This window comes from Protomyctophum parallelum, assembly GCF_964188405.1.
Source record: "Protomyctophum parallelum genome assembly, chromosome: 18".
NCBI lineage: Eukaryota > Metazoa > Chordata > Actinopteri > Myctophiformes > Myctophidae > Protomyctophum > Protomyctophum parallelum.
In genome coordinates this window covers 18,369,360-18,441,448 of record NC_139716.1, presented here as the reverse complement: position 1 = coordinate 18,441,448, position 72,089 = coordinate 18,369,360, and the positions used below count along the sequence as shown (strand labels likewise).

Below are 72,089 nucleotides of genomic sequence, written 5' to 3'. Positions count from 1 at the left end.
TGTTAATCGCCTGGCAACTTTACTGTATAAATGGGGCACAGCACAGACATTTCGCTCCCCTCCAGAAAGACACCACCAGAACCCGACAGCAGCACACACAGCGCCGCCGAGTCACCTCCACCTGACGACGGCACAGCAACAACAGCAACAACGGCGGCTACAACGCAACGCCTACAAAGAAAGCCCCTGCCAGACTGTTCCGGCGTACCGCGATGATTACATGAAGTTTGGATTCACGTTTACTGGGGATAAAACGTACCCGATTCCGCTGTGTATAGTTTGTGGATTCAAGCTTGCAAACAGCGCATGGTTCCGAGTAAACTGAAGCGCCACCTTCATACCAATCATGATGAACTCGCTACGAAGGACAAACACTTTTTCGTGAGCTTGAAAGAAAAAAAGGAGAAAGACACAACGAAGCAGGCAAGTCTCTTGATACTTGAAAGAATATCCAGCCATCACAGCCAGCGCAATGGCAGTGCTGCTCCCCTTTTCCACAACCTACCTGTGAGCTTAGCTTTTCAAGCCTGACTTGAAAATGAAGAGCTCCGTGTCTGTTTGTCCATCATCCAGCCAGGATAAAAACTCTTTGTTCAGGAAAACAAGCTCAAGGTTCACACTAAGACAGAACTTGTCAAAAATATTTACTTTTCTTTTTATCAATTGTTTTTTACGATTTTCTTTGTACAAAAGTGCTCAAGTTTAAGACCATTGTATTGTGGCAAAAGATTTTTGTTCTTGTTTTTACAACTCCTTTTTATTTATTTAGAAGTATTACTTTGCATTGACAAATTGAACATGTGTGTGCTACATTTTGTATGAGTTTTCAAAAATAAATTGGTGAAACTGAGGCACTGTCTCTGTCCTTTTCTTTCTCTTTAAAGTAATTTGACGAGTGCTGTCATGTGTGTTTTTAAAAGTATATTGGGTTCATATATATATATATATATATATATATATATATATATATATATATATATATATATATATATATATCATATATTATATATACAGTATATACACACACCATATATCTAGGTGTGCCCCGAGATTTTTAGGCTATGAAAAGTTAACCTGACTCTGCCAGATGAGGGCGGTATTGAAACAAATTTGTGTAGCAAGCTTCTTGGATCTGGCAGCGTCAGGTTAATGAAAAGTGTGCCCCGGGACAAAAAAGGTTGAGAGACACTGGTTACTATACACGCTGTCATGACCTGGCTCTGAGGTCATGACAAAGAGGAAGAAGACACGGCTATTATAAGTGTACAAAGTAATATTTATTTACAATATAAACAATAATAATAACCATGTGGGGTATCAGTAGTACTGTAGGTGAGTAGATGTGTGGTAAATGTAGTGTGGGGTGTTGAATGGTGCAAGCCAAGGGCTAAACTAAAGTGTTGCTGCCATCGGGAAGCGTGAGATGGGCGAGTGTGGCCAAAACCCAGCCCTTTATAGAGCGTACCAGTCCCGCCCCCTGGCCCAGGAAATGATTCCCCGTTCATTTTCCTCATAGACTTTTCAAAAAGTATTTATTTAAATACCTTTTAAGCCTCGTACAAAGCCAACTCTTGTCGTGACAAATCATGACAACAAACACAATTTTTTGGGCCGAACAAAGAATTAGAAAGAAGAAGAAAACGGCAGGTTACAACACCTGTTGAGCACACTGGGAATACTGGCCAGATGCTCCCAATGTACTGATTTGCACCCCAATTTCCCAACCTGCAGGCCTTGTGGAGAGTAGGCAGCACAGACCCTGGTTGGCCAAGCTACGGGCCGGGGGCTGTGACAACACACATGCACGCAACTATGGCACGCACGCATGCCCACACACACGCGTGCGCGGGCGCGCACTCACTCACGTACGCATGCACACACACACGCGAGCGCACACATGCACGCACGCAAATGCACACGCCAAGTAGGGATGCCAAGCATCCATTGAATTACGGAATTTGCGCCTTATTTCATTTGGAAACTAAAAGTTCAAACAGCTCATATAGGCTACAGTACATTTACAGTGGGCTACTGTAATACATGTTACCACTTGAACCATCTGGACTTTGTAAACTGGACCTCAGTGGTATCTGTACTTGGGCCGCTTTTTCTGACACTAAGGGCAGTCCCCTAAACTCATATCAGTTTAACCAGCAATGCAAGTCCCCTAATATATCAGTCTTAACCAGCCATGTTAGTCCCCTAACCTCATATCAGAATCAGAATCACATTACAAGTAAGGTGGGTGAAAAACGTGATTGTGGGGGCTCATTAATGCAGTTAAAAGGTAGAGAGAGAAGAGCATAAAGTGCATAACATGACATGACAAAGTGATTGCGTAATGCATAAAAGTTCATCATGGGTGCATGTACTGTATGTACGACTAGACTATAACAAAATTAGTCCCTATTAGAGCACATATCAGTTCAGACTGTGCAACAAAACTTAACTCTTGTTCAGCAGTCTGATTGCTGACAAGTAAAAGCTGCTCAAGAGTCTGGTAGTACAGCTCACGATGCTCCTGAATCGCTTGCAGACTGGAATTGTATCTGTTTCTTGGGCGTCCCTTATTATGAACACCAGAGACCTGACCAGCAACCGTATACCGCCAAGTCCACAACGACCTAACTTCTCGTATGATTACATTTTTACACTGTAGTAGCAGACAGCTCTCTTCACCAAATGCAACATCATGTCACCTTGAGTGTGTGTGTGTGTGTGTGTGTGTGTGTGTGTGTGTGTGTGTGTGTGTGTGTGTGTGTGTGTGTGTGTGTGTGTGTGTGTGTGTGTGTGTGCGCGCATGTGCGTGTGCGTGCGTGTGCGTGTGCGTGCGTGCGTGCGTGTGCTTGCATTCCAGATGCTAGAACAGCAAACCGTTTGTCAGCGCTGGAGGAAACTCTTTCCCATGCAAACGAGACCCTGACCTCCTCCATGAGCCTGAGCACAGGTCGAAGGTCGCACGCACGCACGCACACACTATCACTATCATTATTAGTATTATTAATATAGTAACCTGGTATTGGTTCCAAACTGGTGTGTGATCCCGTCTAGGCCACAGGCAAAAAAAAACAAAAAAACACTGTTTTTTTGTTGTTCACTGCTTTGTTTTGGTTCCCTAAAACCCCACATGAATAGAGTACAACTACTAGTTTAGTCTCACCAGTCACTACGAGTTGAAATGAAAAATGGATACACCAAACAAACTATTCCTATAAGCTGCTAAACTACGCAACATCAAGGGTTCTATTGGGTAGGCCAGCCATGCAAGTCCCCTAACTCAGTGTTTCTCAACCTATGTACCGCGGCACTTTACTGTGCCTTTGATTTGTCCTGGTGTGCCTTTTGACTGATATATGATGTTACAGTTAGGGCCTAACTGTAACATCATATATCAGTCTTAACCGGCCACGTAAGTCCCCTATAACCTCATATCAGTCTTAACTGGCCACATAAGTCCCCTAACCTCATATCAGTCTTAACTGGCCACGTAAGTCCCCTAACCTCATATCAGTTTTAACCAGCCACGTAAGTCCCCTATAACCTCATATCAGTCTTAACTGGCCACATAAGTCCCCTAACCTCATATCAGTCTTAACTGGCCACGTAAGTCCCCTAACCTCATATCAGTTTTAACCAGCCACGTAAGTCCCCTATAACCTCATATCAGTCTTAACTGGCCACGTAAGTCCCCTAACCTCATATCAGTCTTAACTGGCCACGTAAGTCCCCTAACCTCATATCAGTTTTAACCAGGCACGTAAATCCCCTAACCTCATATCAGTTTTAACCAGCCACGTATAGTCAGTTGACAACGCATCAGTTTTTAATTATGATGCCCTTGATCGCGGGGAATTATTTTGGATAATTCTGGTTCCGGTTTGGTGGTCTGATGATGAAAAAAAACAGTGACTGCAATTTCTGCTCCGAACCGGATCAGGAACCAGAAAATGGTACTGTTCCCAGCTATTAATGGAAGGAGAATACCAGCACTCACGGAGTAGTCCTTTAAGGCACTTTATTGTTTAATCTTTACATGGGAAGGTATGCTGCAAGCAGCAACACAACAAACGCGTTTCGGCCGGGGGCCTTCGTCAGCGTTGTAAATGCTGTAAACATTTACAAAGTGTTTCCTGACCGTGCACCCGGTAAAATGTTCAAAGAGACTGAGATAGCTGGAGTTGTGCGTGCTTCTTCCTTTCGAAAATGTCCCAGTTATTAATCCCAGACTAGTATAGAGGTATAGTTAAAATGGTATTGATCCCAGGCTATACTGAGCACAATGTTGAGGTTAGTTAGCTCTTTTCTTTGAAAGGCCTCTAATTATGCACATGTCCTTTATTGTATTGTAATTGTATGTGTGTGTGTGTGTGTGTGTGTGTGTGTGTGTGTGTGTGTGTGTGTGCGTGTGCGTGTGCGTGTGCGCGTGCGCGTGCGTGCGTGCGTGCAGGTGCATTAAAGGAGACCCACCGCATGCAGTTCGCTGTTGAGAGCAACAAAGACCAGCTGGCATCAGGTCCGTCCCACTAACATGTCCCCCATAGAAACTAGTGGTGGTCCCAGGTCTGTCACACTAACATGACGCTCTGTGGCAAACCTCGCACCGGAAGTTCAATGAAATAAATTATGAACGAATGTGACGTTTGTCATAACACATTATTGTGTCTGCTGTGTTGCTTTTCGATATGTACACTGTGTAATTTTATAGTTAGAGGTATCTTAAGAGCACAAAGTATTCTGTATTTCTGAACGTGCCAAGGCTGTCCACCGTTTCCTGCCTGGCAACCAAATCTCGCATTACCTGCGAGAGAGGAACGATACCTGCCGCAGTTTAAGATGCCTCAATAAAATGATGTACCGTGCACATCGAAAAGCAAGTGATTAGAATGCAACCTGTGATATGTCTTCTTTTATATTCCTGAACCAATTATATGATAAAGGTCTCATCCATCCATCCATCTTCAACCGCTTATCCGTAGTGGGTCGCGGGGGCAACAGCTCCACCAGAGAGCTCCAGACTTCCCTCTCCAGAGCAACATTATAGTGACTTCCTCCTGGGGGATCCCGAGACGTTCCAAGGCCAGTGAGTCGATGTAATATCCCTCCATCTGCGCCTTGGTCTGCCCCGGGGTCTCCTCCCAGTGGGACCTGCATCGAGGACCTCCCTATAGGGAGACGCCCGAGAGGCATCCTAACCAGATGCCCGAACCACCTAAGCTGCCTCCTTTCCAGGCGAAGGAGCAGCGGCTCTACTCCGAGTCTCTCCCGCGTGACTGAACTTCTCACCCTATCTCTAAGGGAGAAAACTCAAAGGTCTCAATCGTTCATAAATAATGTTTGTTCGTGAGCTGGTCCAGCCGGCTCCATCCACTGCCATGATGGATCTCATTTAACTCATCCACTGCAATGTATTTCATCAAACTTCAGGTGCGAGATTTGCCACAAAGGAGTGTCATGGTGCATCCCCACCCATCGTCCAGTCACGTGACTTCACGTCTCATCTGTACCTTATAGCATAATTGTGATCTGTGTTTGTTGTGATGTTGTTGTTTTCAGTGGCGGATGCGCTGACCCGTCTGTCTGTTCTGGACGTTCTGAGTAGAACGGTTTCCAACCTCAAATGTTCCATGGAACGACTCATACACAACCGTACGTATAACAAACACACACACGCGCGCGCATGCACGCATGCACACACACACACACCACACACAGCACGCACGCACGCAAGCACGCACACACACATGCATGCACACACGCACGCACGCACGCATGCATGCACGCACGCACGCGCAGGTTTGGCATTCATCAAGGGTCCTGGAAAAATAGTTGGCTATGCAATGTTTTTGGCTATTGATTTTGTTACCCGAAATATGTAACGCCAAACGGGCTGTGTGATTCCATATCCTATGCTTTATTGACTTTATAGTCTTTGGGCATTGTTGCACGAGTAAGAGACTCATTATTGCGCCGAATGATTGTTATATATAGGCCTGGAAATTTAGTTAAATATTCTGGAAAAAACACCCTGACACTAGCATGGCCAGATGTCCCCCTTTGCGTGGGCCAGTCCCTCATTTCCAAAACCTTCCAGGCGTCCTATACAAATTGAGACCCTGTCCTGCGTAGTGACAGCAGTGTTCAAATGCCCTGATATCTTTCTGTTGTAAAGCACTCTCTCGTTGTCACTTTTCCTGCAAGATGTGTTTTTAGGACTGACTAAAATTATGTTCTCCCCGTGTCCCCTAGGGTAGGTACCCTCACAAAAAACATGCAGTAATCCTGGTCTCTCAACTGCCTCCTCCTGGCCAGCCGTGGCGCCTGATGGAGGGGAAAGGAACTGGTTGGAATAACTTCCACGAGCTACGTCCAACCAGGGAAAGTCCCCCCTGTCAGGTGAAAAGGAGCAACTTGGACACTCACGCATGCAGGAAGCATGAGTTCAAGTCCGTTGCTCTCCCCAGGTTGGCGGAGGGTGTGTAGAGTCCAGGATCACATTAAGAATTTTGAGATACAAAATATTTAAATAAAAAGAGACATAAGATGGGGAAATATCCATTAGGCATTTTAAAACAAAATGTGAGACGCCAGAGGGGTTTAATAACAAAATGTATAGGCAAGATTAGGCCCATGGTCCAATATGACATCAAGGCATTTAAATAACATCTTAAGAATTAGGCCTAATAAATTGCTATAACGCTGCCCCGTCCCACGTCACGGGACACACACATTGGGTGATCTGGTCACGGGACACACACATTGGGTGATCTGGTCACGGGACACACACATTGGGTGATCTGGTCACGGGACACACACATTGGGTGCAGTGCAGTGTTGTTTTTGGCAGCACATTTTGATTTTAGTTTTAGTCGTAGTCTCTTGAATGGTTTTCACATTTTAGTCACCTGGAATGTTTTAGTGTTAAGCATAGTTTTAGTCGACTAAAATGTGTTTTGGCGGGCCTTGATGCCGTCGTAATGGCATGGCTGATTTTACACTTTTTACACAAATAGCTCACAACGCGTCACAGCGCAACGCGCTGTGAGCTTGTATAGATCTGCTATTTTCAGCATGCAACTAATTGTAAAATGACTTATACTGGATCTCTTGTCCACTAGTCTCATTACATTTTAGTCTAGTTTGTATTTGTTGACGAAATTGTCAAGTTCAGTCTTAGTTTTAATTTAGTTTTCGTCAGTGGAAAAAGTTAGTCGACGAAAACAACACTGGTGCATCGCCTTGGATTTAGTCGACGAAAACAACACTGGTGCAGCGAGACCTTGAACTGGGAACCTTGAACACGTGCGTGTGTGTGTGCGTGTGTGCGTGCGTGCGTGTGTTGCGTGCGTTGCATGCATGCATGTGTGTATAGGTACGGTGGTCGCGGGGTGTTGCTCGTTGGACTGGGAGTCACATGACCACAGCTGCTACTACTATTCGACGGTGGCACGGAGCTGGCAGGACTCCAGAGACTGGTGCTCCAATCAGGAAGCTCACCTGATCATCATCAACACGCCCGAGGAGTGGGTGAGAGACGTCTGTCTGTCTGTCTGTCTGTCTGTCTGTCTGTCTGTCTGTCTGTCTGTCTGTCTGTCTGTCTGTCTGTCTGTCTGTCTGTCTGTCTGTCTGTCTGTCTGTCTGTCTGTCTGTCTGTCTGTCTGTCTGTCTGTCTGTCTGTCTGTCTGTCTGTCTGTCTGTCTGTCTGTCTGTCTGTCTGTCTGTCTGTCTGTCTGTCTGTCTGTCTGTCTGTCTGTCTGTCTGTCTGTCTGTCTGTCTGTCTGTCTGTCTGTCTGTCTGTCTGTCTGTCTGTCTGTCTGTCTGTCTGTCTGTCTGTCTGTCTGTCTGTCTGTCTGTCTGTCTGTCTGTCTGTCTGTCTGTCTGTCTGTCTGTCTGTCTGTCTGTCTGTCTGTCTGTCTGTCTGTCTGTCTGTCTGTCTGTCTGTCTGTCTGTCTGTCTGTCTGTCTGTCTGTCTGTCTGTCTGTCTGTCTGTCTGTCTGTCTGTCTGTCTGTCTGTCTGTCTGTCTGTCTGTCTGTCTGTCTGTCTGTCTGTCTGTCTGTCTGTCTGTCTGTCTGTCTGTCTGTCTGTCTGTCTGTCTGTCTGTCTGTCTGTCTGTCTGTCTGTCTGTCTGTCTGTCTGTCTGTCTGTCTGTCTGTCTGTCTGTCTGTCTGTCTGTCTGTCTGTCTGTCTGTCTGTCTGTCTGTCTGTCTGTCTGTCTGTCTGTCTGTCTGTCTGTCTGTCTGTCTGTCTGTCTGTCTGTCTGTCTGTCTGTCTGTCTGTCTGTCTGTCTGTCTGTCTGTCTGTCTGTCTGTCTGTCTGTCTGTCTGTCTGTCTGTCTGTCTGTCTGTCTGTCTGTCTGTCTGTCTGTCTGTCTGTCTGTCTGTCTGTCTGTCTGTCTGTCTGTCTGTCTGTCTGTCTGTCTGTCTGTCTGTCTGTCTGTCTGTCTGTCTGTCTGTCTGTCTGTCTGTCTGTCTGTCTGTCTGTCTGTCTGTCTGTCTGTCTGTCTGTCTGTCTGTCTGTCTGTCTGTCTGTCTGTCTGTCTGTCTGTCTGTCTGTCTGTCTGTCTGTCTGTCTGTCTGTCTGTCTGTCTGTCTGTCTGTCTGTCTGTCTGTCTGTCTGTCTGTCTGTCTGTCTGTCTGTCTGTCTGTCTGTCTGTCTGTCTGTCTGTCTGTCTGTCTGTCTGTCTGTCTGTCTGTCTGTCTGTCTGTCTGTCTGTCTGTCTGTCTGTCTGTCTGTCTGTCTGTCTGTCTGTCTGTCTGTCTGTCTGTCTGTCTGTCTGTCTGTCTGTCTGTCTGTCTGTCTGTCTGTCTGTCTGTCTGTCTGTCTGTCTGTCTGTCTGTCTGTCTGTCTGTCTGTCTGTCTGTCTGTCTGTCTGTCTGTCTGTCTGTCTGTCTGTCTGTCTGTCTGTCTGTCTGTCTGTCTGTCTGTCTGTCTGTCTGTCTGTCTGTCTGTCTGTCTGTCTGTCTGTCTGTCTGTCTGTCTGTCTGTCTGTCTGTCTGTCTGTCTGTCTGTCTGTCTGTCTGTCTGTCTGTCTGTCTGTCTGTCTGTCTGTCTGTCTGTCTGTCTGTCTGTCTGTCTGTCTGTCTGTCTTATAGCTCTCTCTCTCTCTCTCTCTCTCTCTCTCTCTCTCTCTCTCTCTCTCTCTCTCTCTCTCTCTCTCTCTCTCTCTCTCGCTCTCTCTCGCTCTCTCTCTCTCTCCAGAACTACGTCACCAACAGATTAGGCCACTCCCACCACTGGGTGGGGCTGTCTGACGAAAGGACCGGCAAATGGGAATGGGTCAACCAGACGCCATACACCATGAACCGCAGGTGTGTGCGTGTGCGTGTGTTCTTTGCTCTGATTTCACCTCTTATGACATTTAGTCCTCTGAAACTAGACACTAAAACATTCCAGGTGACTAAAAAGTGACTAAAACTAAATGAAAACTATTCAAGGGACTATGACTAAAACTAAAATTTTAATTTTAACACTGTTTCCAACAACCGCAGGCTATTTTCTTCGATAGAGTCTAGTTTCGGAGTCTCAAGCGAACTTTAGCTGCGAGAGGCACTGCATGCCGAGCGGGGCTGTCCATACACTATAACTCTATAGGCCAAATTCCAATACCCAAAATCTCAGGCCACTTGCTCACTCACACTCGGTCACTCCAGCATGGCTGTGTTATGGTGAAATTGGTGGCCTGCTACAATATGTGACCATCTTGTGGACTTCACATAAATTACGGCGGGGCTCCACCGGGCGGATTGCGTCTCTGTCGCGTGCGTCAAAAAACGAACCGGGGCAATTTAATGTAGTCACGCAACGCAGCGCAACGCAACGCGGGCAGTGGAGCCACCCACCATTCATTGATTAAAAAGGGAACATTCCCTGACGGTGACGGAGACGCGACGCTGGCGCGCCCGGTGGAGCCCCGGTGTAACATGGAGGTCTTTAAATATGTGGCCTAAAAACAGCTGTTGAACTCTGCTAATAAACAAACTGCAACGATTTATGTTCGGACACTGACATATTACAGAGGAAGGGGGAATTAACTAGGTCACTTCCTGTTTCCTGTTTCCAGACACTGGATGCCCAACCAACCAGATAACTGGGAGTTGCACGGCTTGGGCGGGACCGAGGACTGTGCTCATTACCATAGCAACGGAAGAATGAACGACCTGCACTGTTCAACCAGGATGAGATTTGTCTGTCAGAAACACAGCAACTAACACACGCACGCACAGACACACGCACGCACGCACACACGCATCAGTCACTCACACAGTCACTCACACTCAATCAGTCACTCACACTCAATCAGTCACTCACACAGTCACTCACACAGTCACTCACACAGTCACACAGTCACACACAATCAGTCACACACACAGTCACTCAATCAGTCACTCACACAGTCACTCATGTACACGCATGTGTCAAGAACCCCCAAATGTAATGGCCACGGACCACCATCCGATTTTTTTTGTTGTTCTTTTTGTAACATTGCGCTTGCTGTGGGCTTGTATCTGCTACTTTCCAAATAGCCAAAATATACATAGTGATTGTAACTCATTGTACTGGACGCGACATACCAAAGCCTACACGGGTTGTGCAGTCGACGCACTGTGATTGGCCAGTCGCTGTGATTGACAGCCTAAACCTAACCCTAACCCTAACCTCAATAAAACTATACCTAAACCTAACCCTAACCTTAACCTCAGTAAACTTAACTTGCCCGGGGGCGTGGTTATAAGCACAACCCGTGTAGGAATTAGTATGTTGCGTATTGGCCAGACTATAGTATGGTCTGGTTTTCCAGACTATGGGGACACCCTGGAACCCCGGGGCTGTGTTACATTATGCCTTTAACGCTTCACAACGTTCCATATCGCTACACCTCATCTCTAAATGTGTGGTTAAGTCTGTATTTGTGATGTCACAGTGACAGTTTGTCCATCCAATTTGTGCGCTCCAATAAAATGTATGTATTTGCCTGTGAATCTTTGCGTTTACTCATTATCCCCACGTATATATGTATATGCACAGTCGTGGAAAAAGTACTCGCATGTTTTACTTAAAGGAGAATTCCATACCAGAAGGCTTTCTTACCTTTATTTGTAGTTGTTACGTCCTCACCAAAGAGGTCCAGGTGTTGTTTGTGTTTGTGCAAAAGCGCATTATTGGCTATTTCCCCTACCATAAGTTAATAAATTAATTGAATTGAATTGCATTGAATTGAATGGGGCATTGGGGTGTTGTGCTAATTTGCTTATTTCCATCGCTCAAAAACTTCATAATGTACCAACTCTTCATAATGTAAATAGTATCCCAAGCGGCACACTTTACTACTTATTTCGATGGAAATAAGCGAATTAGTAAAAAAAAAAAAAAACCCATTGAGGGCTTATATTAGGGGAAATAGCCAATAATCAAAATGTACTTGAGTAAAACTAATAAAGTATTGGTACAAAGGTATCAAAATGTACATTGAAAAATGTCCAAGCTAATAGAAGCGGCAGGCTTTCTATTCCTGAAAAGTTTCAAAGTGATAATGGAAGCCATTGTTCTCACGATAATGCAAATCAAATATTTAAAAATATATATTTATATAGTTTTCAAAAAAGATCCACCTAATGATGATGTCACCGTGGACGGGTTTCTGAACTGCCCAGTGCCCACAGCCCTCCCATGAGACAGACAAATGTGGCATTTTTATCATGAACATTAGTGAGAAGTCGGGTAGGTTAAAAAGTGGTGAAGTGGCTGGCCACCAGGGGGAGCAATTTCCCCCTTTGCTCCCACCTAAATTGTCCTGTTGTATTAAAGTTAGATTTCACGAGGGGAAGGGGGGGGCACATACACATTTACACAATCAACATCCAATGAACGTCCCCAAGGAGCCTAAAACCCAGTACCGCGCAGTCCAGTTTCCCTGAAGGGCCCCTGAGGGTCCAAGGGCCTGGGCTTGGGCTAATGGCTAATTAGACCATTGTAATGTAACAGCTCTGAATGATACACATCATTTATATTATGTTCCCTTTCAACTGTACATAAATCATTTTGTTTTGATTGTAATTGCTTTTGGTTTGGGAACGTTACGTTGAAGTTTGAACGACGTTTCAAGCAAGCCTATAGGCTATATGTGGAACGAATTAAGACGGAATAAATAAATATGAAGCAGGAATAAAATACAAAATTAGTCAGTGTATATGGAATAAACAAACACAAAATATAACACAATTCACAGTATTCAAATTCTAACTTTATTGATAGTTGTGCTGCTCCTTTTCTCTCTCTCTCTCTCTCTCTCTCTCTCTCTTCAAAAGTCTATAGAGGGTATGCGCGTGATGTCACACGCATACCCTCTATAGACTTTTGAAAGTTGACAGCAATATTTCAATGTTTTTGCATTTACTTAACATTCATTTTATACTCTCAAGAGTTAAAGATCTTTATAAAGGGACCAAATGGTCCATTTGGTTACCCTAACTCTCTCCATCATTTAGCTGAGAAACCACCTGGGCCACTGGTTGAGAACCACTTTCTCTCTCTCTCTCACTCTCTCTCTCTCTCTCTCTCTCTCTCTCTCTCTGTCTCTGTAATCTCTATGTCTCTCTACCCTCAGACGTGGCAGCGGATTCACCAGAAAACTTTCAGGAACTTTCTGAGACCAAAAGAAAAATCACTGCGTTCCAGTCGTCCAGCCTCTGATTGGTCGAGCCGCGGCCGGAGGGGGAGGATCCCGGGAATCCCATTGGTCGAGGGGGGGCGGAACGGGGCGCGGCTTCGGGGGTGGAAACTACTCGAAAAATCTCTCTCTCCTCCATCACATTCCATACACCGCGATACTTGGGACGGGAACACAACCAAATACACACACACATGGATTCGTGACACACAGACACACAGTCACACACACACACACACACGCAGAGAGAAGTTTAATGTAGTTTAAGAACACATTTATACTAATTATAATAATGTTGTTGTTGTGTGTGCTGCTGTTGTGCGTCTGGAGCTCCGAGCAGCGGCAGCTCTCCGCAGGTAAGACCGCCTCACGGCGCCCCTTGGCCCGGGCAGACAGTGAGCAGCGAGCCGCTGGTCTGTCTTGGACCTCCGCACACTACACACTACTGGAAAAACATGCATGTAACATGTTTATTACATGTTTTAATTAATAATTGGCTTGAATCAGTGGGTTTTTCAACCCTTTTCATGTCTAAGGTCCATTATTTATTCAGCATTATTATTATTCACCAACATTTGATGAGATTTAGACTCTCAGACCCCCCAAAAACTGTAGAATATGTTGTTGTTGGATTAGATTTTGTCCAGCTTTAAAAGCTTGTCTACAGAGAATAATTATGTGGCTTTTTATCAGTGGTTTCCAACCTTTTTCCATATCAGGTCAGGTCCATTATGTATTCGTCATTTGAGCTATACGGATCACCTTCCGATGATATTAAGCCTCTCAGCTCATGAAGACACAAAACGAATAGAATATCTTGTTGTCGTTGGATACATTTTTTGTCAGATTTTGTCCATAATTCCATGCTGTATTGCTGTTGGTGCCATTAGGAGAGATTGACAGGCCAAACGTTGATCAAAAATAACAATTCTTCTACATTCTCTAATTGTGTAGACTACTTGTAAATTAAGTAGATCTTTTTTTTTTATATATATAAATTATGTATCTCTTGAGAGCGTAAAATGAAAGCAATATGGACCATTTGGTTTCATGTTGCACTCTCAAGAGTTAAAGGGTCCATTTGGTTACTAAGACTTTAGTCTCAATGTGTTTTTTTTACTGGTTAAATAAAGGTAAAAAAAAAAGAAGGAAAAAAACTCCATCATTATTTATCTTGGTGGACCACCTGGAACCCTCTAAAGCAGTGGTTCCCAAAGTGGGGTCCGGGGACCCCCAGGGGTCCTTGAGGGAGTTCCAGGGGGTAAATGATAGTTTGTAACCATCTGGATTCTGGACCCTTATGCCATGGGTCTGTAACTGACAGTGTACAAATGGGTCCATGTGGTTCCATTTGTACACTCTCAGAGTTAAATTAATATTGATTTTACAATATAAATTGGGGGTCTCAGAGATAGAAATGCCATTAAATGGGGGTCCGTAGAATAATTAATGTCAAACTGGAGGGTCCTTGAAATTAAACGGGTTGAGAATCACTGCTAGACTGAGCTGTAAAAATCTTCTCTTATGGGGGGTCCCTGGCATATTATTTTCAAATGGGTCGTCCTTGACATGAAAAGGTTTGGGAACCACTGCCCTAAAGGACCACTTAGCTGAGAGAGACATGAAGCAGGGACCCCTTAGCTGAGAGACAGATGAAGCAGGGACCCCTTAGCTGAGAGACATGAAGCAGGGACCCCTTAGCTGAGAGAGACATGAAGCAGGGACCCCTTAGCTGAGAGACAGATGAAGCAGGGACCCCTTAGCTCAGAGACAGATGAAGCAGGGACCCCTTAGCTGAGAGACATGAAGCAGGGACCCCTTAGCTGAGAGACAGATGAAGCAGGGACCTCTTAGCTAAGAGACAGATGAAGCAGGAACCCCCTTAGCTGAGAGACAGATGAAGCAGGGACCCCCTTAGCTGAGAGACAGATGAAGCAGGGACCCCTTAGCTGAGAGACAGATGAAGCAGGGACCCCTTAGCTTAGAGAGACATGAAGCAGGGACCCCTTAGCTGAGAGAGACATGAAGCAGGGACCCATTAGCTGAGAGATAGATGAAGCAGGGACCCCTTAGCAGAGAGACAGATGAAGCAGGGACCCCTTAGCAGAGAGACAGATGAAGCAGGGACCCCTTAGCTGAGAGAGATGAGCAGCCTAGACCTAACCCTATTCCTAAATGTAACCTCAGTAAAACTGTCTAACTCTAAACCTAACCTTATTCCTGAACGTAACCTGACAGTAAAACTATGTCTAAACCTAACCTTATTCCTAAATGTAACCTCAGTAAAACTATGTCTAAACCTAACCTTATTCCTGAATCGTTTTCCACATCTATTCTACGCCAGCTCTCTCAAAATAGGTCTTTGTAGATCCCCATCATAGAGTAGATCTATAGGTAGGTAGATAGTAGATACCGTAGGTCAGCGCTTGAACAGCGCTCGAGCGCTTGGTTTCTGACCCCTCAATATCGTAACTCTTCTATTAGATGGCTTTGGGCCACAGACCCCTGTGAAATGTTGTGGTGCCAGAGTCCTCCATTTAGAGAAGTTCTGACAACATTTGTGTTGTGATTCTTCTTGTGAACTTACTTGTAGATCTTAGAACCTTAGAACTTCTTAGAACCAGGGCTGTAGATGGATGGTTAGATAATTACAGACAGACAGACAGACAGACAGACAGCTGGGTAAGCAGAGGATCTAGAATACACATGTTGTTTACTATAGATTACACCTCTGTATGTGTTTTGGGCTTCACACAGAGGGGGGTGGGGGGTGTGTGTGTGTGTGTGTGTGTGTGTGTGTGTGTGTGTGTGTGTGTGTGTGTGTGTGTGTGTGTGTGTGTGTGTGTGTGTGTGTGTGTGTGTGTGTGTGTGTGTGTGACATTTAACATAATGTGTAAACGGTTTGAATTAAAACAGTGGATCTCAAAAGAAAAGATCACACCCGTGTGAGTGGTGCAACTCCCCTCTCCTCTCTCTCTCTCTCTCTCTCATTAGCAGGCAACCGTACAGCACAACAGTGCCCCTACTGGTACTAATAGTCATACTCACGTGCTCATTAACACATACATAGGCAGACACATAGGCGGACACGGACATTGCTGTTCCTTGGAGTGGTTGCACCACTCAAAAGACACAGGGGTGTCTGTCTCTCTCTCTCTGTCTCTCTCTCTCTGTCTCTCTCTCTTGTCTGTCTCTCTCTCTTGTCTGTCTCTCTCTGTCTGTCTCTCTCTCTGTCTGTCTCTCTCTGTCTGTCTCTGTCTGTCTGTCTGTCTCTGTCTCTCTCTCTGTCTCTCTCTGTCTGTCTCTCAGTCTCTCTTCCTTCCTCTAACTTCTGCAATACAGTGAATGGGTATGCTTGCGTGGGTATGCCTGCGTGCACAGTTGCACACGCACGCACACAGGGGTCAGTGGGGGTGTGTGTGTGTGTGTGTGAGTGTGAGAGGCCAGGTGAGGACACAACAAGGGTAGTTCTGTGAGAATCGGAGGAATGCTCCTCAAAGGTTACATTCTTTGTGAGTCCTGACATACGGCCCTGAGGCTAGGGATGGGCTCATAATATGATAGATATATATATATACTGTATATACACACTGGTGTCATGCTCGTAGAACAAGCAGACCTACAAGCTCGTAGCGCGCTACGAGCTTGTAGGTCTGCTATTTCTGAAAATTTGTGAAAATGTGGTGCAAATCTTTGAATATATATTCTTTCAGAGCGTTTTTAAGTCAAATCGTTGCTTCTGGGGGGGGTCCCTGGAACAACATATTTTTCAGATGGGGGTTGGCGGCCAAATACAATTTTGGGAGTCCTTGACATGAAATAGTTTGAGCACCACTGATATAGAAACATAGGGTTTTTCAGAAAACTGTCAGGATTTAGAAGACATTTGAAGAATCGTCATCAGGTCTAAATGGGCTAGGCTATAGGCAAGAGAAAAAAACTAAATGGGTTCCTAGGCTCCGACAACAATGGTTACATCGGCTGCCCCATTCGCACCTTTTAGTTTGACCAAGCTATACAAAAGCTGCGGACGCAACTCGTGCATATCAATGCTCCATGTGTGACCTGAGAAGTAGGCTGTAGAGTCTACAGTGTAGACTATAGTGACTTGGCCAGTGTTGTTTTTGGCAGCAAATTTAGATTTTAGTTTTAATTTTAGTTTTAGTCACCTGGAATCATGTTTTAGTGCTAGTCTAGTTTTAGTGGACTAAATATAAGACGTGCGCGCCTATGTGCCTACTACAGACTCCCGCAGCTAGCCGATGTCGGGTAATGTTGCTAACCACTGAACGTAACACTTCTCGTCACAGTCTCCTCTGCCGGCCGCTCAGAGAACCGTGCAGAAAACAGGGCCGATAAAAGAGGCCAGGTTCAAAGGTTAACTGGGGTTAAAGGTTATCTAACCCACTGTCTCAAAACCATCATAATATGATGGTTTTGAGATTCCCAAAATCTGTCCCATGGCTGTAGACAATATTATTGTCTACTACAGCCATGGGACTGATTTCTATCCAATCAGGGCTGGCCGTCTGACAGATAAGATAACATTGGGGGTGTGGACTTGGACATAACAATACATTGATAGATAGAATCAATCATTATTATTGAGGCAGCACAGCAGATATAGTCCACATACAAAGGAAAGACACAGACAGTTTAGAGTAGTGACAAGATGTCTGTAACTAGTTTAACCCATTTATGCCGAAATTTAAAAAAAAAATCTAAATTCTGACAGTTTTCTGAAATACCTGTATCAATTTCTGTATCAGTGGAGCTTGTAGATCTACTATTTTTCAATAGCTAATGTATAACATAATGCTTATAAACACCAAAAGGGGTTCCCGCCCAGAATGGGATAAAGGTAGTTACACTTTAGAGAGTATAATTTACTAAAGATCTGTTAGAGATTACAGATGGAGTTAATAATATAATCACTAAAGGTCTGATTTTTGAGTGACAAGATACCGTTAACTGTAGTTGGTCTAAAAAGGTCTGATTAATACACACGCATATCAACCTTTTCATGAACAGAGAGACAGACAGACAACAGTAGCAACGGGATAAGACACATGTTGGAATGTGTGTGTGTGTGTGTGTGTGTGTGTGTGTGGGGGGGGGGGGGGGGGGGGGGGTTGTTAGTCAGTGGGGGGTTGTGTAACTTGTGTCTGTGTGCAGTGTGGAGACTGTGAGGTTGTATGGTTGGGTTGGGGGTTGTGGTGGTAGTAGGGTGTCGGACTAATGCCTGTCAGTCAGTTAGTCTGTTAGTACGTCGGACGAAACTTTGACCTGATCACCATACTCCACGAATGTATTACTGCCATCAAGAGCTGGATGTCTAGCAACTTCTTGCAACTGAATCCAGACAAAACAGAAGTTTTAATTGTTGCCCCAAGTAGGGTTGCTGCAGACGTTGCCGATCGCCTAGGGTCATTAAAACAGAACGTATGCACCAACCCCAGAAACCTTGGCATTATTTTAGATCAGTCCATGCTTTTAGACAAACACGTTAATTCTGTATCGCGCACCTGCTTTTATCACCTTCGTAACATTGCCAAACTAAGATCAGTTGTTTCACACCCGGAGTTAGAAACTATTATCCGTGGGCACAGTTGGTAGTGCTGACGCCTCACAGCTAGAAGGTCCTGGGTTCGATTCCCGCTGGGGACGCTGTGGGCACTGGCGGCGTGTTCCCTCCTCCGCGTCATCAGTGCCCATACCCGAGGCGGGGGTTGGCGATAGGGCCTTTCTGTGTGGAGTTTGCATGTTCTCCCCGTGTCCCCTAGGGTAGATACCCTCACAAAAACATGCCGTAATCCTGGTCTCTAAAACTACTTCCCCCTGGCCAGCCGGGGCGCCTGATGGAGGGGAAAGGAACTGGTCGGAATAACGTGTCCCTTCCACGCGATACGTCCGGCCGGGGAAATTCCCCCCTGTCAGGTGAAAAGAAGCAGCTTGGACTCCTCATGCATAGGAGACATGAGGTCAGTCCGCTGCCCCCCCAGGTTGGCAGAGGAAGTGTAGCGCCCAGGATTACATTAGATAATTGGCACTGGGTGAAAAAGAAAACTGGGTTACAAAATCGTGGGATAAAAAAAAAGAAAAATATTATCCATGCATTTGTGTCATCACGACACGTCTTGAATTGATTATTGTAATTCTCTGTTTACCTGTCTGTCTAAAACTGCATTAGATCGCCTGCAACTGGTGCAGAATACAGCTGCTAGGTTGATGACCAGGTCCAGGAGATCCTGTCATATAACACCCGTCCTCGCCTCCCTACACTGGCTCCCAGTTTATTACACAATACATTTTAAGACTCTAGTTATTACACACCGAGCCCTCCATGGCCAGGCACCTCCTTATCTCTCTGACCTGCTCCGACCGTATGTGCCCAGAAGGTCACTGAGATCCACATCACAGGCTTTGCTGGTTGTTCCTCAGACAAAACGAATAACCAAAGGCGATCTAGCCTTTGCAGGTTTTGCCCCTAGGCTATGGAATGAGCTCCCACTCCACCTAAGAACTGTGGATTCTGTGGAAATGGAAGGACTGTTGAAAACTCACCTTTTTAAATAGGCGGCCTGGTTAAATGTTAAATGTTGATTGCTCTATTTTTACTTTTTCTTACTTATTTTGTCTTACTTTATTAGATTTAGTTCTTGACTTTTTTTGTGTGACTATTGACTTGTTTTAATTTTATTGTTGTTAAAGCACTTTGTGACTGTAATTGTCTGTGAAAGGTGCTCTATAAATAAACTTTACTTACCGGTACTTACTTACTTACGATTTAATGTATAAAACATCTGATTGATGACGTGTGATTAATGAGAACTGTGTGTGTGTGTATGTGTGTAGATAAGCTGCTGGTCATCACTGCAGCAACAGAGGAGACTGACGGCTATGTCAGATTCATGAGGACCGCCACTGAGTTCAACTACACTGTGAAGGTACGCACACGCACACACACACACACACACACACACACACACACACACACACACACACGGGGGGGGGGCAAGTGCTACGGGAGAGTCTGAAGAGTTGAGATTTCAGACAAGTAATAAGTGCTGGTTAATGTCTTAATTTATAAACGACACAGAGTAAATCTACATGCTAAGAACACGGCACTATTTGTTGATGGCTTGCAGATCGGTTCTTTTTGGCCTCCGAGTCGACACAGCCTGGCGACAACTTTAGCCTGTCATGGCCAGACTAACATCACTGCGTAGATATTAGTCTGGAAGATTAATTTCGGTTACAAGCGGATTCCAACGTCACAGCAAAAAAGTCTCACTTTGAATACTGGGCTGCGATTGGTCACGCACAACTCCGGAGTGAGCGAAATGTAATTCACACTGAGGAGGAGTGCCAGACCAATCTCGCCAGGGATATTTAACCTAGTTTGGATTGGATGGTTGGACGGTTGGATGGCAGGAAATTCAACATCTTATGCCCAAACCGCACCGATGATTTGCCATGCATGTACAGTAGTTGCACAGTAGTTGCACAAAACCATTAAAACCATGGCAGTTGCAAGGAGTTTCATTGGACATTTCATTGGACATTCTTAGACATGACATGATATGTAGATAGACAGTCCATGTCCACGACTCCACGCACCACAATGTGACAAACAACCTAACTACGCAGAGAAATGACTGGGGATGCACCGGATATTCAGCCAACAAAACTATTCGGCCGAATAGTGGCTCAGAAAAATGCATATTCGGTTTGGTTTGATTTTAGAGCCGGAAACCGAATAGTCAAAGAACAGGGTGTTACCTTTCGTAACCTATACTATTTTGTCGTGATGACGTGATCAAAATGTAATCATGTCTTTTTGCCATTATCATGTAGCTCTACATACAACAAAGGTACAGCCATGAGAGCAATGGTACAAAAACTGATACAAAAAAGATCATATTCAGTATTCGGTTTCGGCCAAGAATTTCCCATTCGGTGCATCCCGTAGAAGTGACTGACAGTTGATAACCTGGTGTGTGTGTGTGTGTGTGTCTGTGTCTAACTGTCTGTGTCTGTGTCTGTGTGCGTGCAGGTGCTGGGTCTAGGCGAGGAGTGGAAGGGGGGGGACGTGGCCAAAACGGTCGGTGGAGGACAGAAGGTTCGCTGGCTGAAGAAGGAACTGCTCAAACACTCTGACGACAAGGACAAGGTCATCCTGTTTGTAGACAGGTGGGTCACATTGCTATTAGGGCTACTTTGTTTTGGACTCTCAATCAGAATCAGAATTATTTTAGTGATATAGGTCTACTCGAAATTGAATGTTGCAGACAGATATCATCTTTCTATGTCTCTTTTCTCTCTCTTTGTTTTCACTTTCTTTCTCTCTTTTATTCCCCCCCCCCCATTGAGAAACATGACACACCTGTCCTAATAAACACACAAAACACCACACGGACACACCCTGGTCTACACACACACACCCTGCATGGTCTACCTAGACACACTATAACCGCATTCACACAGGGCAAATACGTTGGTCCGCCGAGTGAGCGAGAGCTACTGTAAAGCGAGCCAGTTAGAAACCGATAGTGTGACTTCTGGGTGGATCCTATTGGTTCACCCATTCAGACTTCGGTGCTCTATTCAGAGCTACTATGACTGTGGTTGAACCTATGGTGACCACACACACACACGCACGTGCTCACACACAGACACAATAATGACAGACCACTGTACTGTCTGTCTGTTGGTCTCTCTCTCTCTCTCTCATGTAATCTTGCATCAGTGTCTCTCTCTCTCATGTAATCTTGCATCAGAGTGTGTGTGTGCGTGCGTGCGTGCGTGTGTGCGTGTGTTTCAATGGGTGTTATCAAGGGTTTATAAGCACCCTGTTTTGCACATTAATGTTCATTTGAATTGATCCATTCGTGCACTGTAGCCTACATGCTGTACATACAGTTACATGCCTGCCTATTCGGTGGGATTGTGCAGAACATTGCTAAACAATCACCTCTTCCACTGTCTTTATGACGGTTTGCAAACAATGATCAAGTGAATAGTACCAACCTGACTAATACACCCCGGATCCTTACAAGGCAGATTACATAATTAAATTAAATTATTGATTGATTGATTGATTGATTGATAGATAGATTAAAATACACCATTAGGCCTGTGACAGGAGACACATGTACCTACTTGAAGAGCTGGGATTGTCTTCTACACCTGCAGGCTCTAGAAACAAACTGGGCTGTCCTAAATACTTCATTATTGAAATAACCAGTCTAACTTCTGACCATCATCTTCCCAGAATAGTTCAGTTTTTGCTGCATTGCCTCAAATAGTGAAACCTTCAAATCATCATACAAGGAACAATAAAACATAACATGAAATTAATTTCCCACATAATTTAGGTCACATACATTACTTAAACATTACATAATCTATTCTCTTCTGGCACCGCTGAAAACCGACCTACCTCAATAGCCAGAGGCAGGTACATTGTGAATGTCACACCTTCTACCAGTGGACTTTCATGGGTTGCTGTTAGCTGAAATCCAGCATGTCAGGATTGATTTAGCACTCACTGAATGCTGAATACTTTAACCCATTTTGGGGCGGGAACCCCTTTTGGTGTTTTAAGCATTATGTTATGCTTCTGTTGAAAAATAGCAGATCTACAAGCTCATAGCACGGCATCGAGTGCAGCGCTACGAGCTTGTAGGTCTGCTATTTTTGTAAAATCGTGAAACTTGTGGCGCAAATCTTTGAATATATATTCTTTCAGAGCAAATGTTTATTAACTCAAATCTTTGCTTCTGGGGGGACTGACTATGAAGGACCCCGATGGAAACAAGAGTCTGCCATCGCGCAAATTCCAGCTTTTGAGAAAAACATTTTTTTTCTTTTTTTTCCAAAATGAGTTAATAGCACAGGCAGACTCTTCACATACATGTCTGAAATAAGTGTCAGATCTGAAATCGACATGTAAATATGAAATAAATGCTTAAACATGTACGGTAGCTATAGGTGTAATGTTAGTCCACAGAAGTGAACCTTTCAAGCCTGTTTTCTCAACTCGCTGTTTCTCTGCAAGACATTGCTCTATAAGCTCCAAAACTGGTGGGTCAAACTGAACAACCAATATGTCAATTTGAAGCTATGATTCCCTGCTTTCATATGACATTAAAAAAAAACGTAAATTAAAAAAAGTCCAATGGCAGTCCCTAACCCTAACCCTATAGTCTATACTCCTACTGTACTATTGTTAGACAGATGCTAGGTTCTTAGCTTCCTTATGATCTATGTATTTGATGTATTACCACCACCATGTGTTGTTCTTGCTTACTGTAAATCGCTCTGGATTATGAGCCTCTGATGAATGGCTAAATCGTAAATTGTTATGTATCGTTATAACTGGTTGTATTTGCGTGTGTGTTTCTATGGGTGTATCAAGGGTTTATAAGCACTAGTGTGTGTGTGTGTGTGTGTGTGTGTGTGTGTGTGTCTCTCTCTCTCTCTCTCTCTCTCTCTCTCTCTCTCTCTCTCTATCCCTATGTCTCTCTCTCGTGTAATCTCTCTCTCTATTTATATATATCTCTGTCTCTCTCTCATGTAATCTTGCATCAGTTACAGAATAATTGCTGGAAGTTCCTTTCATAGAAAAATGTACACAAACATTATTTATACTGTATTGAATTGTCTGTCCCTGCTCTAACCCTGTGTGTGTGTGTGTGTGTGTGTGTGTGTGTGTGTGTGTGTGTGTGTGTGTGTGTGTGTGTCTCTGTGTGTCTCTGTGTGTCTGTGTGTATGTGCGTGTGTGTCTCTCTGTGTGTGTGTGTGTGTGTGTGTGTGTAGTTATGATGTGATCCTAGCTTCCGGTCCAGAGGAGATGCTACACAAGTTCTCCAGGTTTGGACACAAGATGGTGTTCAGTGCAGAAGGTTTCTGCTGGCCCGACCAGAGACTGGCCACCAAATACCCTGTGGTGCACACTGGGAAGAGATACCTCAACTCTGGAGGTATGTACCCTATAGTGGGGTCCCGGGGACCCCCAGGGGTCCTTGAGGGAGTTCCAGGGGGTCCCCAAGCTAAATGATAGGTTCGAACCAAATGTGACCCTTATGGGTCTGTAACATTGATTGACATTGATTTTACAATATAAATTGGGGGTCCCAGAGATTTAAATGCCATTAACTGTTGGACTGGGACGGTACTTGGGGCGACAGCTGATTATATTTCACCGGAGCAAAGATAATCACACACACACAAGCACAGACGTATTTGTCTTTGCAAATAGAACAGTATCTTATTCATATATTTTGTGTGCGTGTGTGTGTGTGTGTGTGTGTGTGTGTGTGTGTAGGTTTCATAGGCTACGCTCCAGAACTAAGTAATTTGGTTCAGCAGTGGAAACAGAAAGACAACGACGACGACCAACTGTTTTATACCAAGATCTACCTCGATAAGGCCCAACGGGTTAGTATTACTACTACAATTTACAATGTCGGCATTTTAGCAGAAACTCTTAATCCAGAGTGATTTACAGTAAGCGAGAACAACACAAGGATCATAAAGTAAACTAAGAACGTAGTCAACATATGGAATGTCTGCTGACAGACCTGTCAAAACATCCTGATCATTACATACAATGTGTTGATCACATCACCAGTGATTGACTGATTGCTCAGTCAGCAGATAAGTTGATTGATTGATTGATTGATTGATTGAGTCACTGATTGATTTTCTGTCCTCAGACCAAGTACAACATGACTCTGGACCATCGATCCAGAATCTTCCAGAACCTCAATGGAGCCATTGGTGAGGCACACACTCACGCACGCACACACACATTTTTGGCCATTTGAAAATAGCCGATCTACAACCTCACAATGCGTCGAGCTCGAGTTTGTACATTTGAAAACTTGAAATGGGACATTCTGCACAATGAGTAGTACTTTGACTCAGGTAAATTTAGAATTCTGGACTTTTACTTTAGAATTCAGGGGTCCTTGAGGGAGTTCCAGGGGGTCCCCAGCTAAATGATAGTTTGGAACCAACTGGACCCTTATGGGTCTGTAACTCTGAGAGTGTACAAATGGACCCTTACGGGTCTGTAACTCGGAGAGTTAAAATATCGTTAATTTTACACTATAAATTGTGGGTCCCAGAGATAGAAATGCCATTAAATGGGGGGTCCGTAGACGAATGCAGGTCAAACTGGGGGGTCCTTGAAATTAGACTTTTTGGGAATCACTGCTAGATCCATAAAAATCTTCTCTTATGGGGGTCTCTGGAATATCTTTTTCAAATGTGGGGTCCGTGACATGAAACGGTTTGGGAACCACTGGAGTAGCCGGTAGAGCAGCCTGATTGGTTCCCGTCATTCCTCCCTCCCCTGATTGGTTCCTGTCATTCCTCCCTCCCCTGTTGCTTCCCCACAATCTTCACTGTATGGAAATACAAGGCAGGAAATGTCAAAATGATGGATTCACTGAGGTGAAACTGAAAACACTGTGGTCTTATTGTAGGAACTTGCTTCTGTATACACTCCATTATGGAGTAGTCCATGACTGCCACCTACTGGCGGAATGTCATCTCTACAAGAAGCCACACAAGTTATTACATTTCATTCATAATGTCTCTCTCTCTCTCCCTCTCTCTCATTCATTTATAATCTCTGTCTCTGTCTCTGTCTCTCTCTCTCTCTCTGTCTCTGTCTCTGTCTCTGTCTCTGTCTCTGTCTCTGTCTCTGTCTCTGTCTCTGTCTCTGTCTCTGTCTCTGTCTCTGTCTCTGTCTCTCTCTCTCTCTCTCTCTCTCTCTCTCTCTCTCTCTCTCTCTCTCTCTCTCTCTCTCTCTCTCTCTCTCTCTCTCTCTCTCTCTCTCTCTCTCTCATTCATAATTTCTCTCTCATTCATTCATAATCTCTCTCTGTCTCTCTCTCTCTCTCCAGAGGAGGTGGTGTTAAAGTTTGAGAAGTCCAGGGTTCGAGCGCGGAACGTAGCCTATGACACACTTCCTGTTGTTATCCACGGAAACGGCCCCACCAAGGTAAGCAAGCCGACACTTTGGTGCTTATACGCGATAAAAAAGTGTGCTTTGTAAGTTGTAACAGCCAGGGTATTTCTATATTGGAAGAAACCTCTTTAACTCTTTAACTTTTCAGGAAATGAAAATTATACATTATACAGGAAATTAAGAAAACCTTATATTTTCAAAGCAATACTGCCCAATCAAAGTTGGTGTTGTGAGTTTATATATTGTCAATTACTTGCATGAGAGGGTAAGCGGTGGTGGAGTTAGCTGCTTTAGCAGACTGTTTGAGGGTCCAATGGAGTTGAGAGGTTTTCTCCAAAGCGTTGTTTTACTACTTTCCATTGGTTCTATATTTTCAAAACACAGAGACTTAAAGGGCGTTCAATAACACTGATTTATGCATTTAAAAAAGAGAGTTATGAGGTTTCCTCCCGACGGCAACGAATGCAGGGGTGCATATTATTAGGGGGTGGGGGGGGGGCGCTTCTACTCTGCCACAATGTTATGCTGCGTTCACATGGGGCAGATGCAAAATATACAAAGATGCAAAGCTACACTAGTACACAGAGTCACAGACAGGTGTATTTGTAGTCGTTAAGCAGCAGGATGTCGTTAAGCAGCAGGAGGACGTTTTGTTAGCAGCTCAACCACTGAAACCACAACAAACGTTCCAACGCAGATACAATTAATTACTCGCCTACTGCTGCAGCTTCCATGTAATTCCAGTGTTGTTCAAGTGACAGATGCATGTTTTTTATATTGTAAGTATGGCCGCGTAGTTTAGCGAATAGCGACTATAGCACTTTGACAGCAAGAACCGTAAATTTCCCTTTCAGTTTCAAAAGTGTCATGGTGGCTTGTTTACAACTGAAACGGAACTTCCTGTTCTCTGACGTCCTTTTCAAAATAAGAGTCACGTGTAACGATTAGTCAACGCTAGTTTTTTATTTCTAAGTCTACTTACAGGACGTTAACATCTCATTTGAGTGCCTTTTGAGTGCCTCGTCAGGATTCTCTACATAACTGTCTCCCAGCTGTCGTGCGACAAACATTTTGACGACGCACGCATGCACTGGTGTACCAGTTATGTGCAGGGCTGAGTCGGCTGACTATATGTGCAGTTTGTGCACCAGTGTTGTTTTTGGCAGCACTAGTTTTAGTCGTAGTCTCTTGAATGGTTTTCACTTAGTTTTAGTCACCTGGAATGTATTAGTGTTTGTCTAGTTTTAGTCGACTAAATGTCATACGATTTTAGTCGACTAAATCTACAGGTGATTTAGTCGACTAAAATGTGTTTTGGCGGGCCTTGATGACGTTATAATGACTGATTTTACACCGATCTACAAGCTCACACGTTGTGAGCTTGTATATCGGCTATTTTCAGCATGCAACTAATTGTAAAATGACTTATACTGGATCTCTTGTCCACTAGTCCCTTCCTAACATTGTCTAGTTTTTATTTGTTGACAAAATTGTCAATATATTTATTCTTAGTTTTAGTCATCATAGCTTAGTTTTAATTTAGTTTCCATTTAGTTTTTTCGTCAGTGGGAAAAAAGGTAGTCGGCGAACATTTTTCGTCTTGGTTTTAGTCGACGAGAAAACAACACTGTTGTCTCAAGAAACATATAGTGATTAAATAAATACTCATCCTGTGTGTGTGTGTGTGTGTGTAGCTCCAGTTAAACTACCTAGGTAACTACGTTCCTACGGCATGGACTCACGAGAACGGATGTGGAATCTGCGACGACGACCTCATGATCCTGGACAACACTGCTGTACGTATAACAATTTACACATTCACATTCACAATGTAGGCTTTTATCAGACGCTCTTAACCCATTTAGACCTGAGGATGATTCTACAAATGTCTTCTAAATCCTTTGCGTGCGCAAAAAGTATTTATTTAAAGACGTTTACGCCGTGGACAAAGCCAACTCTTTGCCGTGACAAACCATGACAATAAACAATGTTTTGGGCCGAACAAATAATTAGAAATAAGAAAATAACGGCAGGTTACAACACTTTCTTTTGTTGTTTTTCTTCTAGGTAATTATTTGTTTGGTTCAAAATATTGTGTTTGTTGTCATGATTTGTCACAACTCGAGTTGGCTTCGTACGACGCTTAAAAAGGTCTTCAAATAATGACTTTGTAAAAAAAATATATACAAAATATATTTTTGAGGGGAGCTATCTTTTGATATTCTACTGTTGGATGGTTCTTGGTTTAGCTATGACCCTAGACGACTATTTCTATGTATTTGATGTATTACCTTGTGTTCGGTGGTGTGCACAGATAGACACTAGGGGGTGCTAGAGCACCACCTGCCCTTGCCCTCTGGACAGCAGTGTGCCCTTTAAAAAAATTAATATATATATATATATATATATATTATTTAGGCCCCAAAATCTATAAATCTCACACTATTAATTAAGGCAACTGGACGGTTCCACGCGCTGCTTTTTTCACTTGAGCACCTGCCCCTCTAAATGTCTGTGCACGCCACTGCTTGTGTTACCTTGTTTAGCTTCTGCTAAATGCCTAATGTGTGTGTGTGTTTGTGTGTGTGTGTGTGTGTGTAGGATGAAGACATGCCCGTGGTGCACGTAGCGGTGTTTATCGAGCAGCCGACTGCCTTCCTGGAAGAATTCCTCAACAGACTGACGACCTTGAACTACCCTGTCGAGAAAATACGTCTGTTTATTCACAACAATGTACGATACACGCACGCACACACACACACACACACACACACACACACACGCATAAGCACACACGCATGCGCACACACACACGCAGACGCACACACGCGCACACACACACAGACAGACGCACACATGCACACGCACGCACACACACACACACACGCGCAGATGCACGCAATTTAATGTATTATAATGAATATTACAGGTGTTCTACCTATTCTATAATGTATTCATGTGTTTCTATTTTAGGTTGAAACACATCTGTTTCTGGCATAAAAAAAACATCCAGTATTTAATGTACATTTAATGTACTAATATCTGTATAATATTCCAGGTTGTTTATCATGAGAAACACATCGAGGCGTTCTGGCAGAAAAACAAGGTTCTGTTTCCTGATGCTCGTCTGGTCGGACCTGAAGAGAACCTCCAGCAGGACCAGGCCAGAACTATGGCTGTGTGAGTACAATATAATGTATATTAATACTACCATTAACCCATTTGGGGCGGGAACCCCTTTTGGTGTTTTAAGCATTATGTTATACTTTAGCTATTGAAAAATAGCAGATCTACAAGATCATAGCGCGCTACCGAATGCTGCGCTACGAGCTATTGCATTTTTGAAAAAAATGCAGCGCAAATCTTTGAATATATATTCTTTCAGAGCAAACTTTTTTAACTCAAATCTTTGCTTCTGGGCGGGTCCCTGGAACAACATATTTTCAGATGGGGTCGGCGGCCGAATACAGATAATCTTGGGGGTTCTTGACATGAAAATGTTAGAGAACCAGTGACACAGAAACATGGGTTTTTCAGAAAACTGTTTAAATTTAGAAGGCATTTGTAGAATCGTCCTCGGGTCTAAATGGGTTTAAGCAGGACCAGGCCAGAACTATGGCTGTGTGAGTAAAGAAAAAACAAATAGTGATAGTAGAACCAACCATGGCTGTGTTAGTTGTATACATTAATGCCACTAGACCGGGCTAGAACAATTAATACTACTGGAACTATCCCTGTTTGTTTGTGAACCATCTGTATTAGAAGATCACACCACTAGACACTAATATGACACTCAAATTCTATATTGTGTGTTTGTGTGTGTGTGTGTGTGTGTGTGTGTGCGTGTGCGTGTACGTGCGTGTCTTCCAGCGAGGCGTGTAAGAAGGCTCCAGAGTGTGACTACTACTTCAGCGTGGACTCGGATGTGGCTCTCATCAACCCTGATGTACTACGCATACTTATAGAGGAAAACAAGTATGTACTGATGTACTATGCATACTTATAGAGGAAAACAAGTATGTACTGATGTACTATGCATACTTATAGAGGAAAACAAGTATGTACTGGTGTACTATGCATACTTATAGAGGAGTACAAGTATGTACTGGTGTACTATGCATACTTATAGAGGAGTACAAGTATGTACTGATGTACTATGTATACTCTCTCTCTCTCTCTCTCTCCCCCACTCTGTGTAATTGTCTATGTCTCTCTACCAGATCGGTGATAGCCCCCATGTTGTCCAGACATGGTAAGTTGTGGTCCAACTTCTGGGGAGCGTTGAGTCCAGAGGGGTTCTACTCTCGTTCAGAGGATTACATCGACATCGTCCAGGGCAAGAGAGTGTGAGTACACACGTACACACACACACACACACACACACACACACACTTCTGGAAACCTCTTGGAAATAACTTACTAACCGTGCATTACCTGTCCTGTATATGCAACCGTTTTAACTAGCGCTGCACCATTCTTGCTCAAATGTGAATCGCGATTTTATTTCCTCCACAAGAATCGAGATCACAATTCAAAGTTCAGCCAACTACTGTGGCTTTAAAACGGACAACTTCAAAGTGCTTGACCCTAAACCTCTCTTAAAGTCTCTCTCTTGTAGCAAAAACACAAAACAGAGTAACTAAAATGAATTAGACAGCCAACTAGTGCTGCACCGTTCTTGCTCAAATGTTGAAATGAGATCATAACATTAATACCCTCCTCCTCTCTCTCTCTCTGTATCTGTCTCTCTCTCTCTCTCTCTCTCTCTCTCTCTCTCTCTCTCTCTCTCTCTCTCTCTCTGTATCTGTCTCTGTCTCTCTCTCTCTCTCTCTCTCTCTCTCTCTCTCTCTCTCTCTCTCTCTCTCTCCCCCTCTCTCTCTCTCTGCGTGTGTGTGTGTGTGCGTAGTGGCCTATGGAACGTGCCCTACATAACCCAGGTGTACCTGATCAAAGGCAGTGTGTTGAGATCCAAACTGAAGCACGTCAGTCTGTATGAGCAGGAGGGAATGGACCCTGATATGGTGTTCTGTCGGACCGTACGAGACCAGGTACTGTGTGTGTGTGCGTGCGCGACGCTGCAGTTAGTAGATTATTTTAACGGTGATGTTGTTTGAAAACGTTAACTGTGGTTTGTATATAGTTCATAACATTCAAAGATCTTGAGGCGACATTGGATGTAAAAAAAAAAATCCATGGCCTGGCCGGCTGGCGTAGCTGTCTGGGCACCTTGGCTGGTAATCCAGTCTGGCAGTGTGCCGCGAGTTCGACTCCCGATCCACCTTGGCTGGTAATCCAGTCTGGAAGTGTGCCGCGGGTTCGACTCCCGATCCACCTTGGCTGGTAATCCAGTCTGGCAGTGTGCCGCGGGTTCGACTCCCGATCCCGACGGCCCTTACTCGGCCCTGTCACCCCCCCCCCCATTTCCTGTGAGCCTACTGTATACCTATCCCTGTATAGAAAATAAAATAAAGGCGAAAGCCAGTTACGCCACAAAAAATATATCTTAAAAAAACCAAATCCATGCTAATTTACATCTGTCTGTCTCTGTCTGTCTGTCTGTCTCTGTCTGTCTGTCTCTCTCGCTCTCTCTCTCGCTCGCTCGCTCTCTCTCTCTCTCTCTCTCCAGGGAGTGTTTATGTTTGTATCAAATCGTGATGAGTTTGGTCGTCTGGTTTCGTCTGCAAACTACAACACGTCCAAACTACACCCCGACATGTGGCAGATCTTTGACAACCCCATGGTAAGCATGCACGCACGCACTCACGCACGCACACACACACTAACCATTTGGCTAATCAGATTTTACTGTAAAACCTTACCTTTACCTTAGTCGGTGACAGCCCTGATAGTTAGTCATAGTTTTAGTCTTCTTAGCTTAGCTTTGAACAAATCTTTATTTCGTTTTCGTCTGTGAAATAAGGTAGTCGACAGACTCGACAAACATTTTTCGTCACACACACACACACACACACACACACACACACACACACACACACACACACACACACACACACACACACACACACACACACACACACACACGCAAACACTCGCTGTTTCTGTTTGTTCGTCTATCTTCATAGCCTGTGTGTGCGTGCGTGTGTGTGTGTGTGCGTGTGTGTGTGTGTGTGTGCACACAGGACTGGAAGGAGAAATATGTAAACGTCAACTACACCAAGATCTTCGAGGAGGATTCTACTGCATTTGTGCAACAGGTAATTCTAACGTCTATAATAAAACTACAATCAGTCTGGACTTCAACCAATGGGTCACTGCAGTGGGTGTGGTTTACTGGTTCCACTGAAAAGTCAGCCATTCGTTTTTCCCAGAGATTTACAAAAATAAATTATTCTAAGCCATCCAGGATCCTGGTGAATCATGACCATAACACTCTTGATTCTGTGATTTTTTTTAAATAATTGAATATTTAATTATATGATATACTACTAATTAAAAAAATAAATTAACCAATTTTTTAGACTGATGTCGATTAAGAAATGCCTTCTAAACCATGACAGTTTTCTGAAAAAATAACGCTTTTAACTCAAATAAAGATTTGAGTTAAAAGCGTTATATAAAGAATATATATATATTCAAAGATTTGCGACACATTTTCATGATTTTTCAAAAATAGCAGACCTACAAGCTCGTAGCGTGGCACTCGGTGCCACGCTATGAGCTTGTAAATCTGCTATTTTTCAGTAGCTAAAGCACAACATAATGCTTAAAACACCAAAATGGGTTAACAGAGTTATGAGCATGGTTCACCAGCATCCTGGGAAGGCTTGAGTCTAGGCTTAGAATAATTGATCTCTATGGGGAAAATGAATTGCAGATTTTTTTCAATGGATTGGCTGAGAGTATGAGGTATCAGACAATGATCGGGGGTGGGGGGAAATCAGTGACTGGGTTTTCGACAAACAGTGAAAAGAAGAACTACCGTAATTTCCGGACTATAAGCCGCGACTTTTTACCCATGATTTGAACCCTGCGGCTTATACAACGGTGCGGCTAATCTATGGATTTTTACAGCTAACGCAGAGCCATCTAAGGCTCTGAGGTAACGTGACGGCCACTAGGGGGCCACCTGCGGCTTATAGTCCGGTGCGGCTTGTATACGTACATATTTGGGATTTTCCCTAAATTTGGCTGGTGCGGCTTATATTCAGGTGCGCCTTATAGTCCGGAAATTACGGTAATTGTTTCATTAATGAGTAGGTCAAGGTCACAGCTGGGGACCCCCTGAAAATGCTTTAGCCATGTCTCGCGCGACCCTAAGGTTGAGAACAACTGGGGCGCCCTCGGAAATAGCGCACTGAGCGCACTGTGCAATGCAAACTAATAGGCGAGTGCGCTCCCAGTGCGCATTTCCGAACGCACCCCTGGTCTATCTGACCAGAACTGTCTGACCAACATTGTGTGTCTGTGTGTGTGTGTGCGTGCGTGCACAGCCCTGTCCAGATGTCTACTGGTTCCCAGCCTTCTCAGACAGGATGTGTGACGACCTGGTGGAGACCATGGAGGACTATGGAGAATGGTCTGGTGGACGCAACAACGTAAGAAGAAAAACAAAACTAAATGTGTTGTAACCTGCCTTTTTTCCTTCTTTCTAATTATTTGATCGGCCCAAAACATTGTGTTTATTGTCATGATTTGTCACAACTCCAGTTGGCTTTGTCTGCAGCGTAAACGTTGGCTGTACCTTTGACTATAGCCTGGAAGAAGCCTTTCTAACCAAAGTGCTGAAGTATCAGCAGCTAGTGCAGACCATCTCACAGCTAGGCTACAGATGTAAACTTTTAGTTTTTATCTTTGGCAGCCTAGGGCATGTGCATAAGTTGGTTGTGAGGGGCTTACAAATGGCCGGCCTTTCCAAAAGGAGAGCCAAGCACTAGTTAGCGAGGTATTGCTCAGTTTCAGCCATTATAGGAAGCCGCTCAATTTGGAGGAGGCGTTGTTTCCTTTATCCATGATTTATGTCTGCTGCCTTGTGTCCGACATGTCAGCTGTACTGTATGTAACGATGCTTTGCCGTCCATGCACGTTGTAACTGGCTGCTCTCCCACTGTCAAACTGCACTGGCAGTGTTTATGTCCTTTGTACAAGGTATTCCTGTACTTGTCATTATGTGGACATAAATAAACATTTCAAATGTGTGTGTGTGTGTGTGTGTGTGTGTGTGTGTGTGTGTAGGACGAGCGTCTAGCCGGAGGCTATGAGAACGTGCCTACCGTGGACATTCACATGAACCAGATCGGCTTCGAGAAGGAGTGGCTCAAGTTCCTCAAAGACTACATCGTCCCTGTGACCGAAAAACTGTACCCCGGTTACTACCCCAAGGTACACACACACACACACACACACACGCACGCACACAGACCAGGAGACAGATATTTGGCTGATGAAGACCTAGTTGGTCGAAACGTTGCAATTTGTCTGAATTTGTTGCATCAAACATATGTGTGTACAGTATTAACCCCCTCCTCCCCCGCTGCGCTGCAGGCCCAGGCTATAATGAACTTTGTGGTTCGGTATCGTCCAGACGAGCAGCCGTCTCTACGACCGCACCACGACTCGTCAACGTTCACCATAAACATCGCTCTCAACAACAAGTACAACGACTACCAGGTACGCACGCACGCACGCATGCACGCACAGTTGTGGAGCTCACTGTGGCTAGCGGATTCAACTGAAATGATTCAACCGATAATCACCAGTAGGTTACTTATCAAGACGATCTTATCTACTGCACGTATACTGGAGCCTACTGGCTGCCGTTAGAGACGTTGTGTTGTCCGACTATTACAAACCCTAAGTCTAACAACAACCTCAGTCTTAACCAGCCACTTAAATCCCCTAACCTCATATCAGTCTTAACCAGCCACGTAGGTCCTCTAACCTCATATCAGTCTTAACCGGCCACGTAAGTCCCCTAACCTCATATCAGTCTTAACCGGCCACGTAAGTCCCCTAACCTCATATCAGTCTTAACCGGCCACGTAAGTCCCCTAACCTCATATCAGTCTTAACCGGCCACGTAAGTCCCCTAACCTCATATCAGTCTTAACCAGCCACGTAAGTCCCCTAACCTCATATCAGTCTTAACCGGCCACGTAAGTCCCCTAACCTCATATCAGTCTTAACCGGCCACGTAAGTCCCCTAACCTCATATCAGTCTTAACCGGCCACGTAAGTCCCCTAACCTCATATCAGTCTTAACCAGCCACGTAAGTCCCCTAACCTCATATCAGTCTTAACCAGCCACATAAGTCCCCTAACCTCATATCAGTCTTAACCGGCCACGTAAGTCCCCTAACCTCATATCAGTCTTAACCGGCCACGTAAGTCCCCTAAACTCATATCAGTCTTAACCAGCCACATAAGTCCCCTAACCTCATATCAGTCTTAACCGGCCAAGGTTAAGACAGCTATGAGGTGACAGAAGCTTGCCCGGCTTAGCAACGGTTGCTATAACTATTTGGATTGGCATTGGACAATCGCTTCCGGGTTGGAGTTTAGCGAAAGGGTAATTAGCTAGTAATGCATTTAGAATTGAAGGTATTAATATATCCTTTGTCTGTCTGTCTCTCCACCTTTCTGTCTGTCTGCCTCTCCACCTGCCTGTCCTGTCTATCTCTCCACCTGTCTGTCTGTCTGTCTTGTCTATCTATCCACCTGTCTGTCTGTCCTGTCTATCTCTCCACCTGTCTGTCCTGTCTATCTCTCCACCTGTCTGTCTGTCCTGTCTATCTCTCCACCTGTCTGTCTGTCCCGTATATCTCTCCACCTGTCTGTCTGTCCTGTCTATCTCTCCACCTGTCTGTCTGTCCTGTCTATCTCTCCACCTGTCTGTCTGTCTGTCTGTCTGTCCTGTCTATCTCTCCACCTGTCTGACTGTCTGTCCTGTATCTCTCCACCTGTCTGTCTGTCCTGTCTATCTCTCCACCTGTCTGTCTGTCCTGTCTATCTCTCCACCTGTCTGTCTGTCTGTCCTGTCTATCTCTCCACCTGTCTGTCTGTCCTGTCTATCTCTCCACCTGTCTGTCTGTCCTGTCTATCTCTCCACCTGTCTGTCTGTCCTGTCTATCTCTCCACCTGTCTGTCTGTCCTGTCTATCTCTCCACCTGTCTGTCTGTCCTGTCTATCTCTCCACCTGTCTGTCTGTCCTGTCTATCTCTCCACCTGTCTGTCTGTCTGTCCTGTCTATCTCTCCACCTGTCTGTCTGTCCTGTCTATCTCTCCACCTGTCTGTCTGTCCTGTCTATCTCTCCACCTGTCTGTCTGTCCTGTCTATCTCTCCACCTGTCTCCCTCTACAGGGAGGCGGCTGCAGGTTCCTGCGTTACGACTGTAATGTGGAGTCACCCAAAAAGGGGTGGAGCTTCATGCACCCTGGACGACTGACCCACTACCACGAGGGTCTGCCCACCACCCAGGGCACCCGCTACATTATGGTGTCCTTCGTTGACCCCTAGAGTGTGTGTGTGCGCGCGCGTGAGTGTGTGTGTGTGTGTGTGTGTGTGCGTGTGTGTGTGCGAGTGTGTCTCTCATACACAATTGGCCAAACTTACATTTAGATGTGCATAATTGAAACTCTTTGACTGCCAACTATCTCGTAGATCGATTGATTTGAGTCCTGTTCTAATTACGTTCTTCTCTCGCTTGTTTTCTCTAACAAACGATGGCGCTGCCTGTGGCGTTGATCAGACATCCGGGGTTCGGATCTGATTCGTTTTGTGTTTTTCACGGCATCACGATTAAAATATTAACGTTTCCGGTGAAACATAGATATTGTGTGCTAATGCTAACATTAGCCATTTCTTCCTCTTCTCTCAGAAGAGACGGGAAACCGGAAGTGCCTGTAGTAGTAAATCTGCCCCAAATCCGGCCCGGCACAAGCTAACTAGCACCAGTGGCCACGCGGTGGCAGCAAAAGAGTTCATGCATTTTATTACGTTTTCCTCTTGAAACTATATTTATTTAAATCTATTATTGGCCGAGTTACAGAAGTTATTGATAACTTTGTGATTATCACACACACACACACGTGCGCGTGCACGCAAGTTTAATACACGGCCTGTCACAAACACTGTGTGTGTGTGTGTGTGTGTGTGTGTGTGTGTGTGTGTGTGTGTGTGTGCGCGCGTGCATGCGTGTGTGGCTGCACCCTACTGCCTTATGTAAGAATTCTACAGCTTTATATCGATGATTTATATTGATCTGTGGATCTATGCAATATATGAAAACACCACGTGTGTGTGTGTGGGTCTGCGAGTGTGCGTGTGTGCATGTTTCTGAGTGTGTTAAAATCGATCGACATCAGGAAGTTTAATTTCCACAAATGTTCATATCATTTCACATCGCAGTTTGACGGGAGTTCTGATCACATTGATTGATTGACAGGTCAACCTGTCAGACATATTGATGAACCTACCTGTGAATAGGATAGAGGACACATAGCAGGAGCTTCTTCCTGGGTCAAAGGTCAAAAGTTTGAGTCCCAGGATTTTTAAAGCAGAATAGAATGTCTCGACTGAAAAATGTTGCTGATGGATATTTTATTTATCCATAGTACAAAACACATTAAAAACCTTTAAAGGTTTTACTCTGGTTATTATGGATAATTAAAATATCCATGTGTTGCTTCCATAGAAGCAACATGCTGGTTTCCATGCTAAAATGACTGAGAACTTTAATCCTTATTTTACAGTTTTTGTGTGCCTTAGTTTTATTCTGACATCGATTACATTGTTATTTTTGTCCTCATTTGAACCACTTTCCACCTCGCTATACGTTGGGCGTGTCAAAACATTAGATCTACAAGCTCACGTTGTGTTGCGGAGCTTGTGGCGCTGGGTCTGCCTTTTGTGTAGAGATTAGTGAATAAAATATAGGACTTTTAGTGGTTTAAATAAAACGAGATTACTTAAATTTTATTTTATTTCATACGTATGGGTCAAAAACATCTGGAGGACTCCCAAAAACACCTACGGGTCAAAGTCTATGTCCGCGGTCTAGATCACTGGTTCCCAAACAGCGACCCATTTATGGGTTTTCAAAAAACATTCCCTAAAAAAAACTTTTCATGAATTAAACAAAAAATGTGAACAAAAGCAGTAGTGAAAATAGCCGGGCTCACAACCGCAAGGTGCAAAGCGACGTGTTATGAACTTGTAGATCTGCTATTTTCACTCATTTGGGTCCTGGGAGAAGGTCTAATTTCTTTTTGGGTCACGTAACGCGCTAAAAGGTTTGGGAACCACTGGTCTAGATTATACATGTTTAATTGATAAAATTATGAGCTAGTTGTGCACAACAACACTTTGACAACATTTCAACTGTTCGTTCCTTCAAGTGTTTTTTTTCTTCTGCTGATCATTAAAACGCTGTCTTTTATTTGATCGTCTAAAATTCAATACCTGGTGTTTTATGAGTGTGTGTCAATCACACACTCCACGATGATGTGATTATTATTCCACGATGATGTCATATAGGGTCGACCAATAGCCATGGTTTGTTTTGGTGTTCACCATAGGCTCAAATGGTAGCTTTAAATTAGAGGTCTTTAACTCAGAGTGTATACATGTTTCCATTTGTTACACTCTCAAGAGTTGCAGAACTGTAAGGGTCCATTTGGTTCCACACTCAGTTACAGACCTGTAAGGGTCCATTTGGTTCCATTTGTACACTCTCAGAGTTACATACCGTAAGGGTCAACTCTTGTGCTCCCCAACACCAGTGCCATAGCCACACTCCCATTGCTCCAAAAAGTATCGCATTATTATTATTATATAAGAAAGATTAACTTTATATTTGTGTATTTTTATTGTTCCATTTTCATCATTGTAGTTGACTGTGATGTGGCCATGATTGACAACCTGGTGTTTTGTTTTATTTCATTGTTATATCTTTTATTCAGTGTCTGAACCGGTCAGTGTCTTTTGTACAAAATGAAAAACCTGATTTTAAATTATTTGATGATTCAACAAATAAAAGGATTCAAACTTTAATAAATATGTTTTCTGTAAAAGCTGGTGTTTTGGGTTTTTTAATTGTTAGTTTATGCACAGGAAACTGAAACTGACTTCACGTATTATGTTATTTGACATTTACACGTACTTCACAAGAGATCGGCTATTTTAATTCAGATTTATAAAAAATGGTGGGCCCCAATGATTTAAACATAAATATTATTATCATATGTATAATCTACTGTATAAATGTCTGTATGTGTGTACGGCTGTAATGCCCCACCGACTTAAAATTCGACACGCGTTCCACACCCCCACAGGGAGTGCAGTGCCCGGTGTTGAGTTGGTCGGACCCACAGTTGTCCAGAACCGCCACAATAGGCCCTGCCCGGGCTCTGGCCCTTGCACATGCTCCATATTTATGAAATCATAAATTTGTTCTGACATCTGTATATAAACAGATTTGCTATTTTCAATAGATTTTGTACACATTTTAAACTTGTGAAATGGCACATTCTGCACAATGAGCACTTTTACTTTTAGTACTTTAAGTACATTTTGATGCTGATACTTTTGTTCCTTTTCTCAAGAACATTTTCAATTCTGTATTTTTACTTGTACCAAAGTAGTTCTAAATTGCAGTATTAGTACTTTTACTTAAGTAAAACAATTGAGTACTATGCCACGTGGACATTCAATCTCCATACATGGAGATACCCGCTGTATCTCACCAACTTATTCAAGTCTAATTCTCAAATCTCCATGTTTGGGCTGTGCTGACCTAGACTCCATACATGAGGGGAGGCGGTACGTTTTCGACGGGGTGTCCCGAAGAGCCAACTACATTTTCAATGTAATAGGGGGGCCCGAAAGGCCAGGTACACTTCCAACGGGGTGGCCCGAAAGGGTAGATGTAGAAGGTTTAAGCCTTCTTGATATGGTACAGATTCCCATGGGAAATCTGGGGGTGGCTGTTACGAAGGCTTTCACTTAGAGCTCCATATATGGGGATAACCTATAGTCCCATACTGTATATGGAGACAACGGCGATATCCAGCGCTGACATCAGATTAATGTAGAAACCCCAAAGATGGATATACACAGCGGTGACATCATCGTGACACTAGCCTTGCACATTATAGATGGCAGATCCCAGCTTCTAAACCTCAGACACCAAGCCACGCTACGCACACGGCATCTCCAACGACCCCAAATCCTCTACAATCTACAGCACCCAAGCAAGACACAGGACACAGGATACAGCACATAGGACAAGACTCAAGACACAAGATCAAGAACACGTCAACACATATGAACCAAGGTGTCTGGCTTTACAACCCACATACCTTGCATAGCTTTACCAAGACCACCATTCCAATTAGCTCCGTTAAACATCCCGGTTTAAGTTGGGATCGGACATCACTGCAGCGGGTCCTAGCCTAGACAACCAGCACTAGTTCGAGCTAGCTTAGACATTGTTCAGAGCATCGTTGGAGACCTCTCTCTCCTCTATCCGTTACAACTGTACATGCTCTGGATCTGAATTTACTCACTGAAGATACTTTACACAATGGCGGACGCAGAAAAAAAGGTTCCGGCGGTCCCTGAGAGCCTTTTAAAAAGGCGAAAGGCCTTTGCCACCATGAAGGCCGTGCGCATCAAGAAGCTTCTGGCTGAAAAAAAGGCTCGCAAAGTGACCAGGGAACTGATCTACAAGAGGGCTGAGAAGTATCACAAGGAGTACAAAGACATGTACAGGTGTGAGGTCCGCAAGGCGCGTACAGCCCGCAAAGTTGGGAACTACTATGTACCTGCTGAGCCCAAACTGGCCTTTGTCATCAGGATCAGAGGTATCAACGGTGTCAGTCCCAAGGTCCGCAAAGTTCTGCAGCTGCTCCGACTGCGCCAGATCTTCAACGGTGTGTTTGTCAAGCTGAACAAGGCTTCCATCAACATGCTGAGGATTGCAGAGCCCTACATAGCTTGGGGATACCCCAACCTGAAGTCAGTGCGTGAGCTGATCTACAAGCGTGGCTTTGGCAAGGTGAAGAAGCAGCGCCTTCCCCTCTCAGACAACGCCCTGATAGACAAGGCCCTCTGTAAATACGGCATGATCTGCATTGAGGATCTCATCCATGAGATCTACACAGTCGGAAAGAACTTCAAGTACGCCAACAACTTCCTGTGGCCTTTCAAGCTGTCATCTCCCCGTGGTGGCATGAACAAGAAGACCACACACTTTGTGGAGGGCGGAGATGCTGGCAACAGGGAGGACCAGGTCAACAGAATGATCAGGAGGATGAACTAAAATGTCAATGGCTTTCTATGGGACCTGGTCTGTACAATAAAATATATATAAAAATTAAATTAAAAATTAAAAGAGGGGAAATGTTCCATCCCATCCTGACCATTACCAGGCAGGCTCCATCACTGACTATCATGAGACACACGGTAACAGGTGGGTATGATGTATCATAAAAGTAGTAGTAAGTAGTAGAAACTAAGTAACAAAATGCTAATCCACGAATTTGTTTTTTCTTGGCTTGACTACTGCAATGCACTTTTTTCTGGACTGCCTAAGAAAACAACTGACAGATTACAAGTTAAAACTTGTCCAAAATGTGGCAGCCAGAGTTTTAACTAAAACTAAGATGAGAGAACATATTAGCTTTAGCTTCACTGCATTGGCTTCCGGTTGTTTTTAGGATTGATTTTAAAATTATTTTACTTGTTTATAAAGCTCTCAATGGTCTCGCACCTTCCTACCTACATGACTGCATAAATATGTCCCAAACCGACCCGCTAAGGTCTTCCACTGCTGGCCTACTCGCTTTGCCTAAAAAATGGCAACAAAAAAATATGGTGAAGCAGCTTTTTGCTTCTACGGGACGACGGCCTGTAACAAACTCCCACTGTAGGCTACCTTCGACAGGCGGCCTCTGTAGACATTTTTAAAGCACAGCTCAAGACCCACTTCTACACTCTTGCTTTTTTTTTTTTTTTTAAGATATTTTTTTGCGGCTTACGCCTTTATTGATTTTTTAAGGGATAGAAAGTAGGCTGACAGGAAACGGGAGAGAGATGGGGGGATGACATGCGGTAAAGGCCGTGTCGGGTCCGGGAGTCGAACCCGTGGCACACCGCGACTGGATCACCAGTCCGGTGCCCAGACCGTTACGCTACGGCCTGGGCTACACTCTTGCTTTTAATTGATCTTTTAATTATTTTGTTATTCATGTCCTCACTGTATTGCATTACTGCTATTATTTTTAATGTTTTATGCCTTGCTTTTATTTTCTTCCTTTCTCCATTGCTCTGTAAAGCACTTTGAGCTGCATTTCATGTCATGAAAGTGCTATACAAATAAAGTTGTATTATTATTATCACCTTCCAGACAGCCAGGTGAAAGAGTTCTATATCAGCAGTTGTCTTGTCTTCCCAGCAGGAGGGCTAGTAGCATGTCAGCAGTTTCTCTTTTAACAGACTTACATTGATAGAATTGCCATCCAGCTATACATACAGTAACTTCAGTTTTAAATGTCGACAATGTTCATATTATGCTGGAGAGCGAAGAAAATTAAGGATTGTCCAGTTTGTAAGATAATTGATTTAGCGCAGTGGTTCCCAAAGAGGGGTCCGGGGACCCCCAGGGATCCTTGAGGGAGTTCCAGGGGGTACCCAGCTAAATGATAGCTTGGAACCAAATGGACCCTTATGGGTCTGTAACTCTGAGAGTGTACAAATGGAACCAAATGGACCCGACGACCCGTTAGTACCGCCTCCCCTCATTTGTACACTCACTCAGAGTTAAATTAACATTGATTTTACAATATACTGACTAGAAGCTTGACTGGCTAGCTGCTCCCAGTCTCACGCAAAAAAGAGTAACTGTGGCCTGTAGGAATCAAAATAAAAATAAAAAAGGGAAAAATAAATCAGCACAAAAACGAAATGTGGCAACCCCTGGGCAAAGAGACCTGATTGCTTGTTTCTCTGCTTATAGGAAGATGTGTGTTAGGAAGATGTTGTTCTGATGAATTGAAAAATGAAAATGGAGGACCCTGATGTAAACAAGTCTTGATGCTTTTTATCCTCGTAGCAGTTTTTGTATTGAGCTGCACTATTGATGTACCCATTCAGCATAGGCTACTGTGAAATATTAAAAATAAAAAATAAAAAATCAATCAATCAAGTAATGCAGATGTTTAACAATAAAACAGTTCAATAATAGTTAAATCAAGAGAAACACACTCTCAAGAGTTAAAGATCTAATAAGGGTCCATTTGGTAAATACCAACTCTCCACCATTTAGCTGGGGTCCACCTGGAACCCCATCAAGGACCACATGGGTGGTCCCCACCACAGCACCAGTTGGTTGAGAGAGACCACTGGATTAAACCTTTACTACGGCAGTGGTTCCAAAAGTGGGGTCCGGGGACCCCCAGGGGTCCTTGAGGGAGTTCCAGGGGGTCCCCAGCTAAATGATAGTTTGGAACCAAACGGACCCTTATGGGTCTGTAACTGAGAGTAACTGAGAGTGTAGCCTACAAATGGAAACAATGGAGTGTACAAATGGACCATAAGTTAACGGGTCCATTTGGTTCCATTTGTACACTCTCAGAGTTAAATTAACATTGATTTTACAATATAAATTGAGGGTCTCAGAGATAGAAATGCCATTAAATGGGGGTCCGGAGACTAATAATGCATGTCAAACTGGGGGTCCTTGAAATGAAACTTGTTGAGAATCACTGCTGTGCTAGAGCAGTAAAAATCTTCTCTCATGGAGGTCCCTGCCTGGGCATATCTTTTTCAAACAGGGGTCCGCGGGCTCATCAGTGTCAATTTGGGGGTCCTTGACATGAAAAAGTTTGGAAACCACTGTACCAGAGCCTAACGCCAGGGCTCCACTGGGCGCGTCTGCGTCGCGTCTGCGTCGCGTCTGCGTCGCGTCTCCGTCAGCGTCGGGAATGTGCCCTTTTAATCAATGGAGGGTAGCTCCACTGCCCGCGTTGCGTCGCGTCTCCGTCACCATAAAATTGAACCGGTTCGTTTTTTGACGCACGCACGCGTGACGCACGCGTGACGCAACGCGCCCAGTGGAGCCCTGGCGTTAGATATAGTCGGACATTACATCTGTAAATAAATTACATGTAGGGCTCTGCACTGTACTACGGTATAGTAGTTGTGTAGTATCATCATCCATCCTGCAGGTGGCGCGCCTTTCATTTCAACCCGGAAGTAGTAGTATTGTGTCGTCGTTGTTGCAGCTCCGCGCCGCGGCGGGATTTTCTTCATTCTGTGTGAACAACTTTGGTTATTAATACAAAAAACTACACATCTGTAGTTCATCTGCAGCTTCTTCCAGTGATAAGGAAACATTATAAATAAAAACTACACGTCTGTAGTTTGACTGCAGCTTGCAGGTAAGAAACATTCGTGAATAAATATACTACTACTAGCTAACGATAGCTGTTAGCATCACAGTAGCCTGTTTAGCTGATCGTGCTGGCTTAGGTTTAGCTCTGATGCTATTGTGCAGTGTTGCCAGGTTTTGCGAGAGGAACAAGAAACCTGGTCTACGAAAACAAGCTCAAAAGAAGCAAGGACTTGCCCTTTAAACATGTAAATACATATTTACATGTTTATTTACATACATATCCATTTGGAAATAGTAAATATATAAGCTCACAACGCGCGTTAAAAGTCGCCTATAATAAGCGGATATGGCAACACTGCTAACCAGTTAGCATGCTATCTAGCGTGCTGGCTCAGTTAGCTATGATGCTATCATGCTAACCAGTTGTTATACAGCAGGTGTGGGAAACCGTAGGCACAAGAGTATTATGTTGAATTGTTGTTACATGATATGGTGATACCATGTCAGACCGTACGAACAATTAAGCACTGCTAAAGATGCTACTGTTGTAAGGAGGAATGGGCATATGTTGCGGCTGTGTCTCTAGGGGTGCGTTCGGAAATGCGCACCGGGAATGTCGGTAAGGGCAAGAAAATAAAAACATGGCACATGACACTGATGTTTGTGTAAGACAAACGTTGTCCTATACAAACACTTACATTTCCAATTTCCGACAGGCTATTTCTGACAGGCTCAATGCATGTGCACACATCCACACAAAGACTAAAGCTTAAATTAGAATAAAAACTTATAGTAAGTTATATTATCAATGTCAAATAAAATTAAGACATGTATTAGAAATAAAAAATATTAGGACAAAAATACAAATAAACTTCTTTGTTGAGTTTTTTTTAAATAAAACAAAATGCAAAGGACATGAATTGCACAATATTTTGTTTCTTATTTCAATTAATATTCATATTGGCAGATGTTCAAATGACATAGGCATAACATGACCATATTTGCACAGATATGGTGACATACTCTCAGGGTCAGCCCACCTTTAATGAGACTGCTGTGACGAACGCCAACTTTTAACCAAACGTGGGAGAAACACTGTGCACGGCTGCACGCACAAATAAAGAGTGCACTCGCGCACGCACATGACGGATTATTATCGATCAAAACAATCCTTAGCGTCGCTTACAAAAGCATGTGTTGCACAGCATGAATGATAAGTAATCACCGACCTGGCTGGATAAATATCAGTGGTCCATATCCATTGTGTGACCTTAACGAGCAACGGTAGGCAGCCGAGTAAGTTAACAGCTAATAGTAAATTAATAGTCTACTGTAGCTGTGTGTCAGATGTTCTGTCTGAAGTAGTCAAAGCCAAGGAGAATGTTACAATTTAATTCACAATCGAGCATCTTGCCCTGCATCGAATATCCCATGATAGAACAGCAGGATAAAAACGGATAGTCTGTCTATCATCCATGCATCCATGAGCTAAGCGTCAAGCCCTGTCTAGGACCCACTTCCTTCAAAACTGTGGCTTTCTTGTTCCAATAGTTAGAATCTTCAACTCTCACTGTGTCATGTTTTGACAGCGGCAGTGCACTAAACATTTTGACACTTTGTCATAGTGATATTTATCCAGCCAGGTCGGTGATTACTTATCATTCATGCTGTGCAGTGCAACACATGCTTTTGTAAGCGACGCTAAGGATTGTTTTGATCGATAATAATCCGTCATGTGCGTGCGCGAGTGCCGAGTGCACTCTTTATTTGTGCGTGCAGCCGTGCACAGTGTTTCTCCCACGTTTGGTTAAGTTAAAAGTTGGCGTTCGAACTTCACAAATAAGTTTAGTATTCAACGTGTCGTGGACGCTATCATGCTGCGTTCACTCTGACGCTCTGTGCTAGTGTGCTGCCTGCGAGCCGGGAACAACAGACAGTGCTAAAAGGGGGAGGGCCGAGGGCGGTGCGGTGGAAGCAAGGGGAACAGATCTTCAAGCTAAAATGCATCGAGCCTCTACACGTTGTTAGCTTGTAGATCTGCTCTTTTTTGCGAACGACATTCTGCTGTGTATTGGCAGTGGTGACTGGCTGCCCGTCAGTCTGACACTTCGGGATCGACTTGAAAGGTTCCCGCGAGCTACTGGTAGCTCGCGAACCCCTGGTTGGTTACCCCTGGTTTAGATAGTATAGGGATGTGCCGATGAGACATTTTGTCCGATATCCGATATAATTAATTGCCATTATGGCCGATAACCGATATTACCGATATGATCTCATTCTGTATTAAAAAAATAGAATTTCGCGGGCCTGCGGCCCGCTCATCCTAGCGCATCCTCGATGCATGGCAAATGGGAAGAAGGCAATAGCGGGAGGGCGATGCGAGTGCTGTACTGTACCCCTTTGTACTGTACTGCACTCATTAGTATTGCACTGTACTGTAATGTTGTCCTCTGTACTGTACTGTTATTAGTGTTGTTATTATTGTTGTTGTTGTTATTATTATGTTATTGTCACTAGTACGGAGAGGGAGAGATAGTGAGTATATCGGTAGAAGCATGTTGAGGTCTGAACTGCCAGGCAGGAGGCCTGCCCTAGAGGAACACCAAAGATTTATGGATGTAGTGAAAGAGGACATGAAGTTAGTTGGTGTGAGAGAAGAGTAGACAGAGGACAGGGTGAGATGGAGGCAGATGATTCGCTGTGGCGACAGAGGACGCGGTGTTGATGGAGGCAGATGATTCGCTGTGGCGACAGGACAGGGTGAGATGGAGGCGACCCCTGAAGGGAAAAGAAGAAGTACCAATGTCACAATGTACATTATCTTATTAAGAAAACATTCCTGTATTGAACTGTATTATTATAGTAAGTATTTGCATCAAAATAGACTCAAAGTAGCAAAGGTAAAATAAAGTACTCATTATGCAGAATCTCTCATTTACTCTGGTAATGCTACTTACTCTGATTACTCTGGTTTATTTATTTACTACCACAACTACTACTACAGAGGAATTAAGCAAAAACATTTAACATTAAAATAATAGCAGAAAATGGCAGTTCACAGAGAATAAAAAAATCAACTAAAAGCAAGAGTGAAGAAATGAGTGTTCAGCCGTGCTTTAAAGCGGAGTTAAATTATTGTTAAACATCTGAATTACTTAATTTACAATAAGTCTACACAATTATAGAATAATTGTTATTTTGATCATTTGCCTGTTTTCTCTCCTAGAGAGCCACATTGCATATTACTGTCATAGCAAAAATAGCCGATCTACAAGCTAAAAATGCGTCTCACTGCAACACATTTTGAGCTTGTTGTTCAGCTATTTTTGCTGTATTTGAAATGAATGAATTGAAATATTGAATTGTTATTTTTTTGCTATTTTTTAATTGGAATCCACATATCCAATACATTGGACATAAACATAGACAATAATATTTTGAGTAATTAAAGCTGGCTATATTTGCGTGTTTGGAATTGCAACGGCTGAAATCAATAATAATATCAGTATTCCGATATAAATTTACAACTTCACACAACGGGTCTAATGCACTTCACGTGTGTTTTTTTTTCTTTAGGCCAATGGGAGACAGCGATGATGAGTTTGACAGGAGGAGGCGGGACAAGTTCAGGAGAGAGAGGAGCGAGATGGAGCGATCGAGGGAACGAGAGGAGAGGAGGAGAGAGGACTGGCCTGAGAGGTACGTTTTTATTTTTGAGTGGTGCAGCCCTGGCTGGGTCCGTCCGAGCACGTACATTGTGTTTGTTCACCATCACGCGTCACTGTTGCGCAGCCTGACACACACACACACACACACACACACACACACACACACACACACACACACACACACACACACACACACACACACACACACACACACACAGACACACAGACAGACACAGGCCAGGGAGGAGGGCTTGTAAGTACAGTACTACGTACAGCACCACTCACTTCAGAGTCCAGACAGGTCTGATTTTATATGATTTTTTTAAAACAAATAAAGTGACAAATCTTAAGAAATGCCATGAATAAATAATTACAAATAATTAACTCAATCCAGGCTAACAACTTCTTTAATGCCTTTTTAATGAAATCTAGCACCGCCAACGACGCCATTAACGTGTTATTTAGCGCATTATTTAATGATATACCTATAAAGTTGGCTTACCGCATATCAAAGCTCTTGTCGATCACACAAGTGAACAAAACAATTCAGAGATATCTCCCCCACAGAATATTGTGAACTGTAATCTGTGTGTGTGTGTGCGTGCGCGTGCATGTGTGTGTGCGTGTGCGTAGGGAGTGGGACCGAGGCAGAGACAGGAGGAGGGATTATGACCGAGGTCGCAGAGAGAGATTCTCTCCTCCAAGACACATCAGCCCCCAGCACAAACGCATGAGACGAGACTGGTAAGATTATTTGTGTGTGTATGTGTATATATATATATATATATATACAGTATATATTAACACTAGGGCCGGGACTAATTGCGATTAATTTAGATTAATTAACTACAGAAAAATTAATCGCGATTAACTACAGATAAATTAATCGCACCTTTCTTTTCACCGCGGAACGTTTCTCACTGGGCGCTTTTCTATAGTACTGAAAACTGGAAATAATAAAAAGTCACCCCATTTTGTGTTGCCTAGAACTGGAGGTCTGACAAAAAACAGTAACAATATGAAGTAAGTACAGCTTTGTGATGTCACTGAGATGTACTTGTTACTGTTACTAATTTTCTTTCAGACCTCCAGTTCTAGGCAACACAGAATGGGGTGACTTTTATTATTATTTCCACAACAGGTATATTAATGACAGTAAAATGTTGAAAATGAGTGGTATCCTGTAGTCACTATTCATTGATTCACTGGGATACCAAAAAACATTAAAAAAAAAGGTTTCTCGCTGTTCTCGGGTTGAATATTGATATGCGATTAAAATGCGATTAATCTAGATTAATTAATCGCAAAGCCTCTGATTAATTAGATAAAAATTTTTAATCGAGTCCCTGCTCTAATTAACACACACACACACACACACACAATCTCCGATTGCTATATAGAGTCTGGAACTACACCAATCTGTTCGTCATTTCCATTCACAGAAATATATTTTTAATCTTTACATTCTATTTCTGCTAAGCAGCAAGCTATATAATATGCTTAGATGATTTCTATTTATATTGGATACATTTTGCGTGACTGTAAAGACTGGTAAACTGAAGTTGGGGAGGAGGCTCCACTTCCGCTTTATATTTGACTCATATTAAGTTCAGACTGTATGACGGAAGCATTTGAAAATTGCGACAGGCTACAGTCTGGCCACGTGGGACGAGCAGTGTTTCTTTTTACAGCAAATTTAGATTTTAGTTTTAGTCATAGTCTCTTGAATCGTTTTCATTTAGTTTTTGTCACATTTTAGTCACCTGGGATGTTTTAGTGTTAGTCTAGTTTTATTTGAGTCGAACAAAATGTATTTGGGATACATTGATGCCGTCAAAATGACTAATTTTTTCACTTGCTGAAAATCTAGATCGGCTATTTTCAGCATGCAACTAATTGTAAAATGACTTATACTGGATCTCTTGTCCACTAGTCCCTTCTTAACATTTTAGTCTAGTTTTTATTTGTTGACAAAATTGTCAGTATGTTTAGTCTTCGTTTTAGTCATCATAGCTTAGTTTTCATTTAGTTTCCATTTAGTTTTCGTCAGTGGAAAAAAGGTAGTCGACGAACATTTTTCGTCTTGGTTTTCAGTCGACGAAAACAACACTGGAGACGAGACTATTATAGGGGTCCACTGGTCTGACTTATGTCTCTCTCTCTCTCTCTCTCGCTCTCTCTCTCTCCGCCACAGGGACGACCACCGCGGTGAGCCCTACAGAGGAGGCTATGACATGCCGTACGGGGGAGGAGGAGGAGGAGGAGGGGGAGGGGGCGGCGGCATGCCACCGTTTGGGGTGGGGGGGGGTCCGGGCGGTGGGGGAGGAGGAGGAGGGGGCATGCAGGGGGGGTGGCACCCCGACATGAACCCCCACATGCCCCCGCACCCCCACCACACCACACACCCACTGCAGGGCAGGTGAGATATACACACACACATATCTCTCTCTCTCTCTCTCTCTCTCTCTCTGTCTTTATATCTCTATCTCTCTCTCTCTATGTCTCTCTGTCTTTATGGGCGCGTTCGGCTATGCGCACCGGGAATGTGGTCAGTTTGTTGAGTGTGGTGGGCGGTGACGTCACAGAGTGCGTTCAGTGTGCCTTATTTACGAACGACCAGTTACAACACACCATTCACACTGAGCAACCCTACCCTGAGGGTAGGGTTGCTCAGTGTGTGCACTCGGCACACCCGGTGCGCAGCACACTGGATTTTAGAATGACAACGCACTGAGTGCACTGAATAAACGAACGACAAGAGAGCACACCAGTGCGTTCAGGGCGCATTTCCGAACGCGCCCTAAATCTCTCTCTCTCTCTGTCTCTCTCTCTATGTCTCTCTCTCTCTCTCTCTCTCTCTCTTTCTATGTCTCTCTGTCTTTATATCTCTCTCTCTCTCTCTCCAGCCTGATTCGCTTGCGTTTCCGAGATTAGCTACTCAGTTTGGCTCAGCAGGCAGCAGACCAGTGTTGTTTTTGGCAGCTCACAACGCGACTCGTTGTGAGCTTGTAGATCTGCTATTTTCAGCATGCAACTAATTGTAAAATGACTTATACTGGATCTCTTGTCCACTAGTCCCTTCCTAACATGTATATTGACAAGGAAATTGTCAATATATTTAGTCTTAGTTTTAGTCACCAAAGCTTAGTTTTAATTTAGTTTCCATTTAGTTTTCGTCAGTGCAAAAAAGGTAGTCGACGAACATTTTTCGTATTGGTTTTAGTCGACGAAAACAACACTGCAGCAGACTTATTTCCTAACGTCATCCGTTTACGTAGCCACATTTGTTGCTTATACGTCATCAGCCAGCGCCACTCTGTCCATGCTTTTTACTCACTGTTCTACATTAAACGGCGCCAGTTCGAGACTCTTGAGTAAAACCCACAGTAAAAAGTAAACACTGATTTGATTCAGTAGTTCCACTGTCAGATGTAGTAACCTGCCGTCTGTGTAGGGTGAGTTTCATGAACGATGCGTATGTTGCAGGGCAACAGCAGTGCAGTTGTCCCAACCCGTGGGTGCATGCTTTTGGTTAGACATACTATTGGTCCGATAACGACAACCTATCTCAAACCCTCACCTCCCACGGGGCAGCACACCTAAACCTAACCGTAACCCTCTCCCAACCCTTAACGCACCCCTCACCAACCGTAATCCCCCAACCGTACCACAGATCAGAGTGGCTTAGAGACAAAACAGATCCACGGAACGCATCGAATCGGGCTGGAACCCAGGCTCTCTCTCTCTCTCTCTCTCTCTCTCTCTCTCTCGACATTTAACCACAGTTTAATTAGCCTACAGGTGTTGACACTAAGGGTTGCCCACCTGCCCTTGGCAGCTAAATAAAACACTAAGGGTTGCCCACCTGCCCCTGGCAGCTAAATAAAACACTAAGGGTTGCCCACCTGCCCCTGGCAGCTAAATAAAACACTAAGGGTTGCCCACCTGCCCCTGGCAGCTAAATAAAACACTAAGGGTTGCCCACCTGCCCTTGGCAGCTAAATAAAACACTGAGGCTTGCCCACCGGCCCCTGGCAGCTAAATAAAACACTAAGGGTTGCCCACCTGCCCCTGGCAGCTAAATAAAACACTAAGGGTTGCCCACCTGCCCCTGGCAGCTAAATAAAACACTAAGGGTTGCCCACCTGCCCCTGGCAGCTAAATAAAACACTAAGGGTTGCCCACCTGCCCTTGGCAGTTAAATGCTAAATACTAAGGGCACATTCCGTGCTCATACACATAAAGCTGTGCATTCCGGGCTCATACACACACTCAAAAATACTAAGTGCTAAATTGAATGGTAATTACATTTGACCCATCATTTTATAATGGTGGATTTACTTTTGGGGGCAAGTGGGCATGACATTTTGGGAAAGTAGAACATGACCTGTACTTGCCTCTGAGACCTTAGTGTCAACCCCTGACTAAGCTAATATCAAACTGTGGAACAATGTCTAGAAAATACAATGAAAAATCTCAAAACTCCATGTCATGTTTTCCAGGCCACGGGTGCCCTTGCGCCAAAAGTCTCAAAAGAGAGAGAAAAGAAAAGTCCACTTCGGGATTTACTGACACTTCCCGAAAATCAAATACCCAACCCAAATCCGAGCCCTCAGAAGTGTGTGTGTAAATATATGTGTGAGTGTGTGTGTGTGGGTGTGTAGTTCCAGACCTGTTAAAAACACAAACTCCAGTCTCTTTAGTCAATGGAAACGGCAAGACCAACTGGTGAGTTCACAGTGATGTAAATAGGTTGTCAATGTGGTGGTGGGTCCGTTCCGGGACCCAGGGGTGGTCTTTTAGATGGGTCACACTCAACAGGGACATTTTATATGAGTCCCACTTCAATGACATTTCATCTTATGCGGTTATAATATGGTTATAGTCATGTTGAAAATGTATCGTGACAACTTTAATATTTTCAAAGTATTCTGCAAGCAACAGTCCAAAGTATATAATACATACTTTGCACTGTTATATAATATCTCTGCTGTCGGGAGGACACCTCATAACTCCAAAATGTTATTTTTTCAGTAAAATGAAAAATATAAAATTTTCAGGAAATTAAGAAAACCTTATATTTTTAAAACAAAGCAATACAGCCTCATTAAAGTTGGTGTTTATATATTGTCAATTACTTCCATGAGATGGGGTGGTGGAGTTAGTTTTGAGGGTCCAATGGAGTTAAGCGGTTTTGTCCAAAGCACTTTTGACTACTTTCCATTGGTTCAATATTTTCAAAACAACACACAGGGTGTTCAATAGCACTGATTTATGACAAACAATCAAAAACCTCAAAAATGGAGTTATGAGGTTTCCTCCGACAGAAACAATGTAACGTATATTTTGTAGGCAGGTGGTCCATTCCCCTGAGGGGGAGGTCTGTGTATTCCTCTGACGTACTCGCAGACGTCGCACACATTTCACCGCGATTTCTTTTTAACGTGGAGTTAGAGTACAGTACTGAGTACAGTATTGCATTCCACCCAGGACCGCCGGAGGGTGACATGATTGCGTCCTTTCTCAATTTAGTGTCGTCTTAAAGGTGCGCTCAGACTTGAATTTAAATATTCGGCCTCGGTTCGTCCCGTTTGTGCTGCGCCAGGTCGCGCCACGCCCGTTTGCGGCGCTCGTGCAACTTCTTGTCTTTGCATTAACCGCTCTAACCATCCAAGTCTGAACGCACCTTTAGGATGCAGGCTATTTGCACCACGGAGTTCAATTAACCCATTTTGGGCGGAAACCCCTTTTGGTGTTTCAAGCATTATTTTCAGGCCTGTTGAGAACTCTACCGCAGACCCCCATACCATCTGAAAATGTATTGTGCCAGGCACACCCCCAGATGAGAAGATTAACGTTAACCCATTCTGACCTGAGATCAGATTCATACGAGGTTTCCGCCGGACACACACTGGTCTGATGAACCCATTCTGACCTGAGATCAGATTCTAAAAATGTCAGTCGCTCTTCGATTTTTCAAAAATAGCAGACCTACAAGCTCGTATCGCGCCACTCGGTGGCGCGATACGAGCTTGTAGATCTGCTATTTTTCAATAGCTAAAGCATAACATGATGCTGACACCAAAATGGGTGCCCGTTCAGAATGGGTTAAAGAAGCAGCTGTACAAGCGAGCTTGTAGATCTGCTGTTTATGAAGGGCCAACGCCGACATCTACAATGACACACTTTCCTGGTTTTAATGGGTTAAAGATCTATAAGAGTGTTATTAAGCTGTCAGTGTGTGATTAATGTCAATGACATTAACAACAATGTCATGACTGTCTTTAATGTCATTCTGTCTGTCTCCATCCAGACTAGGTATGTCTGATCCAGACATGCCCCCAGCAGGCCCACCCACCATGCGGAGCTTCAAGGTATCACTCAACACGACTCCATCTTTAGCCCTGTAGCACTTGCCGCAGTCTCGACCATAGACATATAAACGTAGACGCCCCTTTCTGGCTCTGGAGCGTATGTGTGCTCAAGGGAGGGCTTTAAAACAAAATGTAATAGATAGCATGTTATGTAGACATAGCACTCTTTAGTGTTATACTCATAGTTTCATTATATAGATATTCTACTGTTAGATGGATGTTAGGTTCATAGCTTACGTATGACGTTGATGACTATTTCTAATGTAGCTATTTGATGTATTCCCATCGTGTTCTTGCTTACTGTAACGTCTGATAAATGCCTAAATTGTAAATTGATGTTAAACGCCATGCGCTTGTTTGACGCACATCTGTTGTCCTCTCTGTGTGTGTGTGTGTGTGTGTGTGTAGGAGTTCTTGTTGAACCTAGAGGACAGCGTGGATGAGACTGAGGCGGTGAAACGCTACAATCAGTACAAACTGGACTTCAGGAGACAACAGCTGCAAGACTTCTTCCTGACTCACAAAGAACACGAATGGTACACACACACACACACACACCAGTGTTGATTTCGTCAACTACATGAAAACTAAGCTATGATGACTAAGACTAAATATATTGACAATTTCGGCAACAAATAAAAAAAACTAGACTAAAATGTTAGGAAGGGACTAGTGGACAACAGATCTAGTATGAGTCATTACACTTGCATGCTGAAAATATATTTTCAGCAAATGTAAAAACAGTCATTACAACGGCACACACACACACCACGCAACATTTGAGAACCACTAGTCCTAGTTGACTCCTAATATGCCACACAGTGTCGTAGTAAATTAGTGCCGTACAAATCCTTAAGAAAACTTGGAGACTTGAAATTCAGTAATTGAGTCTTGTGAACAAAATTAAAATGGTAAATATAAAGTTTGCCACAGACAAAGACCAAGTCTTTGCCATGGACACTTTTCGTTTTTTTACATTATGTGGTTGTCTCTCTCTCATACATTATGTGTGTGTCTCTCGTTCTCTCAGGTTCCGTTCCAAATACCACCCCGATGACATCACAGGCAAGAAGGCGGAGTCTCTGGCCGCCCTCAAGACCCGACTGTCCGTCTTCCTCTTCCTGCTGGAAAACGGTTGGCTGGACGACCTGTCACTCAACATGGAACACGCCCCCAAGATCATCAAACTGATGGACGCAGGTAGAGTCTCTGTTCCATCCTAGACATATGATTGTTTTTCCAGTTTTTCTCCTCTGGTGAAAAGCTGGAATTTGCACGATGGCAGGCTCTCAGTCAAATCTGGTCACAAATGTACACTCATATTTTGAGGTAGAGGATGTGAACGACTCCGTATTTGGCGAGTAGATGCGTCGCGGCCATTTAACCGATGTGTCCATTCGATTTTTCTCCTTTCTTCCTTTTTCCCCAGCGGTCATAAAGATGGAGGGTGGGACGGACCACGACCTCCAGGTGTTGGAGGTTCCTTCGGCCTCCGTGGTGACTGGCGGCGGAGTGGGGGGGGCAGAGGGGCGGGGCTCCTCGGCGGCGGCGGGGGAGGGTCCCTCTGGGAGTGGTCTGCCCCCTCCGGGTGGCGGGCCCCCCACCGCGGGGCCCCCTCCTCCCGGGGACCACAACAAGACTGACGAGCCGGAGGCCACCACAAGAGAGGCTGCTGGGAAGGCTGATGCGGATGACAAGGTACTGCCTGTGTACTATTGGAACGGTACCCCAACACAGCAAAGTTTCACCAAGAGAGTTGGGTTGGAACAAATTGAGAAGTTGATAGACACCTTGTGTGGCAAATCTGCAAAATAAATGCTTACCAATAACCAACGTTCCCTAACATATGATTTTATTTTATTAGACGTCATGGAAAACAAGTTGCATCATCATGTCCGTTTGTATCGCGTTAGCGATGTCATGGTTCCGTGGGATTGGTTGTTCGTATTTAGTAATGTGTAGTTAGTAATTGGTTGTTATAGTGATTATAGTCTTGCGTTACCAGACAGTCTTCATCATACAGTCTGGGCCAACGGAAGAGCTGTGTAAACTATAAAGCGGAAGTGGAGCCTCCTCACCACTTCCGTTTCATCTTTACAGTCGCGTACATTTATCCTAATATAAATAGAAAACATCTAAGCATATATAGCTTGTTGCTTAGCAGAAAAGGAAAAACAAAAAAAAAGCTCTACATATTTTAAAATATATTTTCGTGAACGGAAATGGCAGCTTCCGTTACTCAGCTCATAGGTCCAGAATCTATATAGCATTCGGACATTGTGGAATAGTTGTCTGGCTACGCGAGACTATAGTGATTATAACATGATGTTATAATCCGTGTGCCTCCCAGCCTAAGAGTGCAGAGGAGTCCAAGGAGAACGGAGAGGAGAAACCAGAGGAGGGCGAGGAGGGCGAGGAAGGAGAGGAGGAGGAGGGTGAGGAGGGGGAGGAGAAGAAAGAAGAAGGAGAAGAGGAGGAGGAGGAGAAAGTAGGAGAGAAGAAGAGAAAGAAAGTAAGTATGCTGCGACGTCACTGGGTCCATTACACCCTTAAAAAGAAATGGAGAAACAAACTCTTAACTTTGGTCGATCATTCCCTTTAACGTGTTTCGGGTTTCCTCTCTCTCCTCAGGACAGGAAGAGGAAGCGCAGTGTGTCGGCCGACAGCGGAGAGGGGAGTGCCTCGGAGTCTGACTCCTCCCACTCTGACGGAGAGAAGGAGGAAGAGGAGGACGAGGGAGAGGACGGTATGTCAATCCAAAATAATCCTCCTAGAAATGCCTGTCTGTCTGACCGCCGGTGTTGTTTTTGTCGACTAAAACTAAGACGAAAAATGTTCGTCGACTACCCTTTTTTAACTGACGGAAACTAAATGGAAACTAAATTAAAACTGAGCTACGATGACTAAAACTAAGACTAAATATATTGACAATTTCGTCAACAAATAAAAACTAGACTAAAATGTTAGGAAGGGACTAGTGGACATGAGAACCTTTTAGTTGACTAAATCAACTGTAGATTTAAGGGCAGTCCATACTCTCTCTGACCACCAAACTTTTCGTCGGAAAGCTCCGGTACAACTACAACATGACGTCATTTGCAACTTCTGAAACGCATTTCTCCGAATTTTTGTTCTGAAAGCTGCACTCCCAGATGTTGTGACTCTCCGAACTCTACTTCGGAGAAAAAATTAAAGTCTGATCTTTCCGACGAAAGGTTTGGTGGTCGGAGACAGTATGGACTGCCCTTTAGTCGACTTAAATCTTATGGTATTTAGTCGACTAAAACTAAAACATTCCAGGTGACTAAAATGTGACTAAAACTAAATTAAAACTATTCAAGAGACTACATTTACTGCCAAAAACAACACTGTTGACCGCCCGACTGACTGTCTGTCTGTCTGAATGTTCCTGCATTCAAAATTCATTTTTGTGTGTGTGTGTGTGTGTGTCTCAGACGGGGCAGAGCGCCGTAAGGAGCGAGGGAAGGAGCGAGGAGGGAAGGAGCGCGGAGGGAAGCAGAGGGAGAAGGAGGGACCTCCTAAACCCAGACCGCTGCACCTCACCACCTCGCTGTTCATGAGGAACATCTGTCCCGAGGTGTCCAAGGACGAGATCACTGCCGTGAGTATTACACACACCTCTGGAACATCTGTGGAACATCTGCAGAACATCTGCCCTGAAGTGTCAAAGGACGCAGTTAGTACAATTTAGACATTTAACAGACGCTCTTAATCCAGAGCGATTTACAGTAAGCAAGAACAACACATGGTGGTACATCAAATACATGAAAAATAGTCATCAAGAATCATACATAAGCTAAGAACCTAACATCCATCCGTCTGAGGGCCGATTCATACTCTTATTTTACCGCTGTTTCGGCGCTGTAGTGCCGAAATGATTTTGGCTCGCCAGACATTTTCAGTAGCACCGAAGAGCCGACTTTAGGACGGCACCCGAAGAGGTGGGGCATTGGGAGTGAGTCTACTCTGCAGTATTCTATTCACACACCTCTAAATCATCTGTCCTGGTCCCGATCACTGCTGTGCAGCTAGTCTTAACCCCCTTATGGCCCTTGTGCAGCTAGTCTTAACCCTCTTATGGCCCTTGACGCAATTGACGCGATGAATCCAAAAATACCTCATTACCCTTGACGTAAATGACGTAATTGTTTAATTCCCTATAATCGGGGGCTTAATGTAGCAAAATGTAGCAACATTTGGCTAGTTTGGCTAACGGCCGATGTAATCTACCTAAAACCGGCCAAAATCCTCGCGTGCACACTCTCAGTGTTGTTTTCGTCGACTAAAACTATGACGAAAAATGTTCGTCGACTACCTTTTTTTCACTGACAAACTAAATGGAAACTAAATGAAAACTAAACTATGACTATGACTTTGACTTTCATGAGGTGAAAACGCAACAAAGTGAAACCACCTTCCAGAGTGGAAATCTTTGAGAACGCCGTTTTATCCCTTCTCCGTGTAAACAGGCAAAACGGTGAATCCGCAAAACTTATGACATCATGGCTCACGTTGGCTCACAGCGCATATGTTTATTACATTGATGCAGAGCCATATAATTATGATATAATGGAGTTCCTGAACAAGCCTCCCTCCTCGCCTACAAAGTGCTGCTCATCAGCGATGGTGAATGTAAAACCATGATGTAAATAAAAAGCCTTGTGATAGGCGGCAGCAGCAGCGTTTATGTAGCCTAATGTATTATAAAATATATACCATCCCGTGGCGCTTTTGCCTGTCGGTGTCAGCCCAGAGCATCTCTTCAAAATAAGAGTATCCTCTAGAGTATTGAAAAAAAGTTTAATTTGCACATTAAAACTACAAATTAAGCATTTAAATGATGATATAAGACACACATTATGTTTCTGTGTTATTTAATTACTTATTTTTACACAGAAACATAATGTGTGTCTTTACAATAGCTGTAATGTAATAATAATACTAATAATGTAATGTAATCATTATTTAATTAACGACACTTTTATTCTGAAAGCAACCGGATGTCTTAAATTTGCTAGCTCTCAAACAGGAAGTTCTAGATTTGCCAAAAAGACGGAGCCGTGTTGCTCAGGCTTGCGTGAAGGGGTTCTTCTTCTTGTACGTGGGTGACCTGTCTATTTGGCAGCCCGTTATCGCCACCTAGCGACATTATAGCATAATAGCACATTATAGCATAACGTGTGCGTTCTCGTGTAAAGGGTAAGAAAAAATGAGAACGCAACGGGACTTTGCCATTTTCTATGAACACCATCCTCGTGTAAATAGCACCTAAGACTAAAACTAAAATCTAAATGGGCTACCAAAAACAACACTGGTTCTAACCCATGCTCTGTGTGTGTGTGTGTGTGTGTGTAGTTGTGTCGGAGGTTCCCGGGTTTCCTGCGGGTGGCGCTGTCGGACCCCCAGCCCGACAGGAGGTTCTTCAGACGCTGCTGGGTGACCTTCGACCCCACGGTCAACATCAAAGAGACCTGCTGGAACCTGCAGAACACCAGGGTAACACATTTACATTTACATACACATTTAACATGCGGGCCACATTAATTGAAGGTGGGGGGCCGCCAGTTGCCCACCCCTGATCCAGCTGCTTCTGTACCGTCCCCAGTGAACCCCCCCCCCTCCCCCCATCAGAATGTGATGGCATTGACTCTCCAGTCTAACCGTGTCTGTGTGTGTGCGCATGTGTCTCTTTCTCTGTGTGTGTGTGTGTGTGTGTGTGTGTGTGTGTGTGTGTGTGTGTGTGTGTGTGTGTGTGTGTGTGTGTGTGTGTGTGTGTGTGTGTGTGTGTGTGTGTGTGTGTGTGTGTGTGTGTGTGTGCGTGCGTAGCTGCGTGACTGTGAACTAGCTCCGGTGGTGAACCGGGACCTGGCCCGGCGCGTGCGCAACGTCAACGGTCTAACGCACCACAAACCGGTGGTCCGAAACGACATCAAGCTGTCTGCGCGACTCATCCACTGTCTGGACGCCAGGGGACTGCTGTGGGAGACAGACAGGCAGACAGACAGACAGGTACGTGTCTTCACGACTTGACTGATCCATGCCCTTGATACCAGGGGGGGCAGACAGACGGGTACACTGCTCTGGGAGGCAGACAGACGGGTACACTGCTCTGGAGACAGACAGACAGGCAGTGAAATACTGAGTGAAACTGCTAGTTGTTTTAAGGTTTCATGACAATCATTTTCGTGTTTTTTATTTTAGGTTTTTATGATCTTGAATACGTCCCAAACAACCTGAACTTTGAACATTCAGTGGATCTTTTCTCTGTGTGTTCTGAAGCCTTTTGAGCTGCAATAAAAAACAGGAAAAATCCCTCAGCAGTGACATCTGCTGTGCAAATTGTTATGCCATATATGGAATTTGTGGACTGTTGCATCGCAGTCCACAGGCAAATCAGAGCCTAATTATTCCGAAAAAAATGACGTGTGATGATAAGATCAGCCCCTCACTTCACAGTTCACACAAGTGTGATTTTATTAACACGTAGCCCGCCAGAACTGTAGTAACCATAGGATTAAATTGATCGTCTAGCCTGCCAGAACCGTTTTCAGGCAGGCAGGCAGTATATAAACCCAGTTTTCCAAGGTTTATATTCTTTAATCCATGTTTGTATCCGATCGAATCGTTTAGCTGCCGCTCGTTAGCATAACGGTCAAAGTGGGACAGTGGCCGTGGCCATTTTGAAGTTGCGCGCGCATCCACTTGCACTCTATGTGCTGCTTTCAAAGGCCTGTATCTCCAAATCGGCGCAATGAATGTCGTTTCTGGTGAAAACAAGGTTTTTCAACGGCCGACAGCAGGCGCTGTGATACTCGCGGTCGGGTTTTTCCACCAAAGACTGAGAGAACAACAACCGGTGAAGACACCACAAACGCATGTTGTCATGTGTAACATCCGGGTTACGGATATTTGGCTCTTCAAAATAAGGGTTGCACGCGATAAAACCTTGGCAATGTGCGATAGATAGATTAATTTATCCTGGCGGGCAGACTGTTTTAATAATAAAGGTATATGCCGTGTAGTTTCCAGATTCCAACCCGGTGCTGAAGAACATCACTGACTACCTCATCGAGGAGGTGAGCGCAGAGGAGGAGGAGCTTACTGGTGTTGCCGGGGGCAACGAGGGCGGCGACGGCAAAGACCCCGCCTCCACCGAGGTTGCCGTGGAGACGGACGACAAGCTGCTGAAGGTGAGACAGAGAGAGAGAGAGAGGCAGGCAGACAGACAGGCAGGCATTCAGCCAGAAGACAAACAGACAAGCAGACAGACAGACATTCAGTCAGAGAGACACAGTAGTACGGTTTTTTTATGAATCCAGAATAGCCTCTCTTATATGTACCATACGTTGAAGTGTACTAAGCTGTTGTGATGTACGATGATAAGAGCACCCCTCACTTCACACCGGTGTGATTTCTTTAATTTTTATTACGAGGCAAACAGACATTTTGTTTAGTTCCTATATTCCAAGTGCCAAAAACAATGAATCCATTGCAATTATTTGTGTGACAATTAATGGTCAACTTAAAAGTGTGAACGACAGCCCTAAGACAAGAGCCTCTGATAAATGCCCACATCATTGTGTGTGTGTGTGTGTGTGTGTGTGTGTGTCTGTGTCTGTGTGTCTCTGTGTGTGTGTGTAGGTGCTGGACAGGCTGCTGCTGTATCTTCGCATCGTCCATTCGGTGGACTATTACAACTTCTGTGAATATCCGTCTGAGGACGAGATGCCCCACAGGTGTGGACTGATCCACGTCCGAGGACCACTGCCCATCAGCAAGATCACCACTACTGAAGGTAATTAACCAGACTATAGTGATTGTAACCAGTGTTGTTTTTGGCAGCAAATTTTGATTTTAGTTTTAGTCATAGTCTCTTCAATAGTTTTCATTTAGTTTCAGTCACATTTTAGTCAACTGGAATGTTTTAGTGTTAGTCTAGTTTTAGTCGACTAAATATCATACGATTTTAGTCGACTGAATCTACAGTTGATTTAGTCGACTAAAATGTATTTTGGCGGGCCTTGATGCCATTGTAATGACTGTTTTTACACTTGCTGAAAATAGCCGATCTATAAGCTCATGAAATTCCTGAAAATATTTAGAAATTAGAGTCCTGGAAAAGGTTTGGAATTTATCAAGGGTCCTGGAAAAGATAGTTGGCTATGCATGTTTTTGGCTATTGATTTTGTTGATTTTGTTGATTAAAAAAAATGCTTTTTCCAAAACATGTGCAACATTACACAAAATATGTTACAAAATAAATATAAAGCATCTAAGCATATTTTGCTTGCTGCTTAGCAGAAATGGAAATAAGAACATAAGCTCTAAAGATATTTTAAAATTCATTTTTGTGGAGGGAAATGCCAGCTTCCTTACTCTTTTGGGGGGGTGTAGTTCCAGACTACCGGTATATAACATTCAGGAGGTTATGGGCGGGACAGCGACGCTCTATAGCATTCGGAGATTGTGGAATAGTTTTGTCTGGCGATGCGAGACTACAACATTCTTTAATAACAGTGAATGTATTGATGTTTCTCCTCCAACAGTGTCAGAGCACCAGAGGATGTGTGAGGAGCGACTCTCTCCTCTGTTCTCCTCCTCGGAGAAGGTTTCAGAGGAGGAGGCTACCAGGCTGGGCAAGAAGGACACTGAACAGGAGGTACACACACACACACACACACACACACACACACACATAACACATGCACACACACTGCACAACGGCTCACGTTAGCTTGAGACGTTGGGCCTCCCATCGCGCTCTTCTAAAACAACACACCCGGTGTTGATGTAATCAGACCTGCGTCTGATGAGTCAAGACAACATAGGATAACATGTAAAGGACAATATATAATGATTAATTTAAAGGTGAATGGTTTTGATGTTTTATTATTATTACGTTCCAAGGTGGAGAAGTTCTTGACGGCCAACTCTCAGGAGCTGGGGAAAGACAAGTGGCTATGTCCCCTGAGTGGGAAGAAGTTTAAGGTACTGTATGTCTCTGTCTGTCTGTCTGTCTGTCTGTCTGTCTGTCTGTCTGTCTGTCTGTCTGTCTGTCTGTCTGTCTGTCTGTCTGTCTGTCTGTCTGTCTGTCTGTCTGTCTGTCTGTCTGTCTGTCTGTCTGTCTGTCTGTCTGTCTGTCTGTCTGTCTGTCTGTCTGTCTGTCTGTCTGTCTGTCTGTCTGTCTGTCTGTCTGTCTGTCTGTCTGTCTGTCTGTCTGTCTGTCTGTCTGTCTGTCTGTCTGTCTGTCTGTCTGTCTGTCTGTCTGTCTGTCTGTCTGTCTGTCTGTCTGTCTGTCTGTCTGTCTGTCTGTCTGTCTGTCTGTCTGTCTGTCTGTCTGTCTGTCTGTCTGTCTGTCTGTCTGTCTGTCTGTCTGTCTGTCTGTCTGTCTGTCTGTCTGTCTGTCTGTCTGTCTGTCTGTCTGTCTGTCTGTCTGTCTGTCTGTCTGTCTGTCTGTCTGTCTGTCTGTCTGTCTGTCTGTCTGTCTGTCTGTCTGTCTGTCTGTCTGTCTGTCTGTCTGTCTGTCTGTCTGTCTGTCTGTCTGTCTGTCTGTCTGTCTGTCTGTCTGTCTGTCTGTCTGTCTGTCTGTCTGTCTGTCTGTCTGTCTGTCTGTCTGTCTGTCTGTCTGTCTGTCTGTCTGTCTGTCTGTCTGTCTGTCTGTCTGTCTGTCTGTCTGTCTGTCTGTCTGTCTGTCTGTCTGTCTGTCTGTCTGTCTGTCTGTCTGTCTGTCTGTCTGTCTGTCTGTCTGTCTGTCTGTCTGTCTGTCTGTCTGTCTGTCTGTCTGTCTGTCTGTCTGTCTGTCTGTCTGTCTGTATACTCATGAATAAAACGTATCTGATCTCTGTGTGTCTGTGTGTGTGTGTGCGTGCAGGCTCCAGAGTTTGTGCGTAAACACATCCTCAACAAACACGGGGACAAGGTGACGGCCGTCAGGCAGGAAGTGGAGTTCTTCAACAACTTCCTGTTGGACACCAAGAGACCCGCCCTCCCCGATAACAAGCCACTCCCACCGCCTGCTCAGGGTGAGAAGGAACACTCAACACACACACACACACACACACACACTAGGGGCGTAAATCTCTGATTCTGTTCAGCGGGCTACTATTGGATTATTCAATTTAAACCTTTAGACGATTCTGCAAGTGTCTTCTAAATCCTGACAGTTTTCTGAAAGAAAACCCCTATGTTTCTATATCGGTGGTTCTCAAACATTTTCATGTCAAGGACCCATTTGTGCCACATTTTCACGATTTTTCAAAAATAGCATGCCTACAAGCTGTAGGTAGCCGTGCTATGAGCTTGTAGATCTGCTATTTTTTCAATAGCTTAAGTATAACACAATGCTTAAATCACCCTACATGAAAATTAAGCTATGGGGACTAAAACTAGGACTAAATATACTGACTATTTCGTCAAAAGAAAACAAAAAACTAGACTAAAATGTTAGGAAAGGACTAGTGGACAAGAGGTCCAGTATAAGTCATTTTACACTTGGTTGCATGCTGTAAATAGCAGATCTACAAGATCACAACGCGACACGTTGTGAGCTTGTAGATCTGCTATTTTCAGTCATTACGACGGCATCAAGGACCGCCAAAATACATTTTAGTCGACTAAATCAACTGTAGATTTAGTCGAGTAAAATCTTATGACATTTAGTCTACTAAAACTAGACACTAAAACATTCCAGGTTATTAAATGTGACTAAAACTAAATTAAAACTATTCAAGAGACTATGATTAAAACTAAAATCTAAATTTACTGGCAAAAACAACACTGCTCAGGTGGAGGTGATTGAACAGAAACGTTGATGTTACCATCGCCAGATTTAGTTATAGGCGATTTTGCTTCGGATTCATTTGCGGTGAATTTCTGGGGGGTTTCAAAATAGAAGAGACATTAGACTGACTCGGGGGTGGCAGTAAATGACTTAGTCGGTGTATTGTTCTATTCTTCTGTCTGCATCACACACACACACACACACACTATTTTTTTGCTTTATATTGATTTGTCCCAGAATAATTCCTATCTTTGTTACCTTTTTAGCCCCGCCCCCTGGCATGCAAATGTTTCCTGGTCAGCCTCCTCAGCAGCAAAGCCTTCTGGGATATCCTCCTGGAGTCAGACCTCCCATGCCCGGCTTCCCTGGTAACGCAACGCACACTCATACACACGCACACTCATACACACGCACACTCATACACACGCAACGCACACTCATACACACGCAACGCACACTCATACACACGCATCGCACAACCATACACAGTACACGCAACACACACTCATACACACGCACACTCATACACACGCACACTCATACACACGCAACGCACACTCATACACACGCAACGCGCACTCATACACACGCATCGCACAACCATACACAGTACACGCAACACACACTCATACACACGCACACTCATACACACGCAACGCACACTCATACACACGCAACGCGCACTCATACACACGCATCGCACAACCATACACAGTACACGCAACACACACTCATACACACGCACACTCATACACACGCACGCACGCACACACGCTCGCACATATGCACATGTTACAGGTACCAGGATATGGCACCTAATAACAGATTTATGATTACCTGGAAAAGCAGGTAACCTCTTGGCTGTGAGAGAACACGTGGCACATGCGCTGCAGACCAGATAGGTATAGAAAGCAGTGTTGTTTTCGTCGACTAAAACTGAAACGAAAAATGATCTACTACCTTTTTTTCACAGACGACAACTAAATGGAAACTAAATGAAAACTAAGCTATGATGACTAAAACTAAGACTAAATATACTGACAATTTCGTCAATAAATAAAAACTAGACTAAAATGTTAGGAAGGGACTAGTGGACAAGAGATCCAGTGTAAGTCATTTTACACTTGGTTGCATGCTTTCAGCAAGTGTAAAATCAGTCATTACGACGGCATTAAGGCCCGCCAAAATACAATTTTGTCTAGATTTTGTCGACTAAATATACAGGTGATTTAGTCGACTAAAACGAGACTAAACACTAAAACATTCCAGGTGACAATTTTTTTTCCAGAAAAAGTTCCAGGGGGTCCCCAGCTAAATGATAGTTTGGAACCAAATGGACCTAACCCTTATGGGTCTGTAACTCTGAGAGTGGAGCCTACCAAATAGACCCTAACGGGTCCAGTTGGTTCCATTTGTACATTGACTTTACAAAATAAATTGGGGGGTCCAAGAGATATAAAAGCCATTAAATGGGCGTCTGTACAGTAACGGATGTCAAACTGTGGGTCCTTGAAATTAAACGGGTTGAGAATCACTGCTAGAGCCGTAAAAATCTTGTCTTATGGGGGTCCCTGGCATATCTTTTCAAATGGGCGTCAGTGGGCCAATTGGTGCTAATTTGGGGGTCCTTGACATAAACAAGTTTAGGAACCCCTGCTTCAGACTACAGCTCTGACCTGTGGTCCTACACTGCCACCTATGGACCAAGGTTATTATTGTTTTGAGTTGAAAATGAAATCCAGAACACCATACATACAATCACACAAACTGGTTTTAAAGGAAAATAAAATACAAAGCACTTGCAAATAAAACAATCACACTTCCTAGTGGGTATCACACACACACACACACACACACACACACACACACACACACACACACACACACACACACACACACACACACAGGTTTCTGACCAATGAGATGTAACCTTAACTGTAGTGCGTGTGCGTGTGTGTGGTGTGTGTCTCTCTCAGGTGGTCCTCATTACCCCGGCAACCAGTTCGGGGGGGCGGGGCGCGGGAACTTTGACAACTTCCGAGGTCACGGGTCAGGAGGTTACCCCGGGAAACCACCACAACGAAACACCAACCGGTACGAAGACCTGTCTGTCTGCCTGTATGCCTGTCTCTCTCTCCGTCTGTCTGTAATGCCTGCCTGCCTGTCTGTCTGTATGCCTGTCTGTCTGTAATGCCTGCCTGCCTGTCTGTATGCCTGTCTCTGTCTCTGCTATACAGATGTGTCTTTTGCTGTAGCACTTGTCCTAGCCTCGGCGACCTTACAGGCTTATGCAAAGGCTCAACTTATGTAATTTAGCTTTTTATTAGATTTATAATTTAGCATTTTATGTAGACACATGTATACTTTTGAAACTAATTTTGTGTTTAATACATCGTGGAAAATCGTATTGTGAACCTAGTATTGTGATTGCAATGTAGGCATTTATCAGACGCTCTTAATCCAGAACGATTTACAGTAAGCAAGAACAACACCATGGGAATACATCAAATACATAGAAATAGTCATCGATAATCATAAGTGTGTTTTTTCTACAGGGGGGTGAGAAGTGACCCCAGGTCCATCATAGAGTACAGAGACCTGGACGCTCCAGAAGACATGGACTTTTTTTAAAACCACAAAAATATGTTTTTTTTTTTTTTAATCATTACTTTTTTTAAATCCTCTCTATGTCTCTCTCTCACCGTCTCTCTAGTTCCATAATTTACTTGTTTATTGTCGTTTTTATTTTCTGTTTCTGTAAAACAGCTACTGTAGGATCTAGAATGTGGATTTTGTGTGCGTGCGTGTATGTTTGTGTGCGTGCGTGCATGCATGTGTGCGTACGTGCGTGTGTGTGTGTGCGCGTGCATGCGTGTGTGTGTGTGTGTGTGTAATCAGGGAACAGTGCATGTTCAGAAGGACCAGTGCATGTTCAGAAGGACCAGGGTGTTGATGTGATGAAGTTGTTTGTTCCTTTTCTTCCACCTTCAATAAAGATCTACTCTCAACTCGCCTCGCTCTGGCCTCGTTTTTCTTTTCTAACTTTATAGAAGCAAATTTTGTTTAACACCCTGAGCGCACAGGACAAAGTTCTCCGCCTTTTCAATTAGTAACGCCCAGCGCTCAAGACGGAGATTGATCAAAAATACGGAGATTATTGATATAAAAACCGATCGCATCGCTCCACAGGCTGGGAGCGTCTGTTGCGCAACACTCAATGTTGTTTTCCGGTGGGACGTCATCGAAAATGACTTTATTTACTTGCAGTTCACAACGAACACATTAAATTTATTCAGCATCTTGTTTCAACATTTCAGCATGATCAATGATCAACAGTAAAGAATTAAATTGTTTCAGCCATAAGCGGCGGGTGGATTTAACTTTTAGGCTAGAATTGCTTGGGACGACGACGACGCATTCCCCAGATGGTCTAACAATGTCATGATTGTTTTGTTTTTTTTTAAGATAATCTTTGCGGCTTAGGCCTACGCCTTTGGTTTTTGAAGGGACAGACAGTAGGCTGACAGGAAACGGGAGAGAGATGGGGGGGGGGATGACATGCAGTAAAGGCCGTGTCGGGCTCGGGAGTCGAACCCGCGGCACACTGCGACTGTATTACCTGTCGGGTGCCCAGACGGTTACGCGGCGCCACCGCCTGGGCGATTGACCAATTTATTACCAATCTCGTACACCATTTCTCACGAAAGCAAGATCCTTGACCCAATTACAGCCACTGCATCTTACCTTTTAATTAAAGTATAAGTAGTCTGAGGAAAAGGAACAGTTCTGTTCCCCGGACATTGTTTTGGGATATTTTGGCTGAGATGGCTCTGTTTGTCAAGTCTGAAGTCAGTGTGGAGATTACCCGGCGGTGTAGTGTTGTTGCTGCAGGAGTGTGAATGAACCGTGCGGTCACTGGAACAAAGCCACTGTATTAGCATTTGAATACCTGTTCTGTGAACACCGTAAAGGTGTGTGCCTACGTGACAAAATGACCAGGGGGAGGGGAGCTTCAGCCTTCAGTCAGTGGGTGCTTTAGCCCTCAAGCACTCCCGGAGTAAATGTGCTCTGCTGCTATAAATCGCTGGGCGCTATGATTTAATGCAGGGGTAACCAACCAGGGGTTTTCAAGTCGATCCCGAAGTGTTAAAAGTATTTAATGGATTAAATAACCCTGGCCTTCCGCGTGTTAACCTCCTTTTTTTTGTCCCAATGTAGTCGTTAAGCCTACTGTTTCCATTACAAGACATAGGGTCACACTGGGCTAAATAGTATACTTTTTACTATGGGTTTTTTGATTGATGACAGTTTGCAGAATTACAGTAGGAAAATGTATGGTCACATTTATGTTTATTTATTTTGTTATGATTTTAAAGATGATATTTACTTTTGTGAAAAAGTTGCTAATAGGAGCAAGAATGTTTCTATATGGACAAGAATGGACAATGCATTTTGATTTAGATCTTGCTTTAATTCCAAGCGTTCTCTATGACACTATACAGTGGAACTTTCCTAGTGTTTCCACCACTAGGGGACAGTGACGACGATGTTGTCCTTTCAGCCTCCTCACGCAGAATGAGGAAGTGGTTCAGTCCATTCAATGTGTGCCTCTGAGAACGAAGCGAATCGCCACACTGCCCCCTAGTGGTGGAAACACTAGGAAAGTTCCACTGTATAGTGTCATAGAGAACGCTTGGAATTAAAGCAAGATCTAAATGCCTACATTTCAAGTAGGCCATCAACTCAATACAAGGTAGAGAGAGCAATACATGTGAGAATTGTGGGGAAATAGAAAATGTAGAGCACATTTTTATTGAGGAAATGGGCAAGGGCACAATTAAGTGTAATGCTTAATTGGGTCGTCCACTCACAGTTGACAGTCTTTGTATTGAGTTTGTGCTTAAAATGTACTGTAAATTCTACAAACTGTTAATAAATATTTCAATCAATCAATCAAAAACAGGACAAAGTTTTTGAAGCAGGACGCTGAGGACGGGAATGGGATGTGTGATCATGTGTCGGGATTCTTGGAGCAGAGGCAGCAATGACGAGGACGGCACTGCTTACATTTTTGTACAATACAAACCTTAGTAATAATATAATATTTGACATATTAGCACGGGGGGAAATTGACATGATGTTGCACACTGACCTATATCTAAGGCTCTGTTGTACAGTAGGTGGCGGTATGCACCTTCACGTCGGTTGGATAAACCCAGAGCCTATAGGCGCTGGATAAACCGAGAGAAGAAGATTGTTCGGACTTTGGCGGCAATAGGAATAGCCTTTTAGCTCCGTGCCTCGACTACTTTATGCTTTAATTTACCGTCATAAAACGGTCTCCGGTTCATAACAATAGGCGAGAAGAAAGCTTTTGAGAGTCTGACCTGTTGTACTAGCGTCCAAAAACAGGCGTACGCGGGTATAGTGAGTTCTGTCTTGTTCCTTGTTTCTTCCTGATAATGGCCGGAGAAGACGCGTCGTGGAGGGGGACATCGACACATTCCAAAATGGTGCTTATTTATGACCTGAAGAGGGCTGAGCACCGTATGCTGGAACTCCTTTCCATAAGAAGAGAAAGTCCTGCGATTGTTCAAGATGTCATGTCAACTCCTGATGTGATTACACAGAAAGGCAGCAATGGATGGAATCAGGACTTTATTGACAACATTTGCAAATCCGTTGTTCCTTTTGTGGAAAATCCACGTATGAAAAATAAATGCTTGCTGTATACATATGGCACACTGGCAAACCTTCCATGTATACACATCTTGATATCAAAGGGAATAGGTTGTGTGCCTCAAGAGGTGTTCACATTGGCAGACTGTGTAGTAGGGGATCTAGAATTAATAGAGAGGCTTAATAGAAAACTAGACGAGCGTCTCAGCAAACCAGCCTCAGAAAGTGCAACGAACAACACAGAGCCATCACAGCAACCATATCACAGTAAATCGTGGGGTGACTGGTTAGTTAAGCTTGCGTACACTCATGGGGATGGTCAAGTTATCATGGTTGGGAGATTTAAAGTTGGGATATGTTGTGATTTCCACATAGCAGATGGAAGTGATAGAACTCAGGTCTACTTGGGGTTAAGAGAGGACGGCGCTGAAGTCGCAGTGAAGAGAATGCCTAAAGACGAATGTGAAGTGCTGAAGAACGAGAAAGACTTTTTACGTCGCCCAGAGCTCGACCATGATCCTCACATTGTACAATATGTGGACTTTATAGAGGATAAGTTCTTTGCATACCTTTTTCTTCAGTTGTGTGAATGCACACTGGCAGATTACAAAATTAAACCTGGTCGTGAACGGGCCATTTTAAAACAAGTTCTCACTGGCTTAAAGACACTCCATCATCAGGATCCTCCAATTCTCCACCGGGACATAAAGCCCCGGAATATCTTGATTGGTAAGCTATAGAAGAAAAATAAAACAAGCAGCTAATGTATTCCTTAGTAGGGGTATAACTGTAACGATACATTTTTAACAGCGATACAAATATATACGAAAATGTATTTTTCGATGCAGTTACTACTGTATCATTACGCCCCTATTTTTTTGTAATTTGAAATAATATGTTGTATTTATTTTTCCCAATTTGCCCAGATGTCCTTGGGAATGTAAGATTGGCTGATTTTGGAATAAGCAGACAGCTGCCCAGAGGAAAAACAACACTTTTTACAAGCAGTGTAGGCACAGAAGACTGGAAGGCGAAGGAGACTATTATTGTAGACGATGGTGATGAGCTTGTACCCTATACAACAAGTGCTGACATCCAGGTTTGTTCTTATTCTGCATGACAAACAATTTAATGAATGAAAACAACACATTCTGTCACTAAATGTTTATTTTCATTCTAAAGGTGGCTGGGATGTTGTTATATTACATGCTGTCTGGCGGACACCATCCATTTGGTACAGGCCGTCGGTGTGAAGTCAACATTCTGGATGGAATCTACAACCTGGACCGCGTTCAGAATGCACTCGCCAATGATCTCATCGAGAGGATGATCAACGAAGACCCAGATAAAAGACCTGCAGTGGAGGAATGCCTGGAACATCCCTACTTCTGGGATAACGAAAAGTCAGTATTAGAAACAGGCAAACATTTATATTGTACACTTTTTCTCATTATTTGTGTTCATCATGGCTTAATCACAACCAACAGCTCATCAGACCACTTAAATAATACACACACACACACACACACACACACACACACACACACACACACACACACACACACACACA

At 43.9% G+C, this 72,089-nt stretch overlaps 3 protein-coding genes across 4 annotated transcripts; all 3 read left to right on the top strand.

Annotated features, from left to right (window-relative positions):
• The first annotated feature begins 12,823 nt into the window (after positions 1-12,823).
• Positions 12,824-37,523, top strand: plod3 (procollagen-lysine, 2-oxoglutarate 5-dioxygenase 3). The gene is made up of 19 exons (XM_083788387.1): positions 12,824-13,021; positions 19,521-19,612; positions 20,722-20,858; positions 23,487-23,650; positions 23,995-24,107; positions 24,386-24,449; positions 25,583-25,680; positions 27,342-27,443; positions 28,249-28,380; positions 28,706-28,827; positions 29,518-29,622; positions 29,868-29,993; positions 30,554-30,695; positions 31,274-31,387; positions 31,788-31,862; positions 33,099-33,203; positions 33,841-33,987; positions 34,150-34,275; positions 35,966-37,523. Exons 1-19 carry the CDS (start codon positions 12,958-12,960, stop codon positions 36,119-36,121), a joined length of 2,184 nt encoding a protein of 727 aa, XP_083644513.1. The 5' UTR covers positions 12,824-12,957; the 3' UTR covers positions 36,122-37,523.
• Positions 37,524-40,187: 2,664 nt separating this feature from the next.
• LOC310875908 (large ribosomal subunit protein uL30-like) lies at positions 40,188-40,952 on the top strand (the record flags this gene model as incomplete). The annotated part of the gene is made up of 1 exon (XM_083789340.1): positions 40,188-40,952. One exon carries the CDS (start codon positions 40,188-40,190, stop codon positions 40,923-40,925), a length of 738 nt encoding a protein of 245 aa, XP_083645466.1. The 3' UTR covers positions 40,926-40,952.
• Positions 40,953-43,877: 2,925 nt separating this feature from the next.
• Positions 43,878-67,759, top strand: LOC310875669 (serrate RNA effector molecule homolog B-like). Of its 2 annotated transcripts, XM_083788976.1 has the most exons (21): positions 43,878-44,043; positions 47,574-47,696; positions 48,299-48,409; positions 49,860-50,084; positions 53,979-54,039; positions 54,448-54,575; positions 55,070-55,239; positions 55,469-55,737; positions 56,390-56,551; positions 56,671-56,785; positions 57,495-57,661; positions 59,416-59,556; positions 59,887-60,069; positions 61,083-61,250; positions 61,702-61,855; positions 62,607-62,719; positions 62,968-63,048; positions 63,932-64,082; positions 65,107-65,208; positions 66,817-66,934; positions 67,396-67,759. In XM_083788976.1, exons 2-21 carry the CDS (start codon positions 47,578-47,580, stop codon positions 67,469-67,471), a joined length of 2,814 nt encoding a protein of 937 aa, XP_083645102.1. In that variant the 5' UTR covers positions 43,878-44,043; positions 47,574-47,577; the 3' UTR covers positions 67,472-67,759. The 2 variants fall into 2 exon arrangements, with proteins under 2 accessions (XP_083645102.1, XP_083645103.1); XM_083788977.1 differs by lacking the exons at positions 43,878-44,043; positions 47,574-47,696; positions 48,299-48,409 and adding an exon at positions 52,168-52,393 and having other exon boundaries at positions 50,007-50,084.
• The last annotated feature ends 4,330 nt before the right edge of the window (positions 67,760-72,089 follow it).

Bases quoted from the DNA above. Each gene is read 5' to 3' on its own strand.
- LOC310875669 (XM_083788976.1), top strand. From the start codon at position 47,578: ATGGGAGACAGCGATGATGAGTTTGACAGGAGGAGGCGGGACAAGTTC. The intron at 50,085-53,978 runs GTGAGATATACA...GTCTCCATCCAG, and splicing joins ACACACCCACTGCAGGGCAG to ACTAGGTATGTCTGATCCAG. The intron at 56,786-57,494 runs GTATGTCAATCC...TGTGTGTCTCAG, and splicing joins GGAGGACGAGGGAGAGGACG to ACGGGGCAGAGCGCCGTAAG.
- plod3 (XM_083788387.1), top strand. From the start codon at position 12,958: ATGTTGTTGTTGTGTGTGCTGCTGTTGTGCGTCTGGAGCTCCGAGCAG. The intron at 20,859-23,486 runs GTGGGTCACATT...GTGTGTGTGTAG, and splicing joins GTCATCCTGTTTGTAGACAG to TTATGATGTGATCCTAGCTT. The intron at 33,204-33,840 runs GTAAGAAGAAAA...GTGTGTGTGTAG, and splicing joins GGTCTGGTGGACGCAACAAC to GACGAGCGTCTAGCCGGAGG.